Below are 72,089 nucleotides of genomic sequence, written 5' to 3'. Positions count from 1 at the left end.
CCATGCTTCTCAGATGATTACTATTTTGCCACTGCTTTGGGTTATCTGTAGTTCTAGTCACCCTGTGGAACTATTTGCCTTGAAGTGCAGTATAAAATGTGAAGTTTCAAAGGAACATCTTAACTCACCAAGTCTTTATTGAGTGACAATTGTGTGATAACATTTTGCCTGGCACCTGGGGGAAAATAATAAAAAGGCTTAAGACAGTCTCTACTCTTAAGACCCTTAGTATTTTGTTGGAGAGATATTTTACCTATATTAAAATTATATATGTATATAATATTTATTAAGTATATGTTACATGTAAGTATATATGCTATATATGTATACGAGTAAACATAAAAAGCATGAATTTATACATAAAATATGATTTAGTACAGTGCCTGGCATACAGTAAGAGCTTAAATAATTTATTATTTTTTTTAAAGATTTTATTTATTTATTTGACAGACAGAGATCACAAGTAGGCAGAGAGGCAGGCAGAGAGAGAGGGGGGAGGAAGCAGGCTCCCTCCCAGGACCCTGGGATCATGACCTGAGCCGAAGGCAGAGGCTTTAACCCACTGAGCCACCCAGGCGCCCCTTAAATAATTTATTAAGAGGAGGGGATGGACAGATGGATGAAATAGGTGAAAGGTATTAAGAGGTACAATCTCCCAGCTAGAAGATAAAAAAAGACATGGCAATATGATGTACAGCAGAAGGAATATGGTCAATAATACTATATCAACTTTGTATGGTGACAGATTGTAATTAGACCCATTGTGGTGACCATTTTGTAAGGTACACAAATACCAAATCACTATGTTGTACACCTGAAACTAATACAACATTGTCTGTCGGTTATTATTAAAGTATCCATCCAGTCACAGCAAATGGAAGATAGCGGACAAAATTTAATCTACAATTATCCAAAATAAATGGTTATCATTTATCACCACAGACACTTCAACAAATATTTAGTATGTTTCTAAACAAAACTTACAGTCTGACAAAGTCAATGCCGAGAAGGTGGTATAGAAAACATAACAAATTGGACTTTTTCTTATGGAGCCCTCTCCTGAAAAATGTTTCATGCACTAAATCCTTGGGATGAGCTTTTCCAATAGCATTTTTTCCTCCTTAAAAGTGGAATACAGGAAAAAGGGATAATTTTTTTGTATATCTAGTTTAGATATACCCTGGCTATGATTTTATTCTAATATTAAGATCATTAGTAAATCTCTTTTTTATAATTATTTTCCTTGTACAAATTTGAATACATCAGCTTAGAGTTAGGTAAACTAAATGGAAAAGTATCGCTAAGTCTAGTATCAAAAACTAGATGTGGTTCTTTGATTCCATGACTTGTTTAAAGGATTACAATGAGGCATCAGCTAAGGGCTGGTAATTTAAATTATAAGCAGAGGGTTCAAAGCTGTGGCTAATTCATTACTCACACATCTCTAGTTGAGGTAGTAATTTAAAGTCATGTGTGTCGCATTAATTGTAATCTTGTTTCCAAATGACAAGATAAATATCTCAAGGAACATAATGTATTATGGTCATAGGTCAAACCAAATGAATGTCTAAAATAGATTAGCACTAAGTGCATGCAATATGTCATGTTTATAAATTTTAAAAAGGATAAATTATATTAGCATTTAGCAGATTGTTCATTACACATCATCAATGTTTAGCTTTAAGTGCGTTAATACTTTATTCAGTTACAGCATTCTCTGAAAACACCACACACAGAGCTGCTACAAAATCTCTTACTGAAAATCTACTACTTGGCGGGGGTGGGGGGGTTGGGGGGGTACCTAAACAGAATAGGTTAATCCATACCACCTCCCACCAAGATTTGATTACTTTGTTTCACATATGTGTGAAACATATATTTTGGCCCTGAAGTGGCTCAAACAATGGCGATGCTCTAATTGGCAAAAGAAGAAAATTGCCAAAATTCCGGGTCCTTACCAATTTGCACGTGTCGCTCTGCTTTTATAATTTAAGCCTCTCCATCAGCTGGCACTGGGTTAGAGCCTCGAACATTGTCCCAGAGTAGAAAACCCAATGACACGTGGCAAAGTAAGTGCAGGATAAGGATGCAGGCTGTCAGTGAAATTATAAAATAGACAGTTGGTTTTCAGATTTGAGCTGAAATTTTACTCTTGCGATTTCAGTATGAATTCACCAGTTTTTCTATCTACAAGCCGTGACATCACTGGTGATCTATCCAACTCCCTCATTACTTCTACATTACTTCTCTCATTACTTCATTATACACTACTATCTCAGCTTCCTGTTACTGGGGTGAATATTTTGGAAAAAGTCATTTAAGGTAGGTGAGGACACTGAAGGAGCAGCAAACCAACTAAACACAGCTTACAGAAACATTTTCTTTAGCTAGCACAGGTGTCTTTGTGGTTTCACAGAGTGTGTATATGCTTTTCATTAAATCTGAGAATCTTTAAAGCAAGCCAGGCAGCCCCAGCCCATCAATGGCTTCCTCTACTCCTTCTTTCTTTACACAAAGCTTCCCACACCAGTGTTAACTACAGGCAGTGGAGTCTGCAATAGTAGTTGCTGCTCCAATAGAGACAGGACATTTGTCTTGCTGAATGGAGTCTGCATGGAACAAAAATGACCAGGACAGCAGAGGGGATTTTTAGGGTCTATGGAAGGGAAGAGAAGGGGGTAAAATGGCAGTTGAGACTAATGGCAAGGAGAGCAACTTTGAGGATGCAAACCAATCACATGAAGGTTCTGCTAGACTCTGGGCAAAGGGAATCCTGCCCTCTGTACAGAGGTTTTAGTAAAATATTAATACCTCACAAATGTATGAAAAAAGTAGGTATGTTCTGAAAAACCAAGCAAGTTCTGAGTGTCTTAGTACAAAGCAAGGACTGAGGGTATCTTGAACTACATTTGGGTTAACACAAGAGAATATTGGGGATTCTTTCTCCATCTAAGCTATGACATGAGAGTTTCCTGCCACACAGCTAAGAAAGTGTCCTGCATTTAACTAGCAGAAAGGTGTTGGGTCCATGATCAAGGCTCAGCCAATCAGATGTTGCTGCAGGCATTTGGAAGCTTGAGAGGGTGAGGGAGAAGGACACGGTGATAGTCAGAACTTATTTACTTTTCAGTGCATTCCAGGCAAACATTTAGTCATAAATGACATTTTTCAAATAGTCCAGAAAATTCAGAATGGATCTTTATTCTGTTCCAATGAAGACCAAAACAATTTTTAAAATTCTAGTACAGGTTATATTAATTTCAGGTGTACAATTTAGTGATTCAGCAATGCTGTACTTTACCCAGGGGTCATCATGATCCATATACTCTTAATCCCCTTCTCCTATTTCATGTATCCCCCACCCACCTCCCCTCTGGTAACCAATAGTTTGTTCTCTATACTTAAAAAGTGTTCTTTGGTTAGTCTCTTTTTGTTTCTTAAATTTCATATGAGTGAAATCACATGGTATTTGTCTTTCTCTCACTTATTTTACTTACTAGCATTATACTCTCTAGATCCATCCATGTTGTTGCAAATGGCAGGACTTTATTCTTTTTTATGGCTAAGTAATACTCCATCATATATATACATATACCACATCTTTTTTATCCATTCATCTGTCCATGGACACTTAGCCTGCTTCCATAATTTGGCTATTGTAAATAATGCTTCAATAAACATAGGGGAGCATATGTCTTTCTGAATTAGTGTTTGCATATTCTTTGGGTAAATAACTCAGTAGCATAATTATGGGATACTGTGGCAGCACCAGTTTGCATTCCCACCAATAGTGCAAGAGGGTTCCTTTTTCTCCACGGCCTCACCAATACTTATTGTTTCTTGTGTTTTTGATTTTAGACATTCTGACAGGTGTGAGGTGATACCTCATTGTGGTTTTGATTTGCATTTCTCTGATGATTAGTGATGCTGAGCATCTTTTCATGAGTCTGTTAGCCATCTGTATGTCTAATTTGGAGAAATGTCTGTTCCTGCCATCTGTGCGTTTTTAATTGGATTATTTGGTTTTTTGATGGGGAGTTGTATAAGCTCTTTATATATTTTGGATACTAACCCTTTATTGGACAGGTCATTTACAAATATCTTCTCCTGTTCCATAGGTTATCTTTTGGATTTGTTTATTACTTCCTTTGCTGTGCAGAAGCTTTTTATTTGGATGTGGTCCCAATAATTTATTTTTGCTTTTGTTTCCCTTGCCTCAAGAGACATACCTAGAAAAATTGTTGCTATGGCCAACATCAAAGAAATTACTGCCTGTGTCCTTTCCTAGGATTTTTACAGTTTCAGGTCTCTCATTTAGGTCCTTAATCCATTTTGAGTTTATTTTTGTGTATGGTGTGAGAAAATGGTCCATTTTCATTCTTTCTTACATAGCTGTCCAGTTTTCCCAACACCGAGACCAAAATAATCTTTAAAACTTCTTAAGCTTATTTGGAATCTATGTCAATAATTTCAAATAAAAAATGTACAGGACACAAAATTCACAGGGGAAAGTGTATCTGTTAAAATCTTCTTGCCTGGATTGATTAACATGCAGTACAGTGGATTCATTTTGCAAGTTCAAATCCCAATTTACTATTCATAACTATGTGACTGTAGACTAGTCACTTCCTTGATTACTTCAATTTCTTTACTTACAACCTCAACCAGTAAAGACAAAGTGGGGGTGATTGGTGTAATGAACAGCAGAGTCAAAGCAGCAATCAGAATAGTCCAAGTCACACCAACCTATCATGTTGACTAGTATTAGCTAAGACTGCCACACCTGACATCCCAGACTGGATAGCTTGCACAACAGAAAGCTATTTTCTCATTTGTAGGTTGGAAGTCTAAGAAGAAAGTGTTTGTAGGCTTGGTTCCTCCTGAGGCCTACCCTCCTTGACTGGCAGACGGCTCTTTCTCTGTGCTTATACATCCCTGGTGGCTCTTTCTCTTCTTAAAAGGACATCAACCATAGTGTGTTAGGATTCCCATACGTATGACCTCCTTTAACCATAATTACTTCTTTGGGGTTCCAAATACAGTCACACTGGAGGCTAGGGCTGCTACATAACTGGTTTTGGGGAGACAATTCAGTTTCTAATAGGGTATTCAGAGTGTCTACTTCACAGGGTTACTAGGAGAATGACACGAGTTAATATCTGTAAAGCACTTAGAACAGTAAGTGGTATATGGTAGGCCCATGCAAATATTTACTAAGTGATTTTGAAAAAAAATTTAGACTTTTTAAATGAATTAATTTCCTCATCTCTTAAATGAGATGCCTTCTTTCTCTTCCAGACAAGAATCAGCCATGTATATTAGTGACTTATTTTTGCATTAAATTTAGCAATTTAAAACAAAATAAACATTTATTATGTTGCATGGTTTCTGTGGGACAGGAATTTAGGAGTAGCTTAGCTGGGGCATTCCAGCTTAATCTCTCATGAAGCTATAATCAAGGTATCAGCTGAATCTTGATTGTGACTGGAGGATCCACTTCCAAGATAGTTCACAAACATGGCCAACTAGTTGGTGCTGTTTTTGGCAGGAGGTCTTAGTTCCTCACCATGTGTACTTCTCCAAAAGGAGAAGTGTGTAAGTGCCCTCAGAATATGGCAGCTGGCTTCCTATGATGCAAGTGGTCCAAGAGAGAACAAGGCAAAAATGACATTTTCTTTTATTATCTGACCTCATAAATTACATAACATTACTTCTTCTGTATTCTACTGGTCACAGAGATCAACATTAATATGATATTGGGATGCGGGTGGGAAGGAGGGGAACTACACAAAAGGATGAACACCAAGTAGTAATCATCAATAGGAGCCCATCTCAGAAAACGGCTACCATACTTGGCAATCAGATGCTCCCGCCAGATTCTGAACCGTAGAAATGAAACAAGGACATAGTACTGGTCAGCTTACTTACAGCTCAGCACAAATATCAGGTCAAGCAGCACCAGTTACAGCATCTAAAGCAAAAATTAGCATGGTGTGTTCTGGATTATTTTCCATTGTCTAACTTTTATTTTGGATTCTTGTTCTCTAATCCTATTTCCCAGTCTCCCAATTGATTCTACAACCTGCCCAATGTTTTTTCAGTGATTTGTTTTTTAATCTGATAGTTGGCTTCTATTGTTTGTAATCCAAAACCCTGACTGATACAATGTAGAAATCTTCCCCACTGTCTTCTGCTACCATTCATGTTCCCATATCCCAGGTCACATGCTATTTCTCCAAGGAAGACTTCTTGAAGCCCTCGGATCAGAACCAGGCAGAAAACATGAGTCTCATGTTCTGTGCTGTGTACCCCACATCTCACATAAGAATATCTCAAAAAATGAAGAATAAAAGTCCAATATCAACTTTTTACAGTTTTGACAGTCTTTGTGAGAAAGCTGCCATCCTTCAATCAATCATTTTAGTTTGAACTGGGAACGAGATTGTCTTCATTTATTTTTACATTTTCCAATGTGCTCATTCTATTAATTTTGAATTTGGTGTTTTCAAAGCTCAGTTTAATGTTGCCATCCTCTGTGCCATGAAGGAGTCCAGCTGAACATAAACTTTACTCAGTAAACGATTTTCCTAGGGAGAGCTAACATGTAAGTTTGCTTTATGAACATGGAATTTGAAAATGAAGGGAACTAATTCTTTGATTTGATTGTTCCATGGTATCTGACTGAGAATATACTCCCACCAAGATGTCTGCCAGCTCCATGAGCAGCATTCCCTCTGCAGAAATGAGAAGTGCTAATGCTTGACTCTCCACTCCCTGGGCCCCCATTTTTCTCTGCTGACCAACTGTCATGGACCTGGACTGGATCCTGACAGAAGAACCAACCAGTACTTGGAGACTTTGGAGGATCAGAGCTTTATTTAACACAGGTGGACTCAGAGGGGACTGTTCTCCAAAGGTCTGAGCCCCAAGCACAGGCAGGGAGAATAATTTATACCCTTCTACTTCCACATACTTGCTACTTTTGGCATGCGTGGGAAACAGGGTAGAGAAGAACCCAGAATGGCTCTGAGACAGGGACTAGAATTCCCTTATTGGTTTGGTCGGCCATGTTAGAGTACAGTTTTTCCTTTATTATGACAACCCCTCCCCTCTTCCACTTGTTTTACTTTCTTTTTTTTTTTTTTAAGATTTTATTTATTTATTTGACAGAGAGAGATCACAAGTAGGCAGAGAGGCAGGCAGAGAGAGAAAGAGGAGGAAGCAGGCTCCCTGCTGAGCAGAGAGCCCGATGCGGGACCTGAGATTGTGACCTGAGCCGAAGGCAGCGGCTTAACCCACTGAGCCACCCAGGCGCCCTGTTTTACTCTTTCTTTAGTTATACCCACACTTTCTTTAGTTATACCCACACCCACACTTGATAGTATGGGAATAATTTATTTTAAAGATAATTTGAAGCCTGCTCAGATTTGGAAGCTAGAAAGTAGGAGTAGCAGAATTCTTAGGAAATACTCTCTAAGTTTTGGGTCTTATTTTTGTGGGTTTTTTTTCTTTTTTTTTAATTATTCTGGTAAAATCAATGTGGCCTGCATTACCAGCTTGAGGTATAATTAAGATCATAAATCTTTTTAATATTCAAATTAATCACTCAATTCCTCACAGGACCATTTTAAAAGGAAATCCAATGGCTACCTCTTGAAACCTTTTCCTTTAACCAAGTTGTCAAGAACTATGGATGCTTGTGTAACCCAAAGGGGTCATCCCTATTTCTCAGCTACTTGTTGTTAGCAGAATTACCAAAGGAAGAGAAGGAGGCAAGGAGGGAGACAAGGAGGAAGGGACGGAGGGAAAGAGAAATACTAAAGGAGGAGGAGAGAAGGCAGGCACTCAAGCTGCTTGACCCGTTTCATGCCAGCCCTAACAATCCTCATTTCTGTTGTCACTGCCATACAAAATTATTGCACTTAACAGATCTTATCTAGTGGATCATTTGAGCCTTTCTACCCTCGCCAATGATGCCGCACATGCTGCAGAGGTCCACCATGCACAGGTTTCTGAAGTTCCAGGTCTCCTTTTACCCTTTCAGTCAAGGGCCATTGTTTTCACAGTGCACCCATTGTGAAAGAGAGATCTTCCAGCCACAGACTGTTTGGAATAAATCTTGCTTCATGATTTCCTACTACTTGCCAGTCAAACACCTGTCTTCTCTCAGGGCGAATCTTCCTTTGGAGACACAGGGGAACTTATTAGAAATCATTTCAATCTATCTGATGTTCTGATAGGTGACCTCCACTGGAATGGGAAGGTTCTATTTCCCCCTGAGAAGTCTTTGACAATGCAAATTTACTTCAGTTTTCCCCAAGCCTGCACTGCAAAGATTCTTTGGAGAAAACTTTATCAAGCCACAAAGTATTCTCATACATTGGTTCAGAAATAAGAAAAACAGCTCCAAATTGACCCTTTGTAAGTCACCTAGCAAAAAAGTTGCTTGAACTTTCTTTCACCAACCAAGAAACAAAAAATTGTTCTATCTTGCTGGGTATATCTCATACCTCTATGTCCAAGAAAATATATAGCCCATAGTTTTTAAGCTATAAGAAAATGTACCATCAACTTGAAGAGAATAATGTAATAGATAATGGCAACATTTAGCATAGTTACCTTGGATAATAGTACACAAATTTTTGTCCAAATATCAGGTTGTTCTACATTCAGTCTAAGGATTTGCAGTCAACTGATACCCCCTACTTGCATAGCTAAGAGGTAAGCATGTATCATAAAACTAAACTAATTCTCTTTCCCTGGACACAGTAATTAAGGGATGGCTCAATATGAGCCTACAAGAACCTCGTTTTTGCTCTACTCTTGAAGGACAGTAGTTCTCTTTCCTGTTAGACAAGACACAGAACCACTACTAAAAAGCCTGTTTTAAAATGGAGTCAACCCAGAGGAAATATAACTAGCTATAAACCTTGGTCACAGCAGATAAAGAGTACTCAGTTAATGAATCAATAAACTCCCTTTCTGGATGAGTTATTTTGGTTTGGGATTTTTGTTGCTTTCTCTCAAAAGAGTCTCCTCTGATACCTGTGAATCAGTTAGCGTATCAGAGGGTTTCAATTGGTGATAAACTGTGTAGAAGGAAAAGGGTGGGGAAGCGTATTTTCCTTTTCTCTTTCAATTTGTGCCTCTTGTAACCACTATAACAACAGGAAGTACAGTTTAATTGGAAATGGGCTAACATACTTCTAAGAATAATCATCTAAGGCTAACTGCCTAGGTAGTTTTGAAGTCAGATAAATTGGCTCTCTTGTTATAAAGTGCATCTCTCCTGATTAGTACTTGATTAAACAACAACAACAAAAATAACCTCTTAGAACTGAAATATCAACAGCTTCCTGGATTCCATTTTTCTTTGCAAGATAATGAGCATAGCATACTGTTTAGCATGTTCTTAATTGGATGAATATCAGATATACAGTGTTTTTCTATCATTGATGCCTTGTGTGCTAAGAATTTCATTATATCTCAATATTACCACATAAAGATTTTCTTTGTATTTGTCACAAACATATTCCTATGCACAGAGATAATTGCCACAATTTCACCATATAGGTTAAGCTTTTCTTTTTTATGTTTAACTCTTCTTTAAAGTATCCACTTTAGAGGCTCCTGAGTGGCTCAGTTGGTTAAGCATCTGACTCCTGATTTTGGCTCAGGTTATGATCACAGGGTCAGGATACTGAGCCCCACCTCGGACTCTAGCCTGCTTAAGATTCTCTCTCTCCCTCTTCCCCTCTCCTCCCCACCACACTTACTTGTATACTATGAATGAATGAATCAATCAATCAATCAAGCCACTTGAAGTCTCAGAGCACTTAGCCTCGTTGAAAGATCCTGCTTTGGCCATGGTTTGTCTTTTTTCAAAACAGATATTTTTGGAATGGAAAAAAATCTGAGTGGATTTTTGTTTCACCATTAAGTCCTAAGCATTTACTGATGGCACACGCCATGTCATTTTGTAACAAAAGAGAAAGGAAACAGAAATACGCTCCTTGCCCTCTAGAAATCTTTAATCTGATTCTCATTACAAAATGGGCAGGGTGATAATATTTTAGTAGTTTACACAGCAAAATACAAACTAATGTAATATAGAATCATTAAGTGATGAGAAATTATTTGGTAAAGAAGCTTAATAAATATTTGTTGTCTCATCAGAGAAAAATTAGTCAGTCTTCCTAAATGTTCATCAATACCTAGAGTCATCTAGTACCCCTGAATCAATGACTTTAATCATTCATCTATTCAGCAAGTAATTACATACATTCTATGTTTTTTTTTAATATATCTTTTAAATTTATTTATTTGTCAGAGAGAGAGAGAGTGAGAGCAAGCACACGCAGACAGAGAGGCAGGCAGAGAAAGAGGGAGAAGCAGGCTCCCCGCTGAGCAAGGAGCCTGATGTGGGACTCGATCCCAGGACACTGGGATCATGACCTGAGCCGAAGGCAGCTGCTTAACCAACTGAGCCACCCAGGTGTCCCCATATAGTCTATGTTTTAGATGCTTTTTTAGATGCTTGTAGTCTTTCCGGTTTTATTTAGTCTTTTACTTTGGATGCAATTCATTGTGCAGAATTATTATCCTTGGCTCACAACACTATCATTGATTCATTTGGGGGCCACAATTAGGTTGTTTCCAGTGGAGGGCTATCATAAACATTTGCTGTTTACTGGTACATATGACTGTATATGAGCAAGGAGTATAAGTGTGGAGTCAAATGGTATGCAATACTCTAATTTACAAGGGGAGGTCCCAAATAATGATTACAAGAAAATATCTTCCATTTATATTCCTACCAGCAATGAATGAGAAATCCAGCTGATCCACATCCTCACCAACACTTGATATTATAAGACTGCTTAATTTTTAATTTTAATTTTTTAAATTTTTTTCCAGTCTATTTTGTATAAAATGTTAGCTCACTATGGTCTTGTTGTCCTAATTAAACCTAGGTTGAGCATTTCTTCCTATATTTGTGGTTATGCTTTGGCCTAGTAAGGAAATATTAACTGCCAACTATTACTCACCTTATATTACATTAGGCAGCTCTGCATCAGAATTCCTCCATTTTTTTCAGCCTTTCCCACACATCAACTCATTCCTATCACTCACATAATTCCAATCAAATCAAAAGAAGAAAGTGTGGCTACAAAAGGATCCTTTCACACAAAATAACTCTGAGTGACTGAAAGGCTCATGAGTTCTGGTCATGGTCTAAACACCAGTTGGCTGGCCAGGAACACAAAAGTCTCAGGCCACCTTGGAGCCACCCCTGATAGCCACACTGGGATGAACTGTGAGACTACAGAAAATCACTTCAAATCAAACTGGAATATACATTACAGTCAGAGGGCCAAGTGTATAATACCAATTATAGTCACACTCTCAGTTTTTCAAGTTTCAGATGTGAAAGAAAGATAATGATTGCACAAAACTCCTTGCTTCACTGGGTGTCTGACACTTGTTGAAAAGCACAGTGAAATATTGGAAACACTGCATAGCTCTAAAGAAAAACAAAAATAATAAATTTAACATGAACAGTAAAAACATGTTTTTAAGATTTTTATTTATTTATTTGAGAGAGAGAGAGAGCGCATGAGTTGAGGTTTGGGGGTTAGGAGGCAGAGGGAGAGGGAGAAGCAGACTCCTGGCCGAGCAGGGAGCCCGATGCAAGGCTCCACCCCAGGACCCCAAGATCATGACCTGAGCAAAAGACAGATGCTTAACTGACTGAGCCACCCAGGCGCCCCTAAAAATAATTTTTAAGAGGTAAAAAAAAAAATTATACATTCAAGCCAAATTTGAAATCTCTAAACTTTTTGGATCATGTTGGTTTTTTTTCCCCCCCTCAAATGAGAGCAAGAAATTATAAAACTTCAGAATTCAGAGTTACCAAAAAAGGCAGAAGAGATGGAGGAAGTCCAATTGTAATGGTCTTCACTTGCATCTACAGATTGTCGTCTTAATCCATTCTGGCTACTATAACAAAATACAAAAGACTGAATAATTTCTAGATCATAAGATTATTTCTCACAGTTCTTAAGGCTGGGAAGCCCAAGACCTTGGTGTCAGCATACTTGTGGTCTAGTGAAGGCCAGCTTCCTGGCTCATAGCCTGTGCCTTCTCATGATGTCCTCACATGGAGGAACGGCTAGAGATTTCCCTGGGAGCCACTTTTATAAGGCACTAATCCCATGCATGAGGGCTCCACCTTCATGGCTTAAGAACTTTTCAAAGGCACCATCTGCTAATACCATCACACTGGACATTAGGGTTTCAACATGGAAATATGAGGGGGACACAAACATTCAGTATAGAGCAACTATATTTCTTATATTTTTTCTTCTTCAGCATTCTAGTATTTTCAGAATGGGCAGATATTTAAATTTGCACTTTGTTATCACTGGGCAAATTGAGTATCACTTTCCAAAAGCCACAAGGGGATTAGCCCCACTTAACAAACCAGGAAGTCACAGCTCCCAAATCCTCCTGGCCTGCAATCAGGCAAACTTTTTTCTGCTCTTCTTGCAATGAATGAGTGAAAACACACAAATAACAACAACAAAAAGTATAATTTTAATAATACACCAATGTAAAGCTTCTTTTTTTCAAGAAAAGAACTATGAAAGTACTATGCGATCACCCATTTTAATTCTGTGTATACATAAAAAAAAATTCTATGAAAAGCTTACGAAACCAGTTACCAGCCACCTAAACTCTTTTTGTGTGTCCTCGGAAAAAATCCCCAGATGTCACAATTGTCACACCTACTTGTTAAATTGGAGAAATTCTTGAACCACAATAAGCAGATGCTAGAACAGATGGAAAGTTTCTTTTTGGGCTGAGAAAAAGAAATTTCCAATTAAGAAATGCCTGGACACTATTTTGTCTCCCTTCTAGTTGAGTGAACTATGAGATTTCCTTATGTCACAGCTTAGAATTCAAACAAAAAATCTTTTTCTTTTAATATTCTTTGTTTTTTCATGTATCTATAAGCATTAGCTTGAAATCTGCTTACTTTCATGTCCTCCTTATAAAATTGCTATAGTGCTTTCCAAGAAAAAAAAGGAAAATTAATAAAATATTTTCATGTAATGTTTATATTTAACACTCTATCCTTATGCAGTTCCAGTCGAGTTTGCCTCATACATTTTCTACTCACAACTTTATACAGTATCTATTATGTGCCTAATACTTGTTTCATTCAGTATATATCAGTATATTATCTCCAACCTACCCCAAAAGAAGCATTACAAAATGCAAAATAGATTCTTTGCACAGATATGGAAGCAGATGTCTGCTTTCCTACCAACTACCATCCCAGCCCTCAAATGCAATCTCCAACTAACAGTTACCTTCCCTAATACCTTTCTGGAGGAAAGATGAGTTGGTTCATTCTTGAACCCTCCCATCCACCTGGTAGCTGCTTCTCTGACAGGTCCTTCAGCCTCGCCTGATGCTTCTTGTGAGCCAGTTTAATAAGTGATAAAGCACCTTTTTCCTACTTGCTTTCCAACTTTGAGAGAGCATTTTAAAGAACAACTAATACATTTCTTCCATCATGTAAGAAAAGATTTGAGTGCCCAATTATTGACATTTGTTTGCAAGGTATAGTAAAAATGTCCCTTAAGAAATCCTGTGTCGGGACGCCTGGGTGGCTCAGTTGGTTAAGCGGCTGCCTTTGGCTCAGGTCATGATCCCAGGGTCGTGGGATCCAGTCCTGCATCAGGCTCCTTGCTCGGCAGGGAGCCTGCTTCTCCCTCTGCCTCTGCCTGCCTCTCTGTCTGCCTGTGCTCACTCTCTCTGACAGATAAATAAATAAATAATCTAAAAGGAAAAAAAAAAAAAAGAAAAAAAAAGAAAATCCTGTGTCATCCCTATCCTTAATGAGGACATGAGGTACATGAAGAAAGACAGAGTAGGGAGAGGCAGTAGTAAGGGGGTACCACAGTATAAACGAACCTTCCGCAATGCGAGGACAGCATGAAAGCAAAGAGGCTGTGAGAGAGTGGAGAGTTATGCCAATGATAGTCTTTCTCTGGAATTCCAGTTGCATCTGGGCACATTAATTTTGGATAAACAAAGTTCCACTGATTTCCTTAGAGTCCTTAGTTTCGAGTTTCTATAAAAATAGGCCTTAATGGATTTTGAAGAGTTAGGACTACTTCACTGATGAAATAGAAATAATGATTCCTCATTTTTGTTTCAGCCTTACTTGCACAGGCCTTCGAACCTCTGAAAAGTATTTATAAACATTTATAAAGACGTTCCTCATATCCTGGAGTAAGTGTGGTGTTCTGCCTCCTGCTACGAAAGCTGGTAAACAAAAACAGAGAAATGAAATTAATTTTTAGATAAGAGAAACCTAAAGATACACAGGCAGGCATTCTAATCTAGAATTCTACTTCCTTTTTACAAAACTTCTTAAAATAGTAGGATTCACCAATTTAAAAAAAAAAAAGACACGTCTAAAATTCAAAATCGAGGGTCACATGTAAATATCGACATGTAATTTTCCTCTAACAATTTAAACAATAAATTGCTAAGACTCTATAAGATTGACTAAATTAAGATTTAGTACCAAAAGAAAAGATTAAAAAAGAAAAGTTTTACCTCATTACAGAATTAGGCTTTACATATTTATCATTTCTTCCCTTTAAATTGTTTAATTTTATATATAACTTATGGGTTTTTAGCTATTTGTCAATAATGCCCTTGTTTCCTCAAATAAAAGATGTAATGATCTCATGAATTCTTTCTAAAGTTTTATAGTAAAAGTTTTATAGTAAAATATGTTGTTCATTGCTTTTCTTCAGAAAACAAGTATGAAAGCTAAATACCTCCATTATAAGCCAACAAAAAAGGATCATTTTTAAAACTTGCACCCAATGCTGCATTTGGGGCCTCTTTTTGCAAATGTGTGATTACATTTTCATGTTTAATAGCAGTAGAAGCAATAACAATTTCTTCTCCAAATTACTTCGTATCCCCACAACCAAGTGGATGTTAGGGTGTAAAACGAAAGTTTACTGAGGTTTGAGAAGACTGTCCTACTTCATATTGAAAGGCCTGCCTCTCCATTTTGTCTGGCAGACAAAGAACTCCTGGCTTTTTAGTAGATACAATGAGAGACAAGTAAAGACTGGTGAGTCATTGTTCAAGTCGGCAGCCCAGCTGAGGAATTGGCCACTGACAGCTGGACTGATGGAATATTATGATTCGTCAAAGAAAGCCTGTAAGAACCATATGGAGTGACAAACCAATACTTTTAATGTGCCCATCAGAAACTCCCACAGCTGATGGTGTTCACACAGCTGTAGGTTATTAGGAAGGAGCCTTAAATGAAGGAGGGAGCCCTCTTTAGGGTCATTCACTATCATAATAATGTTAACTAAAACCTGCTGGTGGTGGAGCAACTTCATAGAGAGGAACAATATATCACTTTTTGACATCTGACAAAAGCTATAGGGAGTTCTATCTTTTGTGTGTCTTGAGAAATTAATTTTATGTCTGAGTTTTACAATGATCTCCAAGAACTAATAAATGTGGCTTTTTGCCTGACTTGCATAGCTCTTAAAATTTCAAAACATGCCTTTATTAAATACATAAAATTCCATTTGAACTACATGTAAAAAAAAAAAAAAGCATAAAAAAAATGCTGAGAGTCTCTAAATAATCTCTTCAATACCTCAAGTGAATAATCAAATAAATTTATAATACATAACCACCATGAAAGTTTTAGAATTCTATCCTGAATAGCCACGACGCCATTTGAAAGGAAGATACAGGGATAGGTGTACTTCTCTGCAGATTATTTCTTTAACATTATAGATTTTATTACTTACTAGTAAAACTCAACCAGTATGTAACAAGTAGCTTCAGGACAAACCCTACATATAGCTGTCATTCTACAACAGAGAAGCCAGGATCTTTTTCGCATTTGAATTTCAAGTATGCCAGTGTTCAGAAAAATATTACAATAAAATAAAGATCACATAGGCTAAGAACAATTGATGACTCTATTGTTCCCTTAACAAACGCTTAGTAAGAACCTTTATGTGTAAGAGCCTAAGACCTCCGAAAGGAGTAACTGTGGCTCAAATGAAGAGCTTGCATTTCTGGACGTGGCTAAGAGGAAGGAAGTCCATCGTGAGGCCAAACGTCCTGGCTTCTGCATCAAGCCAAGGGAATGCCAAAGAATCACTCATGTAAGATAATGAGTAAGATAATATGTAAGATAATGAGATTTTTCTCATACGTGTAGTTGCTCTACTCAACAAGGTTAAGACTGTTGAGTCAATAAAGCATTTAATCAAAAAACACAACTAAGAAACCTATTAAATAAAAGAAAAACAGAAAGTTTGCAAGTTGTCCTTTTCAATGATAATGCTTTTCTACAAGTGAGTAGCACGTGAACTAGGACCAATCCTAACAGGAAGTGTTACTCTGAGGCAATACCATCCTCTCTCTTTACTGCACACAGTTGTCATCCTTCATCCACAGACCACCACACGTGGCATTCATGCGGACAAGGAGCTGGGAGTTAGGGGCAGGTTTAGCTGCTCACGGTCTGCTGAGCAAATGTCTAGGAAACACATTTGGGGCTGCTGGCAGCAAAGTGACTCCCAACCCCAGAACCCTGCACTGATTCCCCTCTTATACTTGAGATTTAAGCTTTTACATTTCCAAATTTCTGACTTGTTTTGTATCTTCTTATGATGTGGTCAGTCAGGGAGAGCCACAGAGGAGAGACTCAGGAAGACAAAGTTGATTATACTCTCACATCCTAGAGACCAGAGGCACCCACAAGGGTGGTCAGGAAGCAGAAGACACGAGTGCGGGCACACCTTGTGCCTCAGCCTTTATTGGGGTTTCTGTGGAAAAAGCAAGCCAGGGCAGGTAAACGGTTTAGAATTGGCTAATTTGAATAGTTTTAGCAGGCATAGGACTATAGGGGTGGTTTTCCAGCTGCTCAGTACCTGGCCTTGGGACGATGAGCCAGATAGAGGATGTCTGGCTCAGGACTGGGTTTGGTTGGTTTGCATATCAAAGGCCTGCCCTCACTGGGCATAGGGCTAGCTCTGAAGAATGGGGGGGGGGGGGGGGGGGGGGGGTGACAGTCTCTCCCTGGCCAGAAGGATTTTTGTTAAGATATCAAAACATGATAAAATACAGGAGATTAAAAATATACACATAAAAATACAACACAGTGCTTTCTTCAAATAAGAAAGAGAAAGCTTACATTAATTTATCTTGACACAAAAATAATAAATGATGGCCATTTATGCATCCAGCCTTTCAGGGTACTTTAAGAAGACTGACATTGATTTCTTCCCCACCTGCATTTTTTTAAGCAGCGACTTTTATGATCATAAGTCAGCAAAAAAGCCAACTAAAGACTCGGAAGTCCCATGGTCTTAGCTTCACTTGCCCTCTCACTTTTGAGCTGTATTTCAGAAACCCCGATTTTCTTTCCTTCCTCTACACTATGTGAAGACTTGGATACGTGGTATTTGTTTCTACCTAAAAGAGAACACCAATTCTTCTGACACATACAGGTTTAGCACAAAGGCTTCTCTGGTGGAGACTTGGACTTTTCTGGAGAAGACAAAGCAAGGAATTTCTGAGGTCCACTTTGGCGAGGCTCCAGGTTTTGGGGTTTGTTCAGAATTGACCTTCATACCTAAATGCGTGAAAGACTGCTCTAGGTTGCAGACGAAGGGACTCAATGAAAACTGTTGCGTGTTAAAGGCTGAGAAGACCCACAGGAAATCGATTATGTCCACTATCTCCAAATGATAAAATCCTGGGAAGATTTGCTCTCCATCCTCTATATGCAGCAAAAATAAGAAGTCTGACAATACCAAGTACTAGAGAATAAGACTATGTTTCAGTTTTATGAAAATAGTTTATAAAGTTGTAGACCTCATAGATTCAAACATTTGTATACCCACTGGCCAGCAAGTGCTTTCCAAGGTACATATGCAAGGTAAATATTTGCATGTGTGGACCGACTGATCCACATGAAAGAGCTCTTACACCACAGTTCTCAAAAGCAAAAGCTTTGAAAATTCCAAATGTCCACTCACAGGAAAATGGATCAATTCTGGTATATGGTTGTGTGGTGTATGTTTGTATGAAAACAAAATTTAAAGATGAATGAATTACAGATACAAGAAGGATGAATCTTAGTAAACATGCACATTGAAAAGAAACAAATTCAAACAAAACCAAACAATGTATTGTACAGATATATGCATATATTTTTGCTTATGTATATATAATAAAACTATTTTTACAAGGGCACCTGGGTGGCTTAGTGGGTTAAGCCTCTGCCTTCGGCTCAAGTCGTCATCTCAGGGTCCTGGATCGAGCCCTGCACTGGGCTCTCTGCTTGCCCCCCACCCCCGCCTGCCTCTCTGCTTATTTGTGATCTGTCAAATAAATATATAAAATCTTTAAAAAAAAAAAAAAGGGATCATAAGTAAATATGGGATATTGTTTATCTCTGAGGCAAGTGAAGGGGGTCAGAGAAGTGTACATATAAACTTAAGAGAAACATAATATTCTGGTTCTTGGGTTAGCTTATAGACTCATGGGCATCTTTATATTATTAAAACAAATACAAGAAGGTCTTGCTTATTTGAACAATGACAGTATATCCCAGACCATGCATAATGATTAACTCAATTCCAAGCATCTGGGGTCCAAAAAAGATGGTGACTGACTTTAAAAGATTAGTGGTAAGTAGGCTTTCTGCTTTTACAGACTTTCCTTGTTGTATTTTGTGTCATACTGAGGATCTTATGAGAGTCACCCCACATGTCATTACTTTGTCTTTTTGTAATAAATGTCAAAAGATAGAGTTTTATGGAATAGAAAAACATTTGCTTTCACATTTTACAAAATCTACTGTGGTGATCGCTGCTTGGCAGGCAGCGGAGAGTAGAGCTGATGCCTTCAAAGATTCACCAACTGTTTGGGCAACTTAATGAGACAGCAGAAAAGCAAACAGATTTATTTAAAAAAAAAAAAACTAGAGAAGCCTATTTGCTTTTCTTCTCTTCTTGCCAATCACCTTGATTTGGCATATTTTTGTGTCTGCGCATGCCCTAAGCTCTGTGTTCCTAGTGATAAGTACAGATCAAGTAGTGGTGAATCAAGTCCATCATCCAATTTTTAAAATATGAATCTGCCTTTCCCTTTTTTCTCCCAAGGTTTTATTTAAACTCCAATTAGTTAACATATGGTATAATATTGGTTTCTGGTGCAGAATTTGGTGACTTATCACTTCCGTACACCACCTGCTGCTCAACACAAGAGTCCTCCTTCATACTCAGCTAAGGCAGCATCAGAGAGAAAAGTATATGGCACAAAATGTTTTTAAAAATATTCAAGAAGAAAAAAAATAAAAATATTCAAGAAGAAAGCTTCTGAAACTTATTCATCTTCTAATTATTACTATCTACATTTGGCACAAAATGTTACAACTAAAGCACACCTTTAGATTGGCACTTGGTAATTTAAAGTTTAAAATTCGCTATTGTGATCAACCGAATTTCTGGCACCTGAACAAGAATACATAATCTAGAGATGCAGTGAAATTCGATAAAATGTCAATTTTATTGAACTTCACTACAGGCAGATCAATATATGGAATATAAGGACATGAAACCCTGAACTGAGCCAACCTAACAAAAACCATTCCTAAGTATCTAATTATTCACTCTACATAGAATGATCTTGACTGATTACAGAAATTAAAAGGCAGCACTTTCCTCCTCTCAGGACTTCTAAGGCTATGACAACAGACTTGGCATTTGATCAAAATCTCCAAATTGGTGATGTTGAGGAGTTCAGCTGAGGAGCATATGTGCATCTGTTTCCTCACATGGTTGCTCCTGCTCTTCGCCAGACAGTTTTCTAGTTCAAGAGGTCCTGGGAGTGGGGTACAATGAGTAAGAAAGGGGCAAAGACCTGTCATTCCTTCCTTCATGCAATAAATATTTATTTCTATGTCTTCTACGTGTCACGAACCACACTGGACACTGGAAAGCAATGCCCAGCAAGGATGGCAAGGCCCTCAGCCTGGTGCAGCTTCCAGTCCTCTGGGGGCTGCTGACCAGTGAAGAGAAATGTAGATGGTGGAGAGCTAAGGGCGATGACAGAAGCAGCAATAATGCTTGCAGCAATATGAATGTTAAGAATCCACAAACACTAGGGTGCCTGGCGGGGGTGGGGTGGGGTGCTCAGTTGGCTACACATCTAACTCTTGCTTTCGGCTCAGTTCATGATCTCCTGGGTTGTAGGACTGAGCCCTGTGTTGGGGTCCACACTCAATGGGGAGTTTGCTTGAGGATTCTCACCCTCTGTCCCCAACTTGTTCTTTTTCTCTGCCAAATGAATAAATAAATCTTTTTATTTTTAAATCCATAATCAATCTGAAATTGAAGTGTTCTGTGTAAGAGTAAACCAATGCCTGCACATGAGGATCACCTAGGATTTTTTTTTTTTTTTTTTTTTTTTTGAGAGAGAGCATGAGAGAGCACATACATGAGGGTAAGGGAGGGAGAGAGAATCCCAAGCAGGGTCCATGTTGAGCACCTAGTGGATGCCCCCTGCCCCCCACTCACCATGTGGGGCTTGGGGGTGGTGTAGCAACCCTGAGATCACGACCTGAGCTGAAATTAAGAATCAGAAGTTTAACCCGCTAAATCACTATAGTGTCCCACCTAGGATCTTTTTAAGATTGCAAAGTCAGGGCTGCGCTCCAGACAATTTAAATGATGACCTCTGGGGATGGAACATAGGCATTGGCAGTTTTTTAAGTTCTCCAGGTATCACTAATGTGTAGACAAGTTTGGGAATCACCAATCTAGAAAAAGGAAGATAAACAAAGACAAAGGGGAAATGATCTCTGCATAAATGACCTGGTATCATTTTCAGGTTACAAACTCAGACGTATTAAGAGAAAAAAAAAAAAAAAAAAAGGCTTTGTTTCTCTATAAATGACCGCAGTTTTCTTTTTTTTTTTTTTTTTAAGATTTATTTATTTATTTGGCAGAGAGAGAGAGAGAGGGAGAGACAGAGAGAGAGGGAACACACGTAGGGGGAGTGAGAGGGGGAAAAGCAGGGCTCCTGCCAAGCAGGGACCCCAATGTGGGCCTCGATCCCAGGACCGTAGGGTCATGACCTGAGCCTAAGGAAGACGATCAAGGATTGAGCCACCCAGGCGCCCCATAAATTCCCTTTTATGGGAATTTGGAGATGGAGTTGGAAATTGAAGATGGAGCCCCCAGTTGCACAAGGTGGCTGAAGTTTCTCTCACTTCTTCCCTTTGTTCTCTCTTCACTGGAGCTGGAGAATTATCAAGTACCAAAGCAGGAGAGAAGGGTTAGTAGTGATGAGCTTCCATCTCATCTCCACCTCATCTCTATCCACATTGGTTCCACTGAGTCCGCTCAACACGTGGCTTCTCCATGTCAGTTTCTGAGACCCTCAGGCAGCTGCCCTGTCCCACCCACAGAGGCCCTTAGGCTCCTGGCCACACCACAGACATTCTGCTCTGGCCCTCTTTACAATGATGTTCAAGAGGCAGGGTAAGCCTTTAAAAATAATGCAGAAAGGAATTAGAGAATGAAGAGCACTGCTTAATAATATAGCAGAATACATCTTGGAACTTTTTCTTCTCCTTAGTCCCCACTAAGTATGCCAAGAAATTTGTACGTTTGTTAAAATGTGCCTCACTTGTACTGTATCATGTTATCTTCAACCCTCTCCTTCTTTCCTGAACTATTTTATAAGCCACTTGTCCATTTTGTCAGAGTTTATTTTTCTTAATTAAAAATATAATCCATAAACCTACTTAATTGAATGCACAAAATTCCAATACTGTGTGATATACTGAAGGCTACCAAGCTAGGAGGAAGGCCCTATCTCCCCCACTTAGAGAATTCTCTTAGGAAACCTCCTGAATCACATGTGACTCAGAATTGGCCAATAAGGCAACAGTGTCCATTCTTTCTTAAGAGTAAATTTTTCTAAATACAAGTTAACCCCATTTAAAGATGAATACTGACCAGTATCTCTCTTACAATATTTCTTTAGTTTTCATATCAATCTTTATTTTGCAAACTCATCTCAGGATTGTGTTTCCAGCATCAGAGATAATAAAACATTTAAGGGAGAGCCTGTATTTGTGGTTGGTGAAACTGTTCTTGATTTATGATTCTATGCTATATTTCTTAAATCTCTCAGAAAACCAAATACCTCAGAATACACGTATTTAGCTCCTATTGTATCTCTAGATCACGTTTCATTAAAAGATGCGACAATCTACTTGAATATACCAGAATCGTTTTTGTTAGGTGAGGAAATATTTAACATAAAACAGCAGTTCAGCAAGTATGCTTAACACTGGTAAAAGGTATTTACAGATATGGAGAAATATTAGAAGGAAACAAGAAATCAAATTAATGATTATGCATAAGGAAGCTGAAAAATGGGCATTTTTCTCTTAGATTTCCTTAAATCTTTCAGTGATTATTCTAACACTTCCTATTTTTAATAGTTTCTTGATGTTTATTATGCTAGATATAAAGTACAAATATGCTTACTACAATATAGTTTAGGACCTGTCCTTGGTTTGAGTTTCTTAGAGTATAACCAAAAACCCCCAACCAATTTAGTCAATAGCACAAGAATTATGACACTCCTAATAAGGATCAGGAGTAAAGAAGTCTGCTTTCTACACAGGCTTTTCTATGTCTGAAAGGTAAGGGTCTACTATAGTTGGTTTATTTTTAAATTGCAGTAAGGTGGTAAGGAATGCCAAAGCATTTATCATTCATCAATAAAAACTGTGCTCAGGCCGAGTGCTTTTAAATATGCATGACTAAGTTCCCAGTGGTTGTTTATTTGCTTTGTGGCAGCCTGCCTGATTGCCTATCTGATCAGTAAAAGCAGTTCAGAACTCAACACTGGAAGGACAGGGAAAGTTCAGTTCAGAACACTAATTCTGAAGATGGGATTTCTACTGTCCGGTACCTGAAAGAGGAATTAAAAGAGTTCTAGCTGAGAACAAGAATGAGCAAATCCATTGTCTTTTTATTGAGAAAGGAATCGGAGCATCATCCTGGCCAGGACCCACTATCCACCTACCAGATGACCTTCTTGTACGGTGAGGTTTCTCCTCCTTAAAGTAGGCAGATTCCAGGTCACCTTTGGTGCCACAAAAGTCAGTATTTGCAGACATTGTGGACATGGGTACCTGGGCACTGGAAGGAGGGAGAGGCCTGAAGGGACCCACTTTCTTTTGATAAGAAGCAGATGGACTGAAAGTTCTAAATTGAAACAGAAATATCCAAATACAGACATTCTTTCCCCCATCTCTTGGTAAATTATTGAGCTTCAGCTATATTTAGGTGCTCTTTGCAAAGATTGTGGGGTTCTAGAGACAGACTTACCTCACGGGTCTTAGAGTCAAGTCGAAGCAGCTAATGTGCAAGGCAGAGTTAAGGAATGGGCCACAGAAGAAAGGAGTCAAGGTTTGTAAGAAAGTAAGTGCCTGGCTGAGAGGAGGAGGTGGTAGTTTTAGGGGATATAGAATTTGAGGTGGGCTTCCATGATAGGTAAGATTTCAATAGACTGGATGTTAAGAAGACTTTCCTGGGTATAAGAGCTACAAGGACAAAGGCAAAGAGGCAGACCATGGAGGTTATGACAAGAAAAAAGGTAGGGTACTGAACATAAAGTCTACATAGGGGGAAAATTATACTACAGACAGCTCATTCAGACTATGAATTGAATTTAGCTACCTGATGACTTGTCTGGCCTGGTCAGTATTCAGTTTTCTTTTTTATCCAAAGAGAGAGAGAGATTTTTATTTGAATAAGCTATTAGTATTTAAATAATAGGAGGTTGTACATAAAACTCTAAATGTTTAGCTTCTCTTGAAAAAATCTAAGGTTCTGGCATCTACGGTAGGCTTTCATTCCCACTTATCAGTGGAGATGAGAGGTGGACCTCTTGAACAGGGCAGAAACTGTCATTGGCCACAGTTCCTATCACTTCCTATTGTTTCTGCAAACGTCAGATACTGTTTATTATTATGACTAGGCTGCCCTCTTGTTTGTAGTGAAGACAAAACTTTTTCTTAAACCTTGCCTCACATATGTCTGATGCCTATAGGTATTTGGGCTATTTTTACCTCCACCATAAAAGAAAACATTGAACATCAGCTGGAAGCACTTTTTCTTCATTTGGTAGCCGATGGCAAAGCTTTGAAATTTTTTGAGGATTAAGTGGATGAATGGCCTGTGTCTTAAGAAGCTTATTCTATAAAAGGAAAATAAAATTAATTGCAGAGGGAAAATCGAGGTGGAAAAAAATAATGAGAGACCAATTCATCAACCAAGTAAGAGGTAAAGAGGGTTGGAGTTTGGTGGGAAGAGTGGCAATGGGGGAAAAACACATGTCAGAAATATTGCAAAGATATTAGCAAGCTACTGATTGAATTGGAGGAGGAGATGAAGAAAGATCAAGCAACTGAAAAGAGACTGCAAAAAGAGGATAGTGATAGGAATATTGCCAAAAAACAACTAGATATGCAGTGATAACTAAGGCAACCTTTTGGTACTTCTGGATTCAGCATAGCCTTACAATTACTGGGTGAAGAATTAGGGACCAAAATTCTCAGGGAAATAACACACCTGCTCTTAACTTCCAGGTGGCCTCTTTTATTGTTGTTGTTGTTACTCTGTTTCCATGTATATGACTTGTACACTTATCTCCAGTGGTGTCTACCTACTTCATGTTACGTCACTCAATAGAGAGGATGGGTGACAGAGGAGATGATGGATTGTGTGTAGTACTGCCAGAAATTAAAAGGATTTTGTCAAAAGAATTTACCCTAGGTTAATTAGAGATGCAATACACAATTAAATAGTAAATTTAACCTTCGTATTTCTAACCTCCCAAAAAAGTCAGTAATACTCAGACAAAGGAGAAAGTTGGTTACTGAGTAGGCCCAGCTAAGTATCATCATTTTATCTCAACACGATTCTCTTGATATGTGAACAAACAAACCATTTCCAACTTCTCTTCTCCAAGATATTTAACCCTAGAGCTGGAAATAGAACCAAAGAAGCCAGTGAAAGTAGGCTCTAGTGAAAGGTGGTCTACAAGTTTGGAGTGGTCAACTCAGCAGTGACTTTGTTTCTTGGATTAATATGAACATTTCAACAGAAGCAAGTTAAAGCAACTGAAGAGCAGTCTTCACCTATACTTTAGTCAGAGTACAAATTAGTCACTTAGCAAGAGAAGAAACTTTGTTAAAAGTTGAAGAGACTGTTAAAATGTGGTAAGTTGCATAAACTTAATTGCATAAGTTGTTAATTTAGGAAATCAGGAGATGTCCGTGTCGAGGGCGTACAGTAATTGTTGGTTAGGGGTATGTCTTTTTATAGGGCTGTAAGAGAGAAATACTCTCTAGATCATTAGGCAGGGAAACAGGAATTTAAGTTTTAGTATACCATGGGGCTACCTACTTCTGCAGCTCATCAATATTAAGCCTTGGCAATTACATCACTGAATCAGCCCAGTTCTCAATTCACTTAAGGTAAGAAAAGGAGGTGAAGGGGTTTAACTAAATGACCTCTAGTTTTGAGAACTTTCCAGGTCTGACAATTTACGACACCCTCTGGCAGTGGATTCTCCAATATATATTGTGTTATTCTTCCATTTTTCTTTTTAACACATCTCTAAATTGTATGTTTGGGATGAGTAAGCTTTTTTCATTTGCTTCACAGAAAACCTTGATTTTTGCTAATTGCCCCCAGTATGAGTTTCCAGAATGACTGATTAAAATGAGCCACTGGATAAAAGCAATTTTCCAAGCCTTCTCAATAGGTTAGGCTGAGATCACTTCCTAGAAACAAGATACATTTTTGAGGAATTTCTAACTGGCCAAGAGAATTAGAGAAAGACCCCTCTTTTAGCTACTCCCTGCATGCAGTCCAAGTAGACCCTTAAGCTCCTACTAGCTCCTCACCAAAGGCCAGCATCTACTTGGACTTGGGTGGGTTCATCAAATTCCCTTATTCAAGCAAGAGGCAGTCGTGCAAAGTTTCTCCAAAATACCACTGAAAAGTGCCTCAAATTAGGATATATTATCTGTTTTAATGGCTCAGTTACAGTTCTTGACCAAACCTTGTTAGAGAGAGGGCAGCCTGGTCTCTAGGCTCCTCACACATTATCTGGAATCAGCTGGGACAGGTCTACATAAAATAAGATCATCAGAACTGTGTTTCCTCAAAAGATACATCGATTGTTCTTCTCTGCCTGAATTCTTTTCATCTTCATATACTGAAAAGTGATTTGTAGTAAGAAAAAAAAAAAGCATTTCTCAACATCTTTATAATAATTTTTAGAACTTAAAAGTTGAATAATTTATTTTTAAATATTTGACCTAAATCAAAGTTTGACTGATTTTCGAATATACACTCACAGGGAAAAACTTTGTTCCATTGTGGCTTTCACTACAAAAGTGTTTCCAGTCTGCAAAACTCCAAACTGAAAGCATTCAACATCAGACTCAGAAATCTGGCCGAATCTAACACTAAAACAGAAATAGGTTCAAAACATTTCATCAGCTTAAGTTGGGCAAGGACCCCTGCGAGATCACAACACGTGCCATATTGATATTCAGAATATCAAGAATTTATAAGACAGAGTCCTATTATTTCTGACAACTTTGTGGTATGTACATTTCACAAGTTCTAACGTTTGCTCCTTGAATAAAATGCTCACAGTGAAAATGGATAATCAGAGTTATTCTCAGCCTCTTTGCCTGCATCACACAGTACTTGGAATTTTTAGTGTCTGAAAATACTGATGCTCTTAAATACTCCCTTCAAAATCAGAGCCTTCTCATTTTAATACTAATCAAACTAAACCATTTGGAAGAACCCTGACTTCTCTTGCTTCCATAGCTTATTATATTCATTACCTTACTTCAATCAGGTTCTGGATGACTTGTTTCTATTCTAGGTAGAGTCTGTGTAAGAATAGTTTAATCATACTAATAAGGATTGGCCTGATTCTCCCATCCCAATGCTCATGTAACTTCCATAGATTCAAAATCCCTTTCAGAGTGCCTTCATCTTGAAAATTCATGTGCTGTCCATATGGGAATATCTGTACACCTTTAAGATGATTGGAGTTTTTTTGCTATTATTATCTTCTCAAAACAAATAGAACAAACAGTGCATGTCATGCCCATCTTTTTCAGACAAGAAATCTCCATAAAGTACTTAATGGGCCAAGTGGAAAATGTTCTAACAATAGTCTTCTCTGGTTTTTCAATTTATTACAGGTGGATAATCTCTGAAAAACCCAAGACGGTGAACAGATTGAATCACTTTTAACAATTTGAGTCTTGAATAGATTCCAAGTGCTTAGAGTCAAGCTGTTTTTCCTTTAACTAATACCTCAAATAAAGATTAAATAATTTTTCTTTGAAAATTGGCCCAAAGTACCGGAAAATTGTATGTTTTGGAAAACCACACTGATTATAAATGAGCTTTTGGGCATTATAATTACTCTGATATTTTAATTGGTGTTGTCATAAATTTGGGGGCAAGAGAGTAACCTTTCCAATTCTTCTTTGGTATGCTGAACTTCTCTAAGAGACACAACTACAAATTCAGTACCAACCAACGTTTTAGACTGGACTTGCCATCAACTGAAAACAAAGGTCAGGAAAGCAAAGGTATGCATAAGTCTTAAAAAGATGGCATATAGGGCGCCTGGGTGGCTCAGTGGGTTAAGCCGCTGCCTTCGGCTCAGGTCATGATCTCAGGGTCCTGGGATCGAGCCCCGCATCGGGCTCTCTGCTCATCGGGGAGCCTGCTTCCTCCTCTCTCTCTGCCTGCCTCTCTGCCTACTTGTGATCTCTGTCAAATAAATGAATAAAATCTTTAAAAAAAAAAAAAAGATGGCATATAGTTATATGCATTATTATAATGCATATAACAAAATCAATCAAAATATAAATCTTGAACAACTAGTGTGCAATCTCTAATCAAGATTTAATTTCAGCAAACCTGAAAACCATCTCTTTTATAAATATGTATATTTAGATGTCTTCAAATTTTGCTTTGGATTTCCATTGTTAGTGAGGACAGCCAAAACTACCTCTTCCTTCCTTGACTTAAATATGGCAAACACTAAGGAGAAAGAAAGATTACTGATTCTGGACATAAATCAAACAGAATTAGCAATAATGCCCAGTAGATTTATCTTAGCGTATGAAGAAAATGTACTTTTTATAGTCATCCTATGTCAAGAAAAAGCCTTCAATCAAGTCATCTCATTCCACCCTATGCACAGGAAACAGTTATCATCATCATCACAAGGGTCAATGAACAGTGTAGAAACCACATTCTGAGGTTAAATGAGTACAGATCTTGCCATCTCTTTCAGGCTGACAAATTCTGGCCAAACTTATACTGATTCTGGAAGAATACAAGCCATCAAGAAGGCAGACTAAAGATAATCTAGCCTAGCAGTTGCTTTGGAATTTGAACATTAGAAAAAATAAAATAAAATTTGGCACCTGTGTTGTACAAAATGCACAGCTACATAAGAAAATCTCATCTTTTTGTAAAAACTTCTGTTTCCCCAGTTGCACGGCTTGAAAGTGAATCTGCATACCAGAAGGTTGTTCAGGATTATGAAACTTAATGCATTTTACCACAAGCAAATATAAACATTTTCCAGGAAAGCACAAGGCAAGAGACATGAAAGACCATATGTTTTCAATGCTCTCCATGTCAAAACAATAGTAGTCTCCAGAAAATAACTGCTAGTCATATTGAATTATTTTACCAGATATCCTCCGAAAGTTACTTGGAAGAAAGTACAGGGCACTCCATGTACCATGTAATGGATAAAAATAGATTTCCCCAAACCAAACATATTACATTCTTGAATTATTTTATTGGCCATAAGACTTTAAAAGGTTCTGGAGTTTTATTGCTCATGGGTTAGTGGCAAAGGTAAAAATGAGATAAGAGAAAACAGAGACTTAATTCTCTGGAAAATGGTTCTCAGCGAGCTGTGTAAACTCCTTTTCAATAAACTACTATTCTTAAGACACAAAAACAAACAGGGCATTTTCCTGTCCCAGAGGCTATGATGATTTTTTTCTCTGGCTGAGTCTACAACCTTTAACAGGTGCCTGCTGCTCTTGCCATGCTCCATCTTGAAGTTAAACACACATATGGAGAACAAGAACAAGTCAGCCTGGGAGAGAAGGGCTGAGGTAAAAGTTCTATAAGGGCTTCCTGTCCTAACATCCCCCCAGGCTACCTTTTAACCCATATCAAAGTACTGCCCCAGTGACTGGATGGAAGGGCACCACACAAAATGTGTTTAGCTGATCATCCCGCCTCACATGGCTCTAGAAACGGCTTCTTGCATTGCAAACCATTTTCCCAATAATGATATCAAAAACTTGTGGAATGAGTTCTCAAAACAAAATCTCTATTATCAAAGGAGCAAGCCACACTCTAGAAATAGCCACCCATACTGAAGATAGGGAAAGAGGAGGGAAAGCAAAATGGAAGGATTCCATTCCTCACTCGTGGATTAATTGTCCCTTCCAGCATTTCCTTACTAATCTTTTTATATTTTGAAGACACACAGTTTACTTCCTAAGTGTTCTACTTAGTGAAGGCCTACTATGTACCAGACCCTTTGTGAGGTGCCCACTGTATCTTACCTCACCCAATCTTTTCAGCAACCTCTTACACACCCTGACACACAGAACAGACTAAATAATCTGTGGGGCCTGGCACAAAATGAAAATGTGGGGTCCATGGTTCAAAAAGTAGGTATAAAATGTCATCATAGACACTAAAAGAGAAAAGACTTTACTTTCCATTCATGGCTGATCTCTCTCGGGTTTTGTTTTTAATTTTTTCCCTATTTTTTCCTGCCTCCCTCCCTCCCCTTTACTCCCTCCTTACTTTCTTCCCTCTCTCCCTCCCCCCTTCCTTGCTTCCTTCCTTCCTTCCTTCCTTCCCTCCCTCCCTTCTGTCCTTCTTCATCCTTCTTTTTTGCTTACTTGCTATTCAATGTTAGCTCCTCCGGGCTGAGGAAACATCTGGCTAGAGCCAGGGCCTCACCCACCACAGGGAGCATGCACACACCTACATGTGGACAGCTCATCAGCTGCCAGGTATACCTTCTACCAGCCACCCAACACAGACATGGTGCCTCGGTTGCAGACAGGAGTACTGAACCTGGGACGTTCACTCTTACAAGCTCAGCACCCCAGCCCAAAAGAGATGGGTTGTACTAGCTACTTGGATAGGGAGTGGATAATAGGCTCACCCCCCTGTATGCAATGCACTAAGCCCAGCTCTTCTCACCAATGGAATGGTCAAGAGCCTCTCCTCACCTGTCCCTAGAACCCTGCAGAAGGAAGAGGACCTGGGAGGCCAGTCAGAGTCCAGGGGGGAAAGGAACTAGCAGCTAAGATCCACCTTGGGGTGGCAGGGAGTCAGCTGGGAGACCCCAGTCCTTCTCCATTATCATAGCCAACTTCACTTATAAATCACAAAATCAAGATAAAATAACTAAGAATTTTAGAATGGTGACAATAGAACCTGAAATCAAGTGGGAGACCCTGCTGAACGTGGAGCTCTGTACGACTTCACTGGTCACGTGCCCATGAAACCAGCCCTGCTGACCACCAGCCATCTCCTCACTCTAAGAACCCCACCCACCTGATTGAAGGCATGGGGTTTCTTAGACAAAATATAGCAGATATCTACCCATCAGGGGAAGAAAGGAATCATTTTTTATCTCTTCTTTCCTTTTTATTCCTTCCTTCCTTCCTTTTTTTTTTTTTTTAAACAAACAAATAGACTAATAGTGAGAGAGCTTAAGTGACACCCAACAACGACACTCCACGCGGTCTGCATGTGGTGGACCGGGGTCTAAAACCAGCATCCGGGGCCTTTTCACTATGTGGTGCTGCCATGTAGCTAAGAGGGGAAATGCATGATGAACATTTCCCTGTAAACATCTTGATATCTGAAATGTTACAACCCTACTTAGACTATTGACTTTTAGGGAAAAAAATAACCAAACATCCTGACACTTTGAGCAGATGTTTGTGAAATATCCTCCTTTGTGTGTTATGGTTTTAATATGAATGCAACATGTATTACAAAAGCAAGAGCATCCTTGAAGCTGGCCATCGTTAATTTGTTAATGACTCACATATGGTATAATTTATAAGTGATATTATCTCACTGATTTATACTTTAGAAAGAAGACATATCTAATTCTAATCTTATTCTTGTGACATTTTCAAAATGCATTGAAATTTAATCCTTTAATGGTATTAAAATGCACATACATGTCATTATATAAGCTAATGCATTTTAGATAACTTTTTATTCTTTGAACTAATTAATATCAATCAAAACATCAAGAAGTATTATAGAAAATTTGGAATATAAGGAAAAGAAAACAGGTTGTCCATAACAGATCACCCATAACCTTTCTAGTCTCTCACACAACCACAGTTTCAATTGTGGTATATTTTCCTCCTAATATTGTGATATAAGCCACAATACGCAATCATACCACAGTGGCTTTGTTTACATAAAAGGAAAATCTAAAACCAAAAATAAAAAAAGGCCCAGCTCTCCTCTCCTGTGGTATGAACAACACATGATTTTATTATTTTACCTAAAGACAGAGACATGGACTCGATCCTTTTTAAAGATTCTATATTAGAACTGAAATTATAACTTCTTAATTTGAAAAATACCAAAGAGGAAAAAAAGTAAAAATCTCCCAAAGTTCACCTATGTAGTAAAATTTTCTCCCTATTCTACCCATCCAGCTCTATGCCCTAGAATTAATGACTCTTAAAGTTTGGTGTACATCTTGCCCCAAATTTTCCAAATTTGGATACACGTATATAGATGTACATGAATATACACCTAAATGGTTACAAAATCTGTATCATACTACAATCTGGTCATAACTTTATTTGTATATTCAACAGGTTATAACCTAACCTGGTAACGGGGAGCCTAGGTGGCTCAGTGGGTTAAAGCCTTTGTCTTCAGCTCAGATTATGATCCCAGGGTCCTGGGATCAAGCCCTGCATCCGGCTCTTTGTTCAGCGGAGAGCCCTGCTTCCCTGTCTCTTGCTCTCTGCCTTGTGATCTCTGTCAAATAAATAAATAAAATCTTTAAAAAAAAATAACCTGGTACTAAAATGTTAAATCACAGTTTTGACCTTATGCTTATTAATGTCTATCTAAATAAGTAAAGCCTAAAGGGCTAAGATATTTTCAAGTCAGAAAATAACATTTTCACACTGACCTATCCAGAGTTTTTTTTAACATGAAGACTTTTATTAACTCATCAACTACAGGGATTCCTTCCTAGGCAAAAGTAACTTGCCTACCTGCTAACTTGATTAGACCTTCACTTGTGTTTCCAGTAGAACTTACTACAGACTCTCTGTGTTACAGTCAAATACATAAATCAAATCTTCTCAACTAAAGTGCAAGGTACTGCAGGAAAAGAAAAACTAGTATGAATTGTTTTTCCTGTAGTTATTAGAATAATGTCTTATACAAAATATGCCTGCAGTTAATGTTTGTTACTCAAACAAATGCATGAATACCCGATCTGATTTCCTTCAAGTTGTTTCACTAACTGTAGTATTGGTTTTATACGGATCAGTCTAGGCTCTCACGTAGTCTTTCTCAGTAACTAATATTTGACATGACAAATCAAGTTCAGTACATGAGCACTGATGTACAGTACAGACCCATGTAACCACCAAACTTGAAGCCTTATTCTCTATCCTAATCATCAGCAGGGAACTTTCATTAGGCACTGTAGCCTTTTTTTTTTTTTTTTAAGATTTATTTATTTATTTATTTCAGAGAGAGAATGGAAGAGACTGGGGCAAGGGTTGGAGGTGGTAATGGTAAGGGCAGAAGGCGAGGAGAGAGAAACTTTAGCAGACTCCCCTATTCAGTGTAGAGACCCATGCGGGGTTCGATCTTACAAGCCTGAGATCAGGACCTAAGCCAAAAACCAAGAGTCCGAGGCTCAACCTACTGCGCCACCTACACATCCCCCAACTATAGTATTTTAAAATATCCTCTTACCTTGGATCTTTTGTAACCTCGTTGAGTAGATCAAGATAGTAATAAGCTTCTAAAAACTTGACCCTTTTTAGTCTCTAGGAAACTAACAAATCTTTTGGTAAAAAGAAAAATTTTAAAGATTTATTTTTTTATTTATTTGACAGACAGAGATCACAAGTAGGCAGAGAGGCAGGCAGAAAGAGGAGGAAGCAGGCTCCCCTCTGAGCAAAGAGCCTGATGCAGGGCTCAATCACAGGGTCCTGGGATCATGACCTGAGCTGAAGGCAGAGGCTTTAACCCACTAAGCCACCCAGGTGCCCCGGTAAAATTTTGAATTTACAGTTCTACCAAATCTTTTGGTAAAACTTTGAATTTACAATTCTAAAGACATACATATATGCATGTCTTTGTGTTCATTTTAGGTTCTCTATTCTTACACAACTTTGACCTTGAAAAGATTATTTTCCCTTGTCTGCATTCCTATTTCTTTCAGATTTTGCTTATGCAGATTTTCAAACATACACAAGACAGAAGAGTATAATCAACTCATCCCCAAATTTTAACAATAATTTGGCAGATGTTGACAATCTGAAAAGTGACGTAATTTGTTCCCAGAGGATCACACAACAGCTCTAGTCAAAATTCTTTTCAAATGCTAGACAAGGCTCTCTACAAAAGTAAACAGAATGAGAGTCACCTCAAAACAAATGATCCTCAGGAAGTGAAAACCGGAACCACATGTGCACCCTGAACTATAGCTTTCAGGGCATGACAGTCTTTCTACTCAGGCATCTTGTTTGCAAAACAAAACATGAGAATACAGAGTGAGGAGCAGAAAAAGCTGCATGTGATGAAGGCTCAGGGGCACCCAGAACTGCCCCGCACCCTCCAGAACACACAGCTTACAAGGTTCAGTCTTTGCCATTGAGGAAGTCACACATTGATTTGTAAGAAATGATAAACTATCCAATTACCAAAAGAAATGGAAGCATTCATTTAATTACAATGCTGTCGAATCATTTATGTATAACCTATGCGTTCTATTTTTTTCAATCCAGGTAATACTTTTCTTTCTTTTCAAATTATTAAGTGACATATTAGTGCTAAATACAGAGTTCAGTAGAAAATCCCAACTTTCCTACCTTTAACTATCAACAAAACCACATAAAGCTAAAGAAAATTTCATGGAGTACATATGTTACCAATAATCCCACCATTTCTGTTATGGCCCAGGAGTGATCTTAGTAAGCTAATATGTGAAAGAACACATAACTCCTTTCTAGTTGACTTATCTACAGTGAAGTGTTACAGAAACTGCCTCACGTTATCCTTTAGTACCATAATTCACTCTGACTTGTGCACATGAGCAGGTTGGCCCACTGTTGGAGAAAAGGGAGGAATAGAAAAAAGAAGTGGAATCATGAAACTTATCCCGACTTCTCATCCACATTATGAGGTGTGACCTGAAGACCAAGAGCACAGGCATTTCCTGAAAGCCTTTAGAAATGCAGAATTGAAGAAGGCCCACTGAATTCTGCTAAAGCAGAATCTGCATTTCAGTAAGATCCCCAGCTGATTGATATGCCCTTAAAGTTTGAGAAGCAATGTCTTAAACTTTCTTTTATCTCTAGGCTGTGATTATGACATCACAACACAATTAACAAATGTGTTATTTTGCCATATATCTGATAACATGGTCTTGCTTGATTGGACAATCAGGTTTCACTTACCTTTTTTGAATGATCTATAAGCTCATGGATACATTTGATTTAGTAATATTTTGTACATAAATCTTGGGATTAAAGACTAGCCCTTTTCCTGTGCCCTTTTGAAGTTAATACATAGTGTTAAGACCTTTGATTTCTAGAAATCACAACTCTCAGTTCCAAAAGAAAATTATTTCACATGTAACAATCAACAGATTCATCCACACTGCTCTGTCTCAGGAAGTGAAGAGTAAATATCAAAACCAAATGTTAGATTGAATAAACAGAAATATTGCCCTAAGCATAATCTAAACCAAGACATTATAAAAACATACACACACATAATTTCATGGCATCTTTCTTTTTTTTTTTTTTAAAGATTTTTATTTATTTATTTGAGAGAGAATGAGTGAGAGGGAGCAGAAGAGAGGAGAAGGTCAGAGGAAGAAGCAAACTCCCCAAGGAGCTGGGAGCCTGATGTGGGACTCGATCCTGGAAGTCCAGAATCATGACCTGAGTCGAAGGCATTTGCTCAACCAACTGTGCCACCCAGGCGCCCTTAAGGCATCTTTCATACCCATTCTTATAGATACGACATGAATTTAATCTTTAAAAGCTTTTGTTTTCTCAGTATCTGCAAATTACTTTTAACTGGAGAAATATGAGAAGGCAAAAGTACTTCCCATTTTATTATACTGGGCCTTTTGGTAAACTCTGGCTTTTAAAATTATTGAAAATATTAATGAAATATTATTTTACTTCAATATTCCTACATATCTTTTGTTTTAAGAAACAATTTTAATACAAATACACAATTTAGCTTTGTTCTTATATTTAGGTTAAAATACAGTGCCACAAATATCTTTATGAATACACAGAATATTTTACAAATCTTTCCCAATTTGCCACTTTTATTAAAACACACACACACACACACACACACACCTGATCTCAGCAAACTAATAGTTCCTTTTGAAAACTTCAATTTGGAGTGGAAATGAGATTAAGTAGCAGACCAGAGGAAAGCCTGGATGGGTAGTAGTGGACAAAGGGCAGATCTAAATATTGGGCATGTGGTCAACTTTATGAGGGAAAGTGGGGAAAATAAAGGGAGACAACCATCCCTCCTTTTCCTTCTCTCCTCCCCTATTCCTCCTCTACTATCCCCCATACTCTTTCCTTCACAGATCAAAGGACTCCCCTTACTGCCTAGGAAAGGCCAGAAAACACCTTCTTTACACTGTTCCCAGTAATGAGCTACTGGCAGATTATTAGGGACTATCCTTAAAGACAGAAATATCCAGTGGTCTCCGTTTTAAATTAATCATACCCACGTTCTCTACCAAGAACACAAAATCACAAATATGGTCTTTGTAGTTAAGAACCTCTCTGATATTAGAATACAAATCTATGTAATATGTTTGGTTAAGAAGTATAAGAACAATCTGGCATGGACCTGCCTAAACTTAAACTGTTTGAGAAAGGAAGATGCTGGAACAAGGCAGATCTAGGACAAAGAAATGAAACTAATTTCATCATGGTTCCAGAGAACAAGGGCAGAAGTCTAAGTGAGACTCCAAGAAGGGCACGAGAGGCCCATGTTAGCATCCATAAGCAGTGGGACTAAAACCATAGTAGAAAGCAAGCAAGAGTTACAAGCAGGCCAGTCCTTGAGGACAGCCAGGTGGTAGCATTCTTCTAAAATATTTTTCTTATTTTGGTAAGTGATTCTATTTTGGGAATTGGAGCATAGATATATGACCCTCTGATAATAGTTTCTCCCAAGAAGCATTTGGCACCTTTCCTCCTTTTGCTCTTCTTATGCCAAAATGCTCTCAAATTTTAGTTTAAATTCTCTTCTCCAATCCGAGATCATCTTGACAGCCCCGCATGCTGCAATGAGATGTTTCCTCCTCTTGACGGAACCACGTGTTTTTCATCACAAAGAATGGTATCAAAAAGTTTATGTTCTTCAACATTATCTGCGAAGTCAGTGTTTCACTTCCCTTATTCATCTTTTTACTCCAAACTCCTGACTTTCAAAAGCAGGAAGACATTTTTTTTTTTTCAATTCTGTCTGTAAACCCAAACTGTTCCGTTTCTGTTTAAACTAAAATTTACAAAAAATACATTCTACATATTTTTCTCAGTAGTATCATTTTCTTCTTGGTGTATTAGCAGAAGCATGTAGAAGTTGGTGAGTTGTAAGAATCTTAACATATCTTGTGATTTGCCATGGAGACAACAATTTTTTTCCCTAAAGTAATGTCAAAGACTGCTGTCATTTTGTAGAATGTGGGAAGGTTCTGCTTCATGAAAATGTCAGAGTTCATATTTTATGACAAGACCCTCAGCTGACTCCAGAAGTGGTTTCTACTTCAACTTTTTCTCTTTGACATAACATGTGCATTCACTTGCCAAGATTTTAACCTTAATATTTGTTTTCCTTCACCTCCTCAAACTATTACTTATTTTGTTTTTGGGTTTTTTGGTGTCTTAGCATTTTATCTAGGAGCTCATCATCCCCTTAAATGAATTAGAGCAAACCCAATTCACTCCTCAAGATGTTTTTGAACATTTTGTTGTGTTTTCCTCAATCACATAATGCTAACATTTTTATATACTTTATCATATCATATATTTTAAGCTTTCCATATATCATAAAGCTTCCCACCTCTCCCCAAAGATTATATTCTCTTCAGAGAATACAACCAACACCTCTACGGAGCCTAACACATTGGTGACATCAAATTGAGAGCCAACAGGTGTTCACTGAATTAGAAAACAACCAAGAACTATTTATTTTGTGGCCATAATTCTTTTAGCTCCAAAGAGGTTAAACACTCCAAACACTACTGCAAATTCCTAGGTAATAAGGGCTCCTTTTGAAATCTAACTGTCTACCTCCTGAGTCCAGAAGTTGTTAAAAATTAGCACCTGGGTGGCTCAGTCGGTTGAGCGTCCAACTCTTGGTTTGGCTCAGGTCATGATATCATGGGTTGTGGGACTGAGCCCAGCAACTGGGCTCTTCACTCAGCCGGGAGTCTGTCTGGAAGATTCTCTCCCACTGCCCCATCCTTTCTCTCTAGAAAAAAAAGAAAAGAAAAGAAACAAAGAAAGAAATTAGCACTGATGTGCACCATCCACTGAGCCCAAACTCCTTCAATAACCACAACAGCACCCTGACATGCTTACCAGTAATGAAACAAAATATTTCATTCACCTCTTCCTGACATTACCTATAGCTCTTATTGCTTCCTGCTTTGAGGAAGTCAGAGTTTCAGGAATGTTATTTTTTTTTTTTAAAGATTTTATTTATTTATTTGACAGACAGAGATCACAAGTAGGCAGAGAGGCAGAGAGAGAGAGGAGGAAGCAGGCTCCCTGCTGAGCAGAGAGCCAGATGCGGGACTCAATCCCGGGACCCCGAGATCATGACCTGAGCCGAAGGCAGCGGCCTAACCCACTGAGTCACCCAGACGCCCCCAGGAATGTTATTTTAATCTTTGTTTGACTATTTCACCATCCCTTAATTCCTCTTGTTAGAAATTTTCTATTTCTAACTTAATATTAGATTCCAAAGAATAAGTAAACTTACTTTACTTATTCAAAATTATAAATCCCTGTGTAATATTTGATAACTGCACCTTGGTTTTCAAATCTTTAAAAGTCTTTTCATACATAACAATGGGAGAAAAAGATTAACAGATCCTTAAATGGGGACAGAGAAATAAAGTGTAAACTGTTGCAGTTAGAACTGAAAATCAAACTCCAAGTCTACCATAATAAAATAAATGCTAAATATCAGCAAAATACTATTCATTGAAAGCTACTTGTTATTCCATAAATCTTTACAAAAATTATCCATCTTTGAACTTTAGGACCTAACATGGTGTCTAGTTTATAATATGTGAGTTTAACTAAATTATACACAGTATTGAATCAGGTACTAAGGAGAGTTATGACAGAAATTAAGGAGATTTATTTATTAAGAAATTTGCACTTTAACAAAGCTGCAATATGTAACAAATGTAACATGAGTATTGGAGCATTTATGAATAACACCGGATACAAAATTAGTTTCTTTACTGGAAAATGTCTTAGAACATTTAATACACTCAAATGCACTGAAAAATGTGGACAGAATGAGCAGAACTACCCAAATTTAGTTGACCACAAATTTCTTTCCCTATTCCTCCAAAGGAATACTTTTTAAAAATCTTTCAAGAAAACAGTTCTCCATAAAAAAAAAAAAAAAAAAAAACCTTTCAGAAAGTGATGAACCAATATAATGGCAGTGATTAAAACAAAACATAATTAAGCAAGAAAAGATTCACATACAGAAGTACTGAATTGAGTTTCGACATGTTTGGAGAAGATGGAAGGCAAGACTGTCATGGGTTCTTTAACTCTCACACAGTAGAGGTACAAAGAGTGGAATAGAGGTTAGCTTGACCATTGTGGTATCAGTAAACCAAAGCTAGCAAGAAAGGAGTGTTTAGGTAGAACTTACTAGAGGAGGTGAGGAATAGTAGAATCTCTAAAACAGAGGTTCAACAAAGATTGTGCTTATGGATATATTTATATTGATGTGATTATGGGTACATGTTCAAACTATAAAAACATGAAAATAAATGCAGTTTGTTACTTACCCTAAGTCATATTAATCTAGTACTGTGTCTTGCTACTTCAAAAGTGATTTCCCTTACCTGTTTGAGAAACTAAAGTCATCTTCCACACTGAGGGCCCATTTGGACAAGTTGAAATGCATTAGAGCTTTTGTATTTTTTCACCAGAAGCAGGAAATATGAAGTATGTGGGAGCTGGGGATTGTAAGAACCTAGGGAAAATCAGAGAAAAAAATGATAAATAATATAGTGCCTTGGTGTCATGCTGCTAGACAGTCTTAAGGATAGGTCTTGAAACGCATATGGATGAAAAATTACATTCAGAGATAACGCTGGTATTTTCCAGTAAAACTCTGAGATTATAGGCTCTGGCATCTAAATAAAAATTTGAAATTAATATGAAAAAAGAAGCCACTCCATCACTGGTCTAAATGAGAGTGGCCACATCTGGTGAAGCCTGCAGAGCACTGGCCAAGCAGTGGTAGACTCCCTTGAGGCCAGTAGAGAGCCCAAAAGCTGCTTTCCCAGAAAGGCTTCAACTGCAGAGGTTACAAGGCAATCCCTACCTCAAGTGATTTGCTGACAGGATGGTTAAAGAAATGAGTGGGCTTTCTTTTTTTTTTCCTTCTTGGACATAAGAGACATCGTGGAGATTTTTTTCAGAAATAAGTGGTGCTGATGATGGAGAGTCATGCATAGAGAAGAGCCTTAAATATTTTTTTCTTGTCAAATTTTTATTTAAATTCTAGTTAGTTAACATACAGTACAACACCGGTTTCAGGAGTAGAAATCAGTGATTCATCACTTACATAAAACACCCAGTGTTCATCATAACAAGTGCCCTTCTTAATACCCATCACCCATGTAGGCCAGACCCCACTTGCCTCCCTCCATCAGCCCTTCATTTGGAAGAACCATAATTATTTAGCCTTAATGTTAATGAGACTTTATATGAACTTACAGGTTGGTCAGACCAGGTAATATTTCTATAAGGTAAAAATACAGTGTTTCTATACAGTGTTTGAGGTCATACTTCTAGATCAAGAATTGCAAACACTAACATCTACAGGAGCTGTGCAATAAACATAAATGTGGGTAGTGTACCAGGTATGACACAATAGGTACAAAACACCTTGTGGGGTGCCTGGGGGGCTCAGTGGGTTGAGTCTCTGCCTTCGGCTCAGCTCATGATCTCAGGGTCCTGGGATGAAGTCCCACATTGGGCTCTCTGCTCAGAGGGGAGCCTGCTTCCCCTGCTCTCTCTTTCTGCCTGCCTCTTTGCCTACCTGTGATCTCTCTCTATATATCAAATAAATAAATAAAATCTTAAAAAAACAAAGCAAAACTACCTTTTATTCAACCCAGCATCACTCTTGCTGGACATTATGTTTTAAAACACTATCCAGGCATAACATGAAGGCTATATATAAAGCTAACAGACCTCTACTGTTTCATCTTTGCTCTCAATGTTTCTTTTAATCCTTCAATTATTCCCCATGTCTTACAAATAAAATCTACTTTCATTAGCATGTCACTGAAGGGTCCATCATAATTTACTCTTATCACTTTGTCTTCATTTCTCATTGCCCCTCATTTATACTCTAGAATCTAGCTAAAAATACATGATAAATGAATAAATAATAAATTTCCTTTCCAAAACACTACTAAAAGCATGGATGTGACAAAATGTACATAACTTCTCATCAAGAGTTTGATCCAACATTTCTCTGTGAAATGGGCAGCGATTATAGAACAAGAATATGAACTAATTAATGCTACAAAAAAAGAACAGCTCTATTATTATGTACCCAAACATGCAATAGAGGAGTACCCAAATACATAAAACAATTACTAACAAACATAAAAGAACTATCTGATACTAACATGATAATCATAGATGACATTAACATCAATGGACAAATCACCTAAAGAGAATATATATGAGGTAACAGTGGTCTTGAGTGACACACTGGACCAGATGGATTTAACAGATATATTCAGAACATTTCATCCTAATACACTAGAATACACATTCTTTTCACATTGAACATTCTCCAGAATAAATCACATATTAGGACACAAAACAGGCCTCAGCAAGTAAAAAAGGATTAAAGTCATACCATGCACCTTTTCTGACCACAATGCTAAGAAATTCAAAGTTAACCACAAGAAAAAACCTGGAAAACCCACAAGTACATGGGGGCTAAACAATATGCTACTAAACAATGAATGAGTCAACTGGGAAATCACAGAAGAAATTTTTTTAAAAAAGCATGGAAATGAATGAAAATGAAACACAACAGTCCAAAACCTTTAGGATGTAGCAAAAGCCATCCTAAGAGGGAAGGATATAGCAATACAGGCCTAACTCAAGAAACAAGAAAAATCTCAAATATACAACCTAACCTTATACTTAAGGAGCTGGAAAAAGAATAGTAAGTAAAGCCTACAGTCAGCAGAAGGAAGGAAATAATAAAGATTAGAGCAGAAATAAATGATACAGAAACTAACAAAACAAAACAAAACAAAAAAAAAACAATAGAACAGATCAATGAAACCAGGAGCTGATTCTTTGAAAAAATTAGTAAAGTATAGTCTAGCCAGACATACCAAAAAGAAAGGAGAAATGATCCAAATAGTCACAAATAAGAGAATAATAACCCAACCAACATCACAGAAATATAAGCAATTAATTGCAAGAATCATATGAAAAACTGTATGTCAACAAATTGGACAACCTAGAAGAAATGTATAAGTTACCAAAACTGAAACAGGAAGAAATACAAAACTTGAACAGACCGATAACCAGCAAAGGAATTGAATCAGTAATCAAAAATCTCCTAACAAACAAAACTCCAGGATCAGAAGGCTCCACAGGCAAATTCTACAGAACATTTAAAGAAGAACTGATATCTATTCTCCTCAAACTTTTCCAAAAAATAAAAAAGAAAGGAAATTTTCCAAAGTAATTCTATGAGGCCAGCATTACCCTAATACCAAAACCAGATAAAGACACCACTAGAAAACAGAAAGACCCAATATCCCTGATGAAAACAGATATCAAAAATTCCCAACAAAATAGTAAACCACATCCAACAATACATTAAAAATATCATTCGCCATAATCAAATGGGATTTATTCCTGGGTTGCAAGGTTGTTTCAATATTCACAAATCAATCAATAAGATACATTACATTAATGAAAGAAAGGATAACCATATGATCATTTCAATAGATGCAGAAAAAACACTGAACAAAATACAACATCCTTCAATGATAAAAATTCTCAACAAAGTAGGTTTAGAGGGAAGATACCTCAATGTAATAAAGGTCATATACAAGGGGCGCCTGGGTGGCTCAGTGAGTTAAGGCCCCTGCCTTCGGCTCAGGTCATGATCCCAGGGTCCTGGGATCCCACCCAGCCTTGGGCTATCTGCTCAGCAGGGAGCCTGCTTCCCTTACTCTCTCTGCCTGCCTCTCTGCCTGCTTGTAATCTCTGTCTGTCAAATAAATAAATAAAATCTTAAAAAAAAAAAAAAGTCACATATAAAAAAACCACAGTTACTATCATCCTCAATCAGGAGAAACTGAGAGCTTTTCCCCTGAAGTCAGGAATAAGACAGATGTCCACTCTATTTTTATTCCACACAGTACTGGAAGTCCCAGCCGCAGCAATCAGACAACAAAAGGAAATAAAAGGCATCCTATTTGGAAAGGAAGAAGTCAAATTTTCACTATTCACAAATGACATGACACTCTACATAGAAATCCAAAAAAAACTCCACCAGAAAACCACTAGAACTCACAAGCAAATTCAGTAAAGTCGCAGGATACAAAATCAACATGCAGAAATCTGTTGCATTTCTATACACCAACAATGAAGCAGCAGAAAGGAAAATTAAGGAATCAGTCCCACTTACAACTGCACCAAAACAAATAAGATACAATAAATCTAACCAAAGAGGTGAAATACCTATACTCTGAAAACTATAAAATACCAGGGAAAGAGATTAAAGACAACACTAAGAAATGGAAAGACCTTCCATGCTCATGGATTGGAAGAATAAATATTTTTAAAATATCTATACCACCCAAAGAACCTACACCCAAAGAAACTAAATTTTGTCTCTCAAAATACCAATAGCATTTTTCACAGATCTAGAACAAACCATTCTAAAATTTGTATAGAATCACAAAAGACCCTGAAGAGCCAAAGCAATCTTGAAAAGAGAAAGACAAAGCTGGAGACATCATGATTCCAGACTTCAAGTTATTTTATAAAGCTGTAATCACCAAAACAGTACAGTACTGGCACAAAAATAGATACATAGAACAACAGAACAGAATTGAAAACCCAGAAATGAACCCCCAATTACATGGTCAATTAATCTTCGACAAAGCAGGAAAGAATATCCAATGGGAAAAAGTCTCCTCAACAAATGGTGTTGGGAAAACTGGGGAGCAACATACAAAAGAATGAAATGGACCACGATACACAAAAATGAATTCAAAATAGATTAAAGACTTAAATATGAGACCTGAAACAATAATAATTCTGGAAGAGAATATAGGCAGTGACTTCTTTGACATCAGCTATAGCAACTACGTTCTAGATACATCTCCTAAGGCAAGGGAAACAAAATGAAAAAATAAACTGTTGGGACTATATCAAAATAAAAAGCTTTTGCAAGCGAAGGGAAAACAATCAACAAAACTAAAGACAACCTATGATAAAGGGTTAGTATTCAAACATAAGGAATTTCTAAAATAACATCCCCCAAAACAAATAATCCAATTAAAAAATATGCAGAAGAGGGGCACCTGGGTGGCTCAGCAGTTTAAAGCCTCTGCCTTTGGCTCTGGTCATGATCCCAGGGTTCTGAGATCAAGCCCCACATCAGGCTCTCTGCTCAGCAGGGAGCCTGCTTCCCCGCCCCCACCCCCGCCTGCCTCTCTGTCTACTTGTGATCTATGTCTGTTAAATAAATAAATAAAATCTTTAAAAAAAATAAGCAGAAGATATGAATAGATATTTTTACAATGAATACTTACATATGGTCAAGAGACACATGAAAAGATGTTCAACATCACTTACCATCAGAAAAATGTAAATCAAAATGAGATATCACCTCACACCTGTCTGTGTGTGAAAATCAACAACACAAGAAGAAATAGGTGTCAGTCAGTGAGTATGTGGAAAAAGAGAAACCTTCTTGCACTACTGCTGGGAATGCAAACTGGTACAGCCACTCTGAAAAATAGTATGGTGTTTCCCTGAAAAGTTAAAAATAGAACTAGCCTATGATCCAGCAATCACACTATTAGGTATTAGTAATACACTAATTCAAAATGGATACATGCACCCTAATGTTTATCATAGCATTATCTACAATAGCTAAATTATAGAAACAGCCCATTAAGTCCATCAATTAATGAATAGATAAAGAAGATGTGGTACACACACACACACACACACACACACACGAATATTATTCAGCCATAAAAAAAAGAATGAAATCGTGCTATTTGCAATTACATGGATGGAGCTAGAGGGTATAGTGCTAAAGGAAATAAGTCATTCACGGAAAGACAAATACCATAGATTTCACTCATATGTTGAATTTAAGTAACAAACCAAATAAGCAAAGGGAGAAAAGAGAGAGAGGCAGACCAAGAAACAGACTCTTAATTATAGAGAACAAACTGGTGGTTACCAGAAGGGAGGTGGATGGGGGGATGGGTTAAATAGGTGATAGAGAAAAGGAATGTACCAGTGATGAGCACAGGGTGATGTACGGAAGTACTGAATCACTACATTGTAACCTTGAAACTCATATTACACTGTTAGCTAACTGGAATTTAAATAAAAACTTTTAATGGCTCAGTCGTTAAGCGTCTGCCTTTGGCTCAGGTCATGATCCCAGGGTTCTGGGATAGAGCCCTGCATCCGGCTCCCTGCTCAGCAGGAAGCTTGCTTCTCCCTTTCCCACTCCCCCTGTTTGTGTTCCCTCTCTCACTGTATCTCTTTCTATCAAATAAATAAATAAAATCTTTAAAAAATAAAAAAATAAAAGCTTTTAAAAATTAAAAATGGGCAAAGAACTTGAAAAAATAAAGAATTCCAATGAATATTGGGATTATTTTATATTTCTTTACTTGCCAAAAATAAATATGATTTACACAGGGATGTTCATGTCACGGTAATTTTGAACATAATATCATCATGAGATGTAAAGCACTATATTCTGAGAACCTCTTCTGCAATGTTTGAACTAGAGTGGCCCTGTTACTTCTGAGAGGAAAATGAAGTTTCTCTGTGAAGGTCCAGCTTCAGTTTTCTTTCTTTCTTTTTTTTTCTTATCTTTTAATGTACAGTGGTGGCATAAATTCTGGTCAATTAACATGTCCCAGACTGATATTAACTCTGATCAGTAGCAGGATTCAAGCTTGAGTGGGCATATTAGGGATTTGTAGGAACCCTCCCTCCTAGCCAAGGGACTAAGAATCTTCTCAGTAAACAAAGAGAAAAGACAGCACAGCTATGTTTTAAGAACAGTATGTCAGTTCTAGAGGAGCAAAGTTTCAAAGTATAGCATTCATTCAACAATCATTTACTGATCCCTTATTTTGTATCAGATGTTATGAAAGATGCCAGACATGCAAAGGTAAATAGGAGCCATTTCTGCCCTAAGAAGTTCACAGTCCAGAATATTGGGAAGGTTACAATATGTCATATCATCATACTTTTTGTGGGGGTTAGAAGCAAGCCACGTGTTCTGTGCGAACACTAGGAGCAGCATCTCCCCAACACTGGGGAGCTCTGTGTTTGGTGCTTCTTCTAGATTCTGTCCTGTGGGCTTCTTCATTTGGCTGATTTTAACTGTATCTTTTCCCTCTCTTACATAAGATATAACCATAATAGTTTTCAGTAAGTTCTTGGTAAGTTATCAAACCTGAAGGAAACCCCTAAGTTTAAGTTTATAGTTTGTGCTGGAAGTGAGGGTAGCATCATGTGGGAACTGTTTCCTCTAACTTACATTGGACCAAAATTCTCACAAAGGATAAGAGTTAAGCAAACCAGAGAAAGAGAAAAGCAAATGAAATACCATTTACTGAGAGTAAATGAAACATCTACTGAGGATTTCCAAATTATTTGGGAGAAAATTGAGGGCTAAAATTCCCCCTGAGTAGGTAATGGTGTGGCTAGAAATTACTTTAAAAGTATTGCCATGACTGTATTTTAATCATTTATCTAGTCTAGTCTGAGAAATACAGCATGCACATAACTGTGTACATTCTATTTCCTGTCATGACTAAATAAGCTCCTCTCGGGTAAACCCTTCCATAGATAAAACTACAAAAATCTGCATAAAACAAAAAAATAAAAAATAAAACTACTTGAAGGCTCTGGAGAGTGAACAAAAATAAGATGGTTAGTGAAGAGAATTCGATACTTAGATGAAGGAAATGTCATGATATGTTTCCTATTTTTTTAAACAGGTTTTTTGGTTTTGTTTTGTTTGTTTGCTTGTTTGTTTTTAACCCAAATGCAGGCTGCTGCTATGAGGGGCATAATATATGGGACGGCTAGAACTTAGATAGAAAGGCATGGTCTGAAGACTTAGACCACTGGACAAACTTTAGGACAACTACAACTGCTGGAAAGTGGGGATGGATTAAGAGAGAAAGCCCTCACTTCATGTGGGGGAACCTGCAATTCAAATGACAGCCTACATCTTAGCAGAGACACTAGGGCTAGGAATACTGACATCCTTCCTCCTTCATGAGTTGAAGGGAAAATAATTGGTGACACTGGAATTCTAAATCTAGTGAAAATATCTTTAAAGAATGAAGACAAAGATGGGGCGCCTGGGTGGCTCGGTGGGTTAGGGCCTCTGCCTTCGGCTCCGGTCATGATCCCAGGGTCCTGGGATCGAGCCCCACATCGGGCTCTCTGCTCTGCAGGGAGCCTGCTTCCTCCTCTCTCTCTCTCTCTCTCTCTCTGCCTGCCTCTCTGCCTACATGTGATCTCTGTCTGTCAAATAAATAAATAAAATCTTTAAAAAAAAAAAAAAAAAGAATGAAGACAAGGGGTGCCTATGTGGCTCAGTGGGTTAAAGCCTCTGCCTTCCACTTGGGTCATGATCCCGGGGTCCTGGGATCAAGCCCCATGTGTAGGGCTCCCTGCTCAGTGGGGAGCCTGATTCTCCCTCTCTCTCTCCCTCTGCTCTTTTTGCCCTGCTTGTGCTCTCTCGTTTTTTCTGTCAAATAAATAAATAAATAAAATCTCAAGGAAAAAAAAAAGAATGAAGGCAAGATATATACAGGGGGGTGCATGCCAATGAATGCCATGTAAGTACAAAATTACTTGCTACTTTACCTCAGCTTGATTCCCACAGAAAATCTGTTTCTGAACTTGCCTCAAAAACTGTCGATTTATAACTGTTTATATAAAGCATTCTCCATCCTCCACTCAGTATCATAAGGCTTACCTGCTGGTTTATCCATTATGTCAACATGTTTATAGACCTTATGGGATTGGGGATCCACCTTTTATATCTTTTAAATACTTGCCACGATTATGCCATTGCCTTTATGAACGTGACACACGTCACCGCCCTCAGCAGTGTTCTAATATCCCACCAGCAAGAAAGTAGACGATACTTTCTCTTAAAGAGTAAGGCAAGAAAAGAAAGGGCTTGGGATTTCTTCAATATCTTGAGAACCTTATGCAGAATGACATCAGAATGTTGTTTACAGCAATGTTAAAAAAATTAAACTGTTTGGCACTCTGATATAAATATAGAGCTTTAAATTTATATCAAGTGTTCTGAATTTCTTTGACAAAATAATCATGCAAATATAGCATATTTAGATAAAATGATACCCTAAATAATCCACATGTTCTAGACACGTTCAATATGATGATAAAAATCAATATAAACATTGCTATATCCATTTTTTCTTTCCCTTTCCCAAGTCTACCAAATTAACATTTTTTTTTGAGAAATCTGATACAGAGATATTTTTGTTTTCTCTTGGCACAAATATTAATCCTTTATGAAACAAAAATACTAAGTGTCGCTTATGCTTGGAATATTTGCTAAGACTCTTGAAGACTATTTTCCTTTCTTAAACATCTGGTGGTCAAACCAGAAATGCTAACCCACTTCCAAGTTTGAGAAGCAAAGTTAGCAGAAATCTTTTCACAATGATGCTTGTTTCTGTTTCCGGGAATCTCCACTAGCATTTCTGGTGGGAGTTCTGACTGCGGGACTGAGAAGGCCCTGTGGAGAATTCTGTTAACTGCAAAGGGCTCAGCCAAATAATGTTTGGGGAGCTTCGACTTTGTGGCTTGGCTTTCTACATCAACCTTCTCATGTTACGTTTATTAGTCTTAACCCTGTCGTGAACTCTGTAAAATTGAAGAGTCATTTGAAATCAGCATTTTCCCACCATGTAAGAATTCTGTAATCACAACCCACACACTACAATTGCACTTGATCTTAGCCAAAAGGCTGAGAAGCGATACACACACTACAATTGATGTGTTTGCAAAGCTTCTCTCACGTTGGTCATTTTCATCCTCTTAAGTCTCACTGCCCTGAGTGATTCAAGAAACAGCCCCTCACTACTCGTTTGAGATCATCAAATTATTTTTTCTTATTTTAAAATTTTTAAATCCAGCTCTGTTTTTGAAACTCCAGTTATATATTATAAAATGGTTCAGTGTGATCGCTGGAATTGAAACAATGTAAGTAAACACAGTAGCACTTAAAAGCTGCTTCTTGGGCGCCTGGGTGGCTCAGTGAGTTAAGCCGCTGCCTTCGGCTCAGGTCATGATCTCAGGGTCCTGAGATTGAGTCCCGCATCGGGCTCTCTGCTCAGCAGGGAGCCTGCTTCCCTCTCTCTCTCTCTGCCTGCCTCTCCATCTACTTGTGATTTCTCTCTGTCAAATAAATAAATAAAATCTTAAAAAAAAAAAAAAAAAAAGCTGCTTCTTGCTGCTCTCATCTATAGCCTCCCTCCTCTTCTGCTTCACCAGACAATGTGTTTTATGCTTATCCAATAGCAGCTACCCCAGTAAGTCTTCCATATACCTCAGACTCACAATTCTAACATGGTATGATTTTTCCCATTTAAAGTTTAAAAAATGAAGACTTAGAGAAATAAAGCTCTAAGGTTGCATAGCTAGTAAGAGTAAACCTAAGATCTGAAACATTCCATTACTTACACTACACTGTTCCCCTATTGTTCCCCATTTAAAGTTTAAAAAACAAAGACTTAGAGAAATAAAGCTCTTAGGTTGCATAGCTAGTAAGAGTAAACCTAAGATCTGAAACATTCCATTACTTACACTACACTGTTCCCCTATTGTCTCTCCTTTAATAGAAAGAGGTAATATAGAATATTCAAATCCTATGTATATATGTCTGTGTAAACTATGTATGTTTATGCAATTATAATATACATTATAATCATACATTAGAAGCATATAATTGTGTGTATAATATACTCCTATAACATATATAATATGTATGTTATACTGTGAATCACATTAGATAAATGTTAGAAATTATATAAGATTAAATTAGAAATTATATAAAAGATATTTAACATTAGAAATTACATAAATTTAATCCAATACATACATTATATATGCAATGCTTATGTAATTACAGCATCTGATGTCTAAGAAATTTATAAATCTGAAAGTGTGAAGTCTTGAGAATCAAGGTGTTCTGTAGATATAACTGAATGGGAGTCAGTACATTTTAGTCCTATCTCATACTTTGAAAACATCCTTAAACCAGCACCTCACATTATGATTGCTTCTCCCCCAAGTCTGTCTGACTAATAATGGTCCAGTTAATTATGCCACCCTAGAAGAACTACGACTATATCCGCCAATAGTAGATGTGGCAATAGTTTTTGTTAAAGAAAAATGTATTAATTACAATGAAAAAATAGACTAAAATTTTACTTATAAGACTAGTCATTTTACTGAAAACAATGTTAAGTTATGGTTTGGTAACACAGAAATATGATAACTTGCTGGCAAATGTATTGCTAATTTTTTTTATGTTGATGGAGATCTAACAGTATCACCCAGAAGAGTATACAGCAAATAATATGTATCCGCTATGATTAGTTGTTTCCTGTGCTATACTGGTTGGTAAGTATTTTTACTAGTAACCCTTTTGCATAATATATACAGCTCGAATTTCCTGTGCTTGTGTGGTAGAGATAAAGTTTTATAAATGGCCCTAACACACTTATTTTAAACATTTGGTTTAGAAATAATAGCATATTTTCTCTTTGTGGCACCTTTAATTCATTTTTAATCTACATCAGGTTAATTTAATATTTGGGCTGGATAAACTTGTTTCTGCCCAGATAAAAGTACACAGTCTAATGGAACATAGTATATTTAAATAAGGGAGACTGAAGGCTATTTTTTTTTTGAAGGCTATTTTTATTCAAGAACTTTTTATTTCAAAGGACTGAGATCAGCTTTTAAAAGATCCTTTGATTTTTAAGAGGCATGCACCAGCTTGGATATCCAAATACCTGTTTTGACAAATAGGTTTCCATTTTCTCTGACAGCAAAGAAGACTTAAAATGTAAATTTGACAATTTGAATCTTTTATTGGATAAGCTGATGCTTGTTTTTTGTTTTTGTATTATTTATTTATTTATTTTTATTAAGATATAATGTATTATTAGCCCCAGGGGTACAGGTCTGTGAAGCATCAGGCTTACAAACTTCACAGCACTCACCATAGCACATACCCTCCCCAATGTCCATAACCCAATCACCCTCTCCCAAACCCTCTTCCCCCACCAACCCTCAGTTTGTTTTTTGAGATTAAGAGTCTTTTATGGTTTGTCTCCCTCCTGACAAGATGGTTTTGAATTTTTTAAGCTGAGATCTTAATTTGCCAGAAATGGGCTCTTTTTTCTTATCTTTACCATTTCTTAATAGTATAGAATATATAGCAATGATTTCAAATGGAAATGTTGTTTTTCACTTGGCTTTTTTGTAGAGCAGGCTATTTCACTAGACATGAAAGAAGTGATCCAGGCAGAGTATAAAGGAAGTAAAACTAATAAGCTCTAGTATTTAAAAAAAAAAAAAAAAAAAAAAGTGTGAAGCTAAGTTAGAAGTGGATGAGAAAAATGTATACAAAATAAATACAAGGACAAGCATGAGAAGATTTGCAGGCATTAGTTTACTAATAGGTGTGAATATAACTTAAAATGCTTGCAGAAAAAAGTGTAAAACAGGGTGTAAAATAAATTAAATGCATGTTTACAGCTGTGATTCCTAAAACAACAACAACAACAAAAACTCTTGCCAACCACACTAAGAATCATTGGGCCTTAAAAATACTGCCTACTCAGAAATAATGTAATTTCCATAGTGATACCAGTAATAGTAGTCTTTGAAAGACTATACACATCCACATTGGGTTACTGACTAAGAGCTGCCTGGACCTTCCAGCTGGGCCATTTTGATATCCCAGAACTCTGCTGTGTTTGACTTACAGTTGAACCACAAAGAATCACACTATGCATTTCATTCCCAAGAGACAGAAAGTATGTCTAAGTGGGAAGACACAACTTAATTTATAATCTGGAAGGAGTGTGGAACACAGAATTTTAAATGATGGGTAAATATTTGAAATTTTTAGTTCTTTTCTTTAGATTTGCTTTAATTTTTAAAGCTACAGTTAAATAAATTTCCATAAAGATTTTAGGTGCTTGCTTTTGAGGTTCTTTTCTACCATGTTAATTGAAACATTTCTGATATATGTTCTTGGTAAAATAAAGATCATGGGATTTGAAATCAGGAAAAGTGGGTTTAGTTCTGGCCAAACTCTAACAAATCATTTATTTTATGTGAATCTAAGTTTCTTGGAGCTAATAAAATTTCTCAAAATTGTTGAATAAGTCAGACAGATGATAATCACAATTTAATTAAAAAAATTTTCTTAACATATTTTCTAAAAGATTTTTTTTATTTGAGAGAGAGAGAGAAGGAGAGTACACATGCAAGCAGAGGGAGAAAGAAAATCCTGAAGCAGATTTCCCTATAAGCACAGAGGGGCTAGATCCCAGGACCCTAGATCATGACCCTAACCAAAATCAAGAGTCAGCCGCTTACCCACTGAGCCACCCAGGTGCTCCAATAATTACTACTAAAGAAAAAGAAAAAAAAAAAGAAAGAAAAGAATGGCACTAGACTTGGTGTTTTACTCTTGTAATTCTTTTAAACCTCAAAATTCCCAGGGTAAGGGTTCTTCAGATTTCACTTTTCTGATGAGAAATGAAGGCATAAAGAGACAACTAATCAGCCACAGCTCACACATGTGGTGGGTGTGGGAGCCACAAATTAAACCCAAACCTATTTTATTTCAAAGACTATGCTCTTTTCACTATGCCACCTTACCTAAAGGATATGGCAGCATTTTGTAAATTAAAGAACTTTATTAAATGTTATAATTGAATACAAGGGTTAGTGATTAGAATTATCACCAAATATAATCAAAGAACCCTTTCCTTCATATTGAAAGCATGATGTGGTAATGCACAGTAGCCATTTTTTCTTTCCACTTTCTATCCTGGTTGACATGTAAAGGAAAGCTCAGGAAGAAATCTGTGACAGTTATTTCCTTCCCTTTTGGGCCAACAGTCAGACTATGTTTCCCAGCATCCAGATCGGTTATAGTGGGCAATGTATTTAAAGTTCCAGATGATGAACTGTGGGCAGAACTAATGCACAGAGCCTTCAGGGCTGGCCCACAACACCTTCCATTTTTCTTTTTTCCCTTAGCAGCTGTTCCAATGCCAGAGATCCAGGAAAGGATTCCAAAGCCCTTGAGGGGGGCAGGGTGGGGTGGGGCGCAGAACTAGACAAAAAGAATTATGTCCTTAAATAGCCACATGAATTATCTTCTGCTCTACTCAGACCATGCCATCCACACTGCGCTGGAACTTGAGCAATAAACTTTTGCTGTGTGAAGCCACTCAGATCTGGGTAGTCATTTATTAGCGCAATTAGTCTGAGCAGACTCATACAAGAGTATACCTAAGAAATGGTTTATTAAACCAAATCAGTGGCCCATTTAGTTCAGGTACCTGTCTCACTTTTGCACAGGGGGCTGTTACATAAGGATGATGTAGTAATAATTACAGCAGCTACCATTCTATAAAGTACTTGTTCTGTGCTAAGTTTATATTTAAGTGGTAAATACAAGCCATTAACCTCAGCTTTACATATATTATTAAATCTTCACCCTATTGTGTAGGCACTATTCATTATTTTCACTTTAAGAAAAAGAAGATTCTAATTTAGTTTGAGTAACTTGCTCAAATACAATTCATTCTGACTCCCAAACTGAAAGCCGACATCCATTGTACAGGAAGGTTCTATTGGCCTGGAGTCTTAGATGTTCTGGCACAGAGCAACTGATATTTTGCCAATGAAAAAAAGTAAATGTATTCAGAGTAAGCTCATCTGAACCATACAGATTTAACTCAACTCCGCTAATATGCATGTCTGTGGATGCTGCCGCCTCAAATCTGGTTTTACAGCTTTCCTTTCTACTGAGCATCTCTTTTAAGCTGTGTGGTTTGTTTTTGTTTTTGTTTTTAATTGTCTACTGTTCTGCTTCTTTGAGGGTTTGGGGGTGGGGTTTTTTGTTTTTGGGGTTTTTTTTCCTTCTGTATTTTGTTTTTGTACCTTACCAAACATTGTTTGGGTTGGTTTTTTTTTTCCCCCTCATTTTTTTTTCTCTAAGTTCTCATAGGATATTATGTAGTTAGTTGGTAATAGAGTAGAATGGTTGGCAAAAAATATACAACATATGTTTTTTTAACAATTGTCCTTAAATAGCTGTAAATGCTATGCGGTTTTGATAACTGTGATTTAACCAACTTAAAATTTCAAAGCATGTGCATCCACACCCATTTTGACCACCTATAGATTTAAAATCGACATCAGTTTACAAATCAGTTTTATTGATTATTGGTTTCAGGTTGTTAGTCCGTGGAGATTTCAAATTTCTGCACTCTTAAAGCTCAGGATTGCATCAACTTCCCTTCCTCGACCTCAAATTTTCATAACAAATTTTGCAGCAATTAAGGCGTATAGACAAATATACCGAAGGGCAGAACATTTGGATTGTTTATAATGCAGTGGAGCAGAAAGGTACTTGATCTGGTGATTAAATTAAAACCAAATATGGCTTCTTATGAAAGTTTTTAGCATCTAAAATTCTTCACCTCCCAAAGTGCAATATAAAAGCCATACATATATTACTCTACAAGGCATATAAAAAGGAAAAAAACTTGCATTGTACATACACACTACATATATATGTTATAAAAAGAAATTGACAGTAGTGACTTAAGAGAAATAGGGCCTCAATTACATTTTAATGGTACACTAGCAATATGCAAAAATCAAAGTAAGATGTGATAATACCAAATCATATTTCTATGGTATAACTTAATAATATAATAAAATGCATTACACTAAGATGTTAATGTCTCTTTGAGTGTAAGAAATAAGGGCTTTTTCAAAAAGAAAAGAAAAGAAAAGAAATAAAGGCTTTTTTTCTTCTTCCTGATTTTCTGGATTTTCCAGTTTTCCAAAATAGAGTTCTATTCAAATAGAAAAAATGACTTCCGCTCAAAAAAAGAAATGAATAAGGATAATATTTTTACCTTTCTGTAGTTCATACATCTAACTATAAGCTCTACTGATTTGTAGCTTTTAAAGCATTTTCTCATTTAATATGTCTTTTGATCCTCTCAAGTAAAGAGAATCCAACAAATGAGAAAAGTTAGCCTCAGAAATAAAGAGAAATATATTAAGATTGCCCAGATGTTAAGTGGCAGGGACAATTTTAATTTTATTTATTTATTTTTGAGAGAGAGAATCCCAAGCAAGCTACGCACCCAGCTCAGTGCAGAGCCCAACACAGGGCTTCATGACCCTGAGGTCATGACCTGAGCTGAAACCAAGAGTCAGATCCTTAAGTCACTGAGCCACCCAGGCACCCCGGAATGGCAGGGACACTTTTTAAACAAATTCTGGTTGTATTTTGAGTACTGACTATTTTGTTGAAAGGGGCGATGACTTACGAAGAAGGTCATAACAGGAGGAGTTATCAGGGAAAAAACCAAGAACACTGACTGAGTGTGGACTACATGCCCCACTGTATTATAAGGGCCAGAGAGAGACTGGCCTTTAATCTTCTATGACATACTTAATATTATCATCTCCATTCTACGAATGGGGAAACTGAAGCACAGAGAGGCCAAGTAAGAGGGTCAAAGTCACAGAGAGGCAAGTGGCAGAGACGGGATTCAAACCCACATGTTCTGACACATTCTGGGTGGGCAGATTCTGACTAAAGTGCTTTTCTAGCCTGTTGCCAGCATAAGCACACCAGTCACCAACAGAACTCATCAAGTGTCAGGTTTCCTTGAGACACCTGAGTGGTTAGGAATTAACCCATTTTCAATCAGTTCATCAAACTACAATCTTTTAAAACTTATTATTTAAAAAAATCACGTTTTTTAAAAGCAACTTTTAGTTGCTTTTTAACAGGTGAGGGGAAAGCAAAGGATTCAACAGCAAAATGTATGTACTTCAACAAACCTTCTTGAAACCCTGACCTTTATGGAGAAAAACTGATTTTATTGCATGAAAATACAAATCAGCTGGCTATATTAATCATGAACCAGATTCAATAGCAGAATCAACAATAACAGAATCATTACCGGATTCTGAGGTTACAACATAGGAGCCACTTCATCCCTTCCCATCTACCTATAGAGCTAACATCCAGGCTTTGGTTTTCTTCTCTCTCAGGGCTGTAGCTGTCACCATTTTAAATGGGAGAGCAGGGAAAGGTATAGGGGTGGGTGTGTGTTTAACAAATACACATTGACAGAAAGAGAGGGACTTTTTACAGGCCTTGTCTTCTTGTACCAAACCCACAAATGGAACAGTTTTACCTTAGACCTCACTAGTCTTTGTCGAAAATAGATTTTCTGGCCCATGACACCCATTGAGTCAAAAAAAGATTTTTCTTTTTTTAATCTTCAAGTTATATACAATTAGATATGAATTTAACCACTTAGCCATTCCAGATTACATTTCTGGGTTCCTACTGGGTATAAACCAAGTGAATATAAATCATTTTCTATTGCATTCATACAACCAGATTCTAATGCAAACAATAAGCCTTGGGTTTATTTCCTTTAGACATCTACATGGAATTTAGTGAATCAATTATTAAATATTAGTGTCCCTCCTGGAGTGAGATAATCTACTAGCTTCACTGTTCTAAGTATTACCTATTCACTTCCTTTGTCCGCACTGATTTTTCAGATAGAGACACAAGATAAATTGCCTGGTTAGGTTTTAAACTCTTTACCTTGAGGCATTTTCTTTGCTATTCCTTTTCTTCTTCTTCTTTTTTTTTTTTAATCCTTGCAAATTTAGACACCACAGAAAACTGTTATTTGCCTCATAATGGCCTCTTCAGCATGTTTCACAGTCTTTTTGTGGAGAATAATGACATAATGATAGTGTTCTCAGACCTATATTTTCTACTTGATAAACTAGCAATTATATGATTAAAGCATTTTTAGAAACTCACATTAAGTATATGATACCCTAGAAACCAGTCCATCATGTAATTACACAGTCAGGAGAGAAATAATTTACATAACTAAAAAACCATCTGAAACAGTATTCATTACCAGTATGTGATTTTTTTCCAGCAGATTAAATATTGTAAAAATATTAACTTAATTACAATATACTTTTAATATTAGTTAGGATTATCAATTCTGAATTTCATGAATTGTGTTTAAACTTTCATTTTCTGTCCTCTATGAAAGGAAGTTATGCCAAGCTTTGCTGAAAACATGTGCTCATGTGCTAGATACATTAGGACCTAGACAGAAAAACCTTATGCTTTCTCTTCACAGATCTCATACCTATAGAAAACAGAGAAAGGCAGGCAATGCCTAGTTATTCAAACTCTATGGGGAACATCAAATTTTGCCCAGGACCTGACTTACATATATCTTACAGGAACATTTGACTAGATCTTTCTGATTTTTTTTTTTTTTGAATGTCAGATCATTACACCTACATTGTGATGAGTTAGAGGAGATACAAACATATCCGTTACCATTTTCTTGGGAAACAGGAAAGATGTTCAGTGGGCACCCAAGAGATTCAAACATCATAAACTGGGAAGACCCATTCTTAAAACAGAATGCCTCCTTTTACTTTTTTGATCAATTTCTGGAAGAACCAGTTACCTTGCTTTCCCCGATTTCACTGAGGAAAATGACAAAAATTACAGAGTATATCCTGAAACCTAACCCTTCAAGGGCAAAGTTTCACACACCCAAACACAGGAGAGAGTATTGCCGAAAAAGTAAGCTATTAAAGTAAGGGTGCCAAACCATGGGTATTATGTTGACAACTGTATGTTTAAGAAAAACAATATATATTATTATCACTGTACATATGCACAAGAAACCTGTGACAGGGTTACCTTGTTCGTGTCCACGGCAGAAAAAGATGAGTGTGAATTAAGCATGCAGGCAGGAAGCCAAAATGACTTTTCATGAGTTTTTGTATACCTTCTGATTTTTGAATCATTTGAATGTATTATGTACTAAAAAAGCATGTTAACCTTTAAAAAAAAAAAAAAGAAAAAAGAAGAAAAGATCTTCTTGATCCATGTGTGGAGTAGGTAAGAAATGTAGACCAAGTGTGTTCTTTGCTGTGATGCCAACTGAGTTTTAAGAGCAAAAAGATAGCAAAATCAGATGCCTCTTCTTACTGGGTTATTCCACCACCACTGCCAGCCCTCGATGACACTGGGTTCTAGGGTTCTTAACTCCCAGAAGTTAGAAAACACACCACGTTCTATGTTTGATTTTATTTATTTACTTGATAGAGAGAGAGAGAGCACAAGCAGAGGAGCGGCAGAGGGGGAAGGAGAAGCAGACTCCCACTCACTGATCAAAGACACAGGACTCGATCCTAGGACTCTGAGATCATGACCTGAGCTGAAAGCAGACACTTAACAGACAGAGCCACACAGGTACCCTCACATTTTATGTTAATAATGATAACAACATAGCCAAATCAGACCACTACAAGGCATTTGGGTGTCCATGTTTGATGCTCAGCAAAATCATAAATACTACTGACAATTTCTAAGAGACATAAGGAGGAAACCAGCCACGACCAACAAGTAATCACCACCATCCTATATAAAAGCTTAACCTTGACCCTCAGCAAGGTAATATGGATATCCATTCTTAAAAACTCTGCTACCTAAAGCACCAAAAAGGGCTGGAAGTAAAAACAAAGATGGCAATGAAGAACATACACCATAACAACATTGCTGATTTGGCCAAACTTAAGTGCAGTTATCTGGTTTTTCCAGATGTGTACTTCCTGAGACATTCACTTTGCAACTGAGAACTCATCAACTCTGATGTTAGGACACGCAAAAAAAGAACTGTTAGTTTGTGTAAAGGGTAAAAATGATGAAGATACCATCTGACACTGGAATAAGGCTTCACAGAACTCTCACTTAGAAAACCTCATGGCCCTGTCATAACTCGGGAAATTCGAGAGGCTGGGGATCGTGAACTATGCAGCCGGTGAAGTGCTGGTTTCAAGGCTGTTTAAGTGGCAGGCCTACTCACTACTAAGGGAGGCCTGGTAAGATGCCTTGCCAGGTCTTCTGAGCTCTTGTTCACTGCTCTGGTACACCTCCTGTCTTCTCAGCCTCTGAGTTTTCTCCTTCTTCACACAGCAAAGGCTTTCCACGGTTGTGGAAAGTAAGATATATAATAAAGTTTATTGTTCTGCTGAGGAAGGAGTCCAAAAGCATTTTTGTTGGTTGGTTGGTTGGTCTCTCCTGAAATTTCTTTGTAAAGGTCAAAACGGTTAAGAAGGAACTGCAGTATTTTGCAAAATGAAACACACATTGATTGCAACATTTGTACTTTCAACTCAGAACTTAAGAACACCGTGTCCTGTAATTTTGATTTTAGATAACCAGCTGTAACTACTGATAGAACTCCTGGCTGACCTTGTCATTTTACATCTAGGGATGCTTTAATGAAAAAATACTGAAATGTTTCTTTATTCTATTTCTGCAGGCTCATAAAATTCCCATCTTCCTAGCCACCATGGGAGATGATGTGGAGGCTTATCCATAAAATACACTATAGAAAAGAATCAAAACTTGAGGGGAAATCTAAATCATATTATAGTCTTGGCAATTCAAATAAGAAAAAAATACAACCTCGAAGAAGTCTGTTCTCACTTTTTATCTGTCCTGCACTTTGGTATATGCTGGAAGAATTTCACTGCACCCTCCAAAGCCTTCAAAGTAAAATTTTGGAGGTCTTCAGGTCAGGCAGGCTACCCTGTTGTCACTAATTTCCTGTGCTAATACTACACTGAAGGTATTTTGAATCGTTTGGTGTAAACAGAGCAAGATTAAAAAGGAAGCTTTTCAAAAACAGACTTTCAGAAAAGGAAAGACAATAAACATGACATTAAAAATGTCAGCATTTGTGCCTTGACAATATAACCTATCATAAAAATGCCATTTTAATTGTTTTACCATATATTTAAACATTTTGTATTCACAGATTCCCAGCAGCTAACAATAAGAAAATAGTGTCAAGCTCGGTCTGAGACCATTTTTTACTAAAAATCATACTAATGAGCTGTATTGAAAATGTCACTAATCATACTTCCATTGCAGTCTTATAAAGTAATGACTAACACATACAAAGTTGGGGCACCTGGGTGGCTCAGTGGGTTAACACTTACATATAAATTATACATAAACTAAATGTGCATATGTGTTTAACTTGATGGGTCAACTTTTTTGATAAAAAACAAAACATTTCAGTTTTTCTCTTTTTCGTAAAAGAAACCATGTCTAATGAATTTTAAATTCTACTGAGAAATGAAACAAAACAGAACACAATGCAACCAAGTGTTTCAGCATATGTTGACTAGCACACAGGTCCTGTCGTTGAAACCTTGTCAGAGAAGCAGATTATCCTGTGATCTGGGGGAAACCGAGAGGCCCTGTGATAACGAGCCTGTGTGCTGATCTTGGGGTCAGAAGATGGGGAGTGCAGCCCTGATCTAGCCATCCACTCTATGCTTGAGAGCTGAATCCTCACCTTCACATCTTTAAAATGGATATCATAATTCTTATTTTAGGCAGTATTGGGAAGAATTAAATTCAGCATGTAAGTGAAAATACGTAATAAACTGTAAAATGGCACATAAATGGAAGGCATCATATTATTAATAATATTATTAATACTATTAATATTATTAATATTACCTGAATTTTAAAGCCATATTGGGATTGTATTGTACAGATTCAAACAATACAAAAAATGTTAAAAATGAGTAGACAGAATAAAATAGGCTACTATTTTCCTTTTTATTCATTTTTTTAAAAATGTAATACAGATGATTTTCATACTGAGAGAGGAGCAAAACATCTGCACTCACTGTTTTTAAAAGACTGACTGATTGATTGATTGAGAAAGAGAGTGCAGTGGGGAGGGGCAGAGGGAGAGAGAGAATGTCAGGCAGACTGTTCAGCAAGCTGGATCTCTCGGCCCCAAGATCATGACCTGAGCTAAAACCAAGAGTTGAATGCTTAACTGAGTCACCCTACTTATTCCTAAAGATAAGTTTTCATCCCAGGCACTGCACTTATTTTCAAAGGTAAGCTTTCATCTCCTACTCCTACTTCTTAGGCAAAACACAAAATGTTCATCTTCTACTTGCTCAACAAAACAGATACTAGTAATGTTATTTTTAATAAGGCAGCATAGAAGTTGGGTCTTTGACTCTTACGAACCTCTCGAATCCTCCTAATTCTGTGACTATGGGTACGTTCCTTAGATGTTTCAGTTTCTTCACTTGTGAAAAGCAGATAATAATAGTACCAAAGCCTCGGAAGACTTATGAATATAAATAAGTTATCAAAGGTTTAAAGTTTAGTACACTGTCTGACACCTAGTAATATCTCAATAAACATTTTTTGGTTACAATATGATTATATATTTCCTCCCATAGGCATTTCAGACATGCTGACCGCTTTTCAAACTCTATTTGTAAACACCAAGGAGCTAAGATGTACCCCAGATTCATTTTCTTTCATGAGTCGGGGCACTTGCCCTGTAAAGTCTTTTCAGATAAAATCTAAGCGATCCTGCTTTCCAATGTAGCCAGTGAACTTGATAACCAAGATCAACTCACTGAGAAAAGCTCTAACACACTTTAATAGCTTAGCAGTCATATTTTCTAGTCTTAAACCATCACAACAGACTTAGTAAATGTTTATTCCAAATTCTTGCCATGTGGCTTCATTTCTTCATTCAGTACAAAAAAAAAAAAAAAAAAAAAAAAATTCTGGAGTCCCACATTCCAAGCACCGTATTTGGTGTTGGGATATAAAGTCACACAAAAATAATTTCTGCCTTCCTGTCTTAAGAAAGATAGATATTAATCCAAATCACTCCACAAAATGAATATAAAATTACAACTGTAAAATGTACCGTAGAGGAGAAAAATCTAGTGATTGTGGGAGTCTGACATTAAAGGAAAAGGAACAAATTACATCCATGGGAAAGCTTCCCTGAGGAAATGAAAATTGAGTTAATATCAAAAGAAAGTAGAGTTAACAGGAGAAGTATAAACTACTGCACTGCAGGTTTAAGGATCTGGGTATGGGTAGGAGGGACCTTGCGCCTTTGTGGGCCTGAAGGGAGATGGGGGAGACTTGACTTCGGAGTAGGAGAAGCATGGGGTGGATGGCACGAAGCTGAGGGCTGAGCCGGGCCCTGAAAGCCATGATAAGAAACAAAGGAAAACCACTGAGGAATTTTAAGCCTGGGTACGTGGTTGGTTTTGAGGAGAGGAGGAGGTTGATAGGATCCAATATGAATTATGTGTGTGAACAGTTTAGAGGGGGTCAGAGCAGATGTGGAGAACCATTTACATGACTGTTGCTGGGGTTCAAGAAAGAGAATGTGAAAGCTTAGATTGGGGCAGCTGAGCTCGATGTGTTTATAAGTGATAAAGGAAGAGTTTGGTTTCCCAGAAAACATACGTTCTTCTCCAATTGCAAAGTCACATTTTTCATATAAAGACATTTTTCTTTTGAATTCCTCCAGAGAATCCAAGTAAAGGCTAATGGTAGGTAAAGGATTTTTACAGACATTTGAGTTCAACAAGGGAACTATCAAAATGCCCATTTCTAAATAATCAGTACCATCTCCCTTTGGTGAAAGCCAAAGTATTACTGTAAAACACGTACTGAAAATGAACCAAAGGAAGTAATTTCCATTGAAATACTCTTTTTAGCACAAAACACCATGGGTAAACAATTGCTTATGAAAAATGAGATCAAGGAGCAGTAATACCTTTGAACTGAAGCTGAAAGAAAGACAAACACATTCAGGAAAGGGAAAGGATCGTAGGAAACAGATCCAGGAGTAATAATTCTAAAATAGCCAATGGCATCATTTTGAGAATTTGCCAGAATTCTATCTACTGCCATAGGAAAAATATCTCCCACAGTCTGGCCACTAAGCAACCATACCTAAGACATAAAAGTAACATATACAATAGCCATGGCATCTTCATAGTATCTCACACCCACTGAATTAATGCAGAAATACACACATCCCCCCCACACACAGACACACACACACACACACACCCCAGCACACAAATAGCACTGAAATGAATGAAGCTCACACATATCAAAGGATTAAGCAGAAAAACAAAAAGGACAGCCCAAAACATATCTTCATTCTGCAAAACAGACATGCAGGAACATCCATTACAATTTTCTCTAAGACAAATTGTATCTCTCAACTAAGAGGGGGAAAAAAATGAAATCATTGGCAGCCTAGTTCTCCCTGAGTAGAAGTGATACATTAATTTAGATCATTGTGCACATTGAAAAGTTATTGCACTGCAGGGATTTCCAATTACATAATGCAGAATCAGAACTCTGTTTGGGTATCACTTGGCTGCCAGCATCCATGGGTGAGCTGTGTAACACTCCTCTGTCATGTAGCTCATGTGAGAAAAGAATTTTGCTGTTCCAAGAAATGGCACTCATCTTGGAGACCTTCCCAGTTACACAAAAGAGCGTAATTCCCACATTATCCCCAGGCACACTGTCTAGGATGATAACTCTATGATAGCTTTATGTGTAAATTATATACACAGTTCTACTAATGAAAGGCATGTGGGACTGCTTTTTGGTGGTGGCAGGGCAGACATACAAAATCAATTTGTTTTCCAATTTTTAAGTGCCACCTGAGCTATCTCTAATACTCAAGTGAGATTGTGAGGTTAGATGGTAGATAGGGTAATTGCACTACGATTATCTAACAGATCAAACCTGGAGTTGGCAAACAATGTTGATGCAGACCTACCAACCACCAGATACCTAGTTTATTTCAGTACTTCAATTTTAAGTCTTTCAAACTTTTAACTCCACTCTAATCTTGGTTTTTCATCAGGAACTGCTCTCTCGCATTCAGGCTTAATTTTTCTACATATGAAAGCACACTTACAGAAAAAGAGACCAGAAGATTTTTTTTAAAAGGTGAATTCTTTTATATTTATTATCTATTTGGTGCCAAAATTCCATATGTAATAGAGTGTGTGCCAGACATGAGATAACCTGGAGGACAAGACAGCGTTCTTTTCCTCTAGGACCTCGTGCCTCTTTTACTAAGAAGTCCAAAATATGAAAGTTTCTGTGTACTAGTTATCAATAGCATTTGGAGGATTTTTTTTCTTGTACTAAATTCAATCATTTTAAACCAAATGAAGAACCAAGATTGTAAAACTGAGGTAGGCATAAGAACACCTTGTGTTTGTTGAGATTTTACTGTATATACAAGTTACGCACATACCCACACCTAATGACAATCTTGTCATTGGATTGTTATGATCTCCATTTTAAAGATGAGGAAACTGTGGGGTACACAAGTTATAACACAAGATCACAGGTCTAATAAGTACAGTATGAATTCAAACCAACATGATCTGATTCCCCAGTGCTCTCTCATTCATTTCTCTATACCGCTTCATTTTTAACATTTATGATAACCTCAACATTTAGCATTCGTGTCTCAGCTGTTCTTTCTTAAGTATAGCTGACAGACAATGTTACATGAGTTTCAGGTGTACAACATAGTGATTCCACAGGTCTGGATATTATACCATGCTGACCACAAGTGTAGCTACCATCTGTCACCATACAACACTATTACAATACCACCGATAGGGTCTCAAGTTTTGCTTAATTTCATTGCTTGATTAGGAAACTTTAGTTTTTTTTTTAATCCATTCTCCTTCCATTGTATCTAGAAGATCTTAATGGAGGAAATTAACCAAGCATTTTTCTGGGTTATTTCATTGTAGTTGAATATAGGACCATGTTGCTCTCTCAAACTCTTCTTCTATTGTTTTCAAGCTAAAATTAATTTACCGAACACCTGTTACAGGTCAAGCACTGTGTTACGAGATTTATGAGTGAAGATACGGTCTTTGTTCTATACTTACAGGAAAAAACAGAACAAAAGATCTAGTGAGTGATCCAGTAGAAAGAGTGTAGGCTGCTAAGGAAGCAATGGCCAGCAGGGGGCTCGGGTGAGGCTTCCTGTAAAAAGTGGTGTTGGAACTGTCACCTGAAACTTAAGTAGTATCTGGACCAGCTTCGATCTTTATTTCTTCCACTTTGACCCATCTCCCAGAATGTGGCTTTTATCCATTCTGTTCAACTGAACTGGCATTCTCATTGGACTCCTACCATCACCTAATTTACAAATAGAAGCTAGGCTCTCCTGAACTCTCCTCCTTTTAAAATTCATTATTTAAACTATTTCCTCACCTCTTTATGTTGATTTTCTATAGCACAGATAATGTTAATATATGTTTGCATGTAGAACATATAATGTAGGGACATCTGGATGGCTCAGTCTGTTTAAGGTCTGCCTTTGGCTCAAGTCGTGATCCCAAAGTCCTGGGATTGAGTGCTGTATTGGGCTCCCTGCTCAGCAGGGAGCCTGCTTCTCCCTCTGCCTGCTGCTCCCCCAGCATATGCACACACATACTCTCTCTCTTTCCCTCTCTCTCTGACAAATAAAATCTTTAAAAAAATATATAATGTAGTATATTAACTGTATATGACATTAATAAAAAATTATAAATTTAGTTAAAATGTTTAAAATTATATACCTGTCTTTAAAAATTTTTCTGCTAAGTTATAGGATTCATCTTTGTATTATATATGGAATTAATATTTGTTGATTTTTTAAAGAGTAAACAGATTACCTACACTTGGAAATAATAGTAAAAAGGGAATTACAAAGAATAAATAAATACAAAGTGTTTATAGTCAAATAAGTATTATTTACTTATAATAAGTAAGTGTTCATAGTCAAAATGACACTGATCCCCAGGTTTTCCTTTTGATCTATCAAGGGACAGAGACATTAATCTTTTTTTGACTCGACTGGGGCCAGAGGAAACGGTGGCATTTTTTCCACAATTACTAAAATTGAGGAATATGTCACTGTCTTCTCAGATAATAAACTTCATACAGAAATTGCTAAGGCTTCCCAAAAGTGCCTCCACTCAAAAGTATTAGACTACATGGGATAAAAAGACAAAATGTTTATTTTCTCACAAAGATGAAAATACAAGTATTTCATAAAAATAGTTGAAAAAAGACTTTGAAGCTGAGAAGGAATAAATGTATCTGAGATTACATTTACACAATTTACTATGGAAAATGTAATCATAAGACCGATGTGAGTTAAAACTGCATCAGCTTCTTAAATTTGTCATCCTTGTAGATTCAAGAAGAACACTCAGAATTATGAATGTTAACAGTTCATTAAAAGGTCATGGAATAAAATCTTTCTCTCCTTGCCTCCTTCCTTCCTTCTTAGCGAGGTAGGAGTTGATAGGAGAGTGATAGGACCATATTGGCCCAGTCCAGTGCATGGTACTGTGGTGTTGGAGCCCAGAAGGGACTAGGAGGTTGACTAGGAGGAAGGGGAGATGGTGGTCACCAACCTGGAGCATATTTGGAGGCTGAGGAGAAGTTAAGGAAGTTACTGTTTAGGGGGTAGTGGTAGTGAGATTATGGAGGTAGGAGATTTTACATACAGGGGAGATCATATTAGTATGGTGAGCCATGTTTCTCACTATATGTACAATTTCTGTATGGAAAGGGAGAACACTGAAATGAGCTTCATGTTATTGGACTAGAATTAGAGTATCAGTGCAAACTCAAGGTTTTCAACAGTCACTGACAGATGTGAAAATACAAAATAAGTGTAAATATAATTTATTATATATAATTATAATAAATACATATATGCATATATTCCCTAATACTCTTGACTAGGAGAACCTGGGAGAATCGACACTCCAGCAAGAATAAACACATCTAACACCCAGATGTTTGTTTCTAAATACCACCTTTTATAAAAGGAAGCAGAGCTGCTTAGAGAAAAGCTAACTCCAGGGCCAGGACAGAGAAAGTACAAGATGTGCCTCCTTGTGCCAGAAAGTAGGAAAGTCCTCAGTGAATTAAATGAATATGCTAAAAATACATAGAAACCAGATTAGACTCCCACTGGCCAAATCTGGGAAAAAATAATCATCAAAATAAGTAATCATATTAGTAAATGATAAATCATTGAATAAAATAAGAACCCATGAATTCATAGTAATAAAAACAGATAAATGATTAAATGAGGAAAAACAAAGATTTTTCTTATGGTAGACTACAGCTAATAAAGGCAGAATAAATGGTAGAATTAGAAAAGCACCATTTGTCAACCATCATTATAATAATTCAGTAAAGAAACATGAACAAGGGGCATTTGGGGGCTCAGTGGTTTAAACAACTGCCTTCAGCTCAGGTCATGATCCCAGGGTCCTGGGATCAAGCCCCTCTTCTGGCTCCCTGCTGTGCAGGTGGTCTGGTTCTCCCTCTCCCCACCTCTCCCACTGCTTGTGCTTGTTCGCTCTGTCAAATAAATTAATAAAATCTTTTTTTTTAGAAGATTTTATTTATTTATTTGACAGAGAGAGACACAGTGAGAGGGAATATAAGCAGGGGGAGTGGGAGAGGGAGATGCAGGCTTCCCACTGAGTGGGGAGCCCAATGTGGGGCTTGATCCCAGGACCTGAGCCAAAGGAAGATGCTTAATGATTGAGGGACCCAGGCACGCCTAAATAAATAAAATCTTAAAAAAACAAACATGAATGCATGCTAAAGCTAGGGAAAGAGAGAGTTCAGTAAAGAATGAGACATTTGCATAGTTTCTAATTATCTCCATAAAAATAGTGATTAAATTATGAAAGGAAATGAATAACATCACACCAGAGAAAACTAACAAACACAACCTTAACTAACAGACCAAAGTTACATCACCAGTACTGAGAAAAATAATGTGAAGCATTGGGCTATGCAATATCCTGTACAAAAACAGAGCATCCCTTCTGTGATATTCACACCAAAATTGCATAAGCTGGGGCACCTGGGTGGCTCAGTCGGTTAAGCATCCAACTCTTGACTTCAGCTCAGGTTCTGATCACAGGGTCCTGGAATTAAGCCCCTGCTGGGCATAGCTCAGTGGGGAGTCTGCTTGAGACTCCTTCTCTCCATACCCTCCCCGCTGCCCCACTCATTCTATCTCTAAAATAATATTTTTTTAAAAAACTGCACAATCTAAATCTAATATTGAGGAAACATCAAACATACTCAACCGGAAAACAGTCTACAAAATAGGTGACCAGTGTCTACGTTACAAAAATCAAGGAATCACTAAAGAACTCTTCCAGATAGGAACTTTAGGAAGTATTACCTCTAAATATATCTCATGACCCTACATCGAATTCTCTGAGACGACTGGTGAGACTTGAATAAGTTCTGTGGACTAAATGGTAGTAACATATCAGTGTTAATTTCTTGACTTTGATGGTTGTACTATGGAAATACAGGAGAATATTCTTGTTTATCTGAATTACACACTAAGGTGTTTGGGGGTGATGCTGCAACATGGTGTCAACTTACTCTCAGAAAAATTCTTTGTACTGGACTTATAACTTTTCAGTAAATTCCATATTATTTCAAAATAAACTTACACACATACACATATTTATTTGTGTATATATGTAGATACACCTACACACACACACATACACACACACAGGTAATACTTGAGAGTCAGTTTTTGACTAGTCTTTTTTTTTTCTCTCGCAAATCTGTGCACTTAACATTGGAAAAAATGTATTACTTTTTCTCACCGAAACTTGTGGACATATACAAATACCAGCTTAGAGTAGAAACCATTTTTGCATTAATTTCTGTCATTTGCTAATGACATTATCCATTCTGAAGAAAAGTTCTATCCACAAAAGAAGGCCAGACAAATACCACTAATACAGAAATACATGGATATTCTTATTCTTTTATTTGGCATATACTTTTCTATAAGGCACAAATAGTTATTTCTTCTGTTTGGGCAAGGAAGAGTGGCCACTGAAAACTGAGAGAAAGCTCCACAGTTTGGGGGAAAGAGGAATTTCCTCAAGGGAAAAACAGCTAATTCAGCGCAGAGGTCATGCACAATGATCAGACAGAAAGAGAGCCCAAAATTTGCTTTGCAGTGATGGATAAGCTAAAATACTCCAGAAAAGAGCGATCTGTGTGGATTCTATTGTTGTCAGGAATAAGAATCTTCTAAATGACCCTAATGCTTAAAAATCAAAGGACCCAGAGACACCTGGGTAGCTTGGTAGGTTAAACATCAGGTCTTGATTCCAGAATTCCGGGATTGAGCCCCAAGTCAGGAGCCTGCTTCTCCCTCTCCCTGACGCTCCTCCCCCTACTCATGCACTTGCACTGGCTTACTCTCTCTCTTCCTCTCTCTCTCAAATAAATAAATAAAATCTTTAAAAAATCAAAATAAAAGTCAAAGGGCCCATATGCATATTCTTGTCATTTTCTCTTCATCTGACTTCACTCAAGCTTTGGCCTTGACCATTTTACCCAAACCACTATTTCCAAGACCACGAAGGACCCCCATATTGCCTCATGCACTGGTTAGTGTTCAGCTTCTTCTCATTGACTCTATGAGCAAAATTTTACAAGGGTGATCACCTCTTCTTCCTTTCTTCACCTTGCTTTCAAGTCAACACTAATCTTCCCCTTCATCTATTTAGATGACTTTGCAAACTTGGAACACCCCAGAGCTCAGACCTTAGACACCTTATCTATGTATGTATTTTTTTTTTTATGTGATCTCATTCAGTCTCACAGCTCTCAATACAATCTATTCAGGCTGGACCCCTCACTTGGTTCCAAATTCTAACTGAGAAACTGCTGACTTAAGACCTATTAAACAACCAGGTGAGGTGCACCTGGGTGAGTCAGTCTTTAAGCATCTGCCTTTGGCTGAGACACTGATCTCAGGGTCCAGAGATCGAGCCCCACATCAGGCTCCCTGCTCATTAGGAAGCCTGTTTCTCCGTCTCCCACTCCCTGTTTGTGCTCCCTCTCTCACTCTCTCTTTGTGTCAAATAAATAAATAAAACCTTAAAAACAAAACAAAACAATAAGACAACAACAACAAAAAAATCCAGGTGGGTTATTTCCACATTGACATGTCTGGACTCCTGAGCCTCCCCTCTGAGAGCTGCTCTTCTGTCTTCCCACCTCTGTTAATGGCAAATCCACCTTGCTAGTGGATCAAAACAAAAAATCTTGGAGTTATTCTTGCCTTGCCCTTTCTTTCATATCCATATCAAATCTAGTGCAAATCCTGTCAGCTCTACCTTCAAAATATACCCAGAAGCTCACTGCGTTTGATGACTTTCTCTGTCACCTTCCAGGCTCCAGCCATCTTCATCTTGTCTGTAACACTAAAATAGCCTCTTAAGTGGTCTCACTACTTCAACCTTGGCCCCTAGAGTCTATTTTCAACTCAGAGGCCAAAGTAATCCTTTAAAATTCACATTATATCACTGCTCTGGTGAAAACCCAATGGCCTCTTATTTCAAGAGTAAAAGCTAAAGTACTTACAATGCTGCATAAAGCCTACACCATCTATTATTCTGTGTGTGTGTGTGTGTGTGTGTGTGTTTTCTTAACTTCACCTTACAGTTCCTTCTACTTGCTCACTCTACTCTCCCCTCTGACCTCCTTGCTGCATCTGGCATATTCCTGGCATGCACTGACCTCAGAGCACATGCTGTTTCCTCTAACAGGAAAGCTCTTGCCCAGACACCTACATGGCGCCTTCCCTTACCTCTCGTCATTTTTTCTGTGATGCCTTCCCTGATTATCCTATTTAGAATTGCAGCTCTTCCCATCTCAAACGACTCCAGGCTCTTGAATTCCCACTTCCTCCTATATTTTCTAACATTAACACTCTCTAACATGCTACATCACTTCCTTATTTGTCTTGTTTCATGTTTATCTCTCTGCTAGAATATAAACCACAAACATATTTTTATCTTTTAGCTTACTACCCATGTATCTAGCACTAAAAACCTGGTACATGGTACTCACTCCATAGATATTTATGAATGGATCAAACTTCATGGGAAAACAAGAAAATAAAGTAGGTCACCCTGCAGCTAGAACTTGATGGACAATGTAGTAAGGTAGGAAAGAGAGAAAATAGAAATTACAATTTTATGCAACAGAGATACCAACCTCAACTTGGCAATAAGATCAGCCCACCCAACTGTAGCTGTTTGAAAGCTTCTTGGGCATCAAAGTATCTCAGAGTGAATAAAGATTAAACCCTGGTTACTTCTAATCTAGTCAGTACGAAAAGGAAAAAAGGGCCAAGAACTTAGATAAAAAAACTTTGACAAACCAAGGTCCACACAGAATTTCAGATATTAAAAGTTAATAATACTCAGCACAAAGGCTGATGTTAGCTTAATAATTGTGCTTTTAGCAATTCTAAATATCACAGGAGTGTGGGACTTGTAATTAGCTAATGTTAGCTACTGAAGATTTGGCAAGTAACAGAATCTTGACAATTTTTACACATAAGAATAGCACTTATAATATGAGAGCTGTCTTGGAACGAGAGCAGTGCTCTTGAACATACACAAACAACAGCCTGATCTCTAAGCTGTGTCTCTTGTCTGTCATAGTACCTATATTTTGAAGATTCTTTGTAGACATCTGGAAAAAGACTTCAAGAACTCCAGGCTGTCTGGCACTAGGACTGAGCAAGGAAAAGCTCATACTATGAAGGCAAGTATTAGTTTCATGACTTTGAGGGAAGAGTATAATCTTCTGAACTTCATTTCCCATCTATAATATGGAAATAATAAAGCTAACTTTTTCACTGGGTTATGAAAATTAAATGAGATATAGTAGCTA

At 37.5% G+C, this 72,089-nt stretch overlaps 1 long non-coding RNA gene across 2 annotated transcripts; it reads right to left on the bottom strand.

Annotated features, from left to right (window-relative positions):
- Positions 1 to 14,258: 14,258 nt before the first annotated feature.
- LOC132013026 (uncharacterized) lies at positions 14,259 to 39,749 on the bottom strand. 2 transcript variants are annotated; one of them, XR_009402848.1, is made up of 3 exons: positions 39,625 to 39,749; positions 37,853 to 38,000; positions 14,259 to 14,337 (listed from the first exon to the last, which is right to left on the bottom strand). It is a non-coding gene; the product is annotated as an uncharacterized LOC132013026 (long non-coding RNA). The 2 variants fall into 2 exon arrangements; XR_009402847.1 differs by lacking the exon at positions 14,259 to 14,337 and having other exon boundaries at positions 37,693 to 38,000.
- Positions 39,750 to 72,089: the final 32,340 nt, after the last annotated feature.

Source organism: Mustela nigripes, chromosome 3 (assembly GCF_022355385.1).
Source record: "Mustela nigripes isolate SB6536 chromosome 3, MUSNIG.SB6536, whole genome shotgun sequence".
Lineage (NCBI taxonomy): Eukaryota > Metazoa > Chordata > Mammalia > Carnivora > Mustelidae > Mustela > Mustela nigripes.
Note: the sequence above shows the minus strand (reverse complement) of the source record. Positions and strands in the feature narration are given on the sequence as shown.